Source organism: Arachis hypogaea, chromosome 17 (assembly GCF_003086295.3).
Source record: "Arachis hypogaea cultivar Tifrunner chromosome 17, arahy.Tifrunner.gnm2.J5K5, whole genome shotgun sequence".
In the NCBI taxonomy this organism is placed as follows: domain Eukaryota; kingdom Viridiplantae; phylum Streptophyta; class Magnoliopsida; order Fabales; family Fabaceae; genus Arachis; species Arachis hypogaea.
In genome coordinates, this window is record NC_092052.1 from 104,127,517 (window position 1) to 104,199,605 (window position 72,089).

Below are 72,089 nucleotides of genomic sequence, written 5' to 3' on the forward strand. Positions count from 1 at the left end.
TAACAGTCTTAAACAACAAATTCAAAAGACATATGCACTGTTCAAGCATTCATTTAGAAGACATAAAGCATTGCCACCACATGTTACTAATTAGAATTTTTCTTATTAAAAACTCGAAATTTTATTGCCTCTTATTCAAAAGATCTACTATTTTATTCATGTTTGCTGATGATGAGAAAAATAGACTATAACTTAATTGGGGATAAAATCAAAATAGACACTAATTACTACTAATGATCATGTAATGAAGACACAAACATAGATAAGCACTTAACATAGAGAAAACGAAAAACAGAGAAAGTAAGAACAAGGAACGAGTCAACCTTAGTGATGATGGCATTTCCTTCTTGAGGAACCAATGATGTTCTTGAGCTCTTTTATGTCTCTTCCTTGCCTTTGTGGCTTGATTCCTAGTGATTTTTGGTATTTCTATCCTCAGTTGCTTCCAATAATTATGTGGAGGGAAGTGCATCCCCTGAGGTATCTCAGGGATCTCTTAATTTGCAGCCACATGTTCTACCACTGAGCTATAGATCCTTCACATAATTGTTTTACCACACCAAACTTAGAATGTTGCTCGCCCTCGAGCAAAAGAAGAAGGAATAGATGAAGAAGAAGATGTGGAAAAAAAAACTAGGATTATGAGGAGGGAAGGTGAGGATCCTGTGGGGTCCACAGATCTTGAAATGATCCTGTGAGGTCCACAGATCTTGAGGTGTCAAGGCATTTATATTCCTGCACCAATTTAGGCATGCAAAATGTCCTTGCACACAACTCTGGGCGTTCAGCGCCAGGTTGGTGCCCATTTTGGGCGTTCAACGCCCATTTACTAGCCATTTCTGGCGTTGAACGCCAGAACCATGCTTGTTCTGGGCGTTCAGCGCCAGGATGTTGCCCATTTTGGGCGTTCAGCGCCAGAACCATGCTCTGTTCTGGCGTTGAACGCCAGACAGGTGCTTCCTCCAGGGTGTGATTTTTCTTCTGCTGTTTTTGATTCCGTTTTCAATTTTTAATATTTATTTTGTGACTCCACATGATCATGAACCTAATAAAACATGAAAAACCATGAAAGTAAATAAAAGTTAGGTTGCCTCCCAACAAGCGCTTCTTTAATGTCCTTACCTGGACCTTGCTGAGCTTTTAATCTAGCTTCAACCTTGAGCACTCTTGCTCAATATTGCCTTCAAGATAGTGCTTGATTCTCTGTCCATTAACAATGAACTTCTTGTCAGAGTCAATATCTTGAAGCTCTACATAACCATATGGTGATACGCTTGTAATCACGTATGGTCCCCTCCACCGGGATTTCAATTTCCCGGGGAATAGCCTGAGTCTAGAGTTGAACAGCAGAACCTTCTGTCATGGTTCAAAGATTCTAGATGACAGCTTTCTGTCATGCCACTTTTTTTATTTCTCTTTATAAAGCTTGGCATTTTCGAAAGCTGTGAATCTGAACTCCTCTAGCTCATTTAGTTGGAGCAATCTTTTTTCTCCTGCTAATTTGGCATCAAAGTTTAGGAATCTGGTTGCCCAGTAGGCCTTATGTTCCAGTTCCACGGGCAGGTGACATGCCTTACCATACACGAGTTGGTACGGAGAGGTCCCTATAGGGGTCTTGAATGTTGTTCTGTAAGCCCACAGAGCATCATCCAAGCTCCGTGCCCAATCCTTTCTACGGGTATTTACTGTCCGTTCCAGGATTCTCTTTAATTCTCTGTTAGAGACTTCAGCTTGCCTATTAGTTTGTGGATGATATGGAGTAGCCACCTTGTGGCGAATCCCATACCGAACCATGGCAGAGTAAAGCTGTTTATTGCAGAAGTGAGTGCCCCCATCACTGATTAGTATTCTAGGGACACCGAACCTGCTGAAGATATGTTTCTGGAGGAACTTCAGCACCGTTTTAGTATCATTGGTGGGTGTGGCAATGGCCTCAACCCATTTTGATACATAATCAACTGCCACCAGAATATAAGTGTTTGAGTATGATGGTGGGAAAGGTCCCATGAAGTCAATTCCCCATACGTCAAACAACTCAATCTCCAAGATTCCTTGTTGAGGCATGGCGTAACCATGAGGTAGATTTCCAGCTCTTTGGCAACTGTCACAGTTACGTACAAACTCTCGGGAATCTTTATAGAGTGTGGGCCAATAGAAGCCACATTGGAGGACCTTGGTGGCTGTTCGCTCACCTCCGAAATGGCCTCCGTATTGTGATCCATGGCAATGCCATAGGATCCTCTGTGCTTCTTCTCTAGGCACACACCTACGGATTATTCCGTCTGCACATCTCTTAAAAAGATAGGGTTCATCCCACAAGTAGTACTTTGCATCAGTAATTAATTTCTTCTTTTGTATATTGTTGTACTCCTTGGGTATGAACCTTGCAGCTTTATAGTTTGCAATATCGGCAAACCATGGTGCTTCCTGGATGGCAAATAAATGCTCATCAGGAAACGTCTCAGAGATCTCAAGAAAGGGGAGGGACGTCCCTTCCACTAGCTCTATCCGGGACAGATGATCAGCCACTTGGTTCTCTGTCCCTTTTCTGTCTCTTATTTCTATATCAAACTCTTGCAGAAGCAATACCCATCTGATGAGCCTGGGTTTTGAATCCTGCTTTGTGAGTAGATATTTAAGAGCAGCATGGTCAGTATACACAATCACTTTTGATCCTACTAAGTATGATCTGAACTTGTCAATGGCGTAAACCACTGCAAGTAATTCTTTTTCTGTGGTTGTGTAATTTTTCTGGGCATCATTTAGAACGCGACTGGCATAATAAATGACATGCAGAAGCTTGTCATGCCTCTGTCCCAATACTGCACCAATGGCATGATCACTGGCATCACACATTAGCTCAAATGGTAACGTCCAGTTTGGTGCAAAAATGACTGGTGCTGTGACCAGCTTAGCTTTCAGCGTTTCAAACGCCTGCAGGCACTCTGTGTCAAACACAAATGGCGTGTCAGTAGCTAGCAGATTGCTTAGAGGTTTTGCGATTTTTGAAAAATCCTTTATAAACCTCCTATAGAATCCTGCATGCCCCAGAAAGCTTCTGATTGCTTTAACATTGGCAGGTGGTGGTAATTTTTCAATTACCTCTATTTTTGCTTAATCCACCTCTATTCCCTTGTTTGAGATTTTATGCCCAAGAACAATTCCTTCAGTCACCATGAAGTGACACTTTTCCCAGTTTAAAACTAGGTTGGTCTCTTGGCATCTTTTCAGAACAAGTTTCAGGTGATCAAGACAGGAGCTGAATGAGTCTCCATATACTGAGAAGTCATCCATGAAGACTTCCAGAAATTTTTCCACCATATCAGAGAAAATAGAGAGCATGCATCTCTGGAAGGTTGCAGGCGCATTACATAGCCCAAATGGCATCCTTCTATAAGCAAACACTCCAGATGGACATGTGAATGCTGTTTTCTCTTGATCCTGGGGATCTACTGCAATCTAGTTATAGCCTGAGTAGCCATCCAAAAAGCAGTAATAATCATGACCTGCTAGTCTTTCTAGCATCTGGTCTATGAATGGTAAAGGAAAATGATCCTTTCTAGTAGCTGTATTGAGCCTTCTATAGTCAATACACATGCGCCACCCTGTAACTGTTCTTGTAGGAACCAGTTCATTTTTTTCATTATGAATCACTGTCATGCCTCCCTTTTTTGGGACGACTTGGACAGGGCTCACCCAGGGGCTATCAGAAATAGGATAAATAATCCCAACCTCTAGTAGTTTGGTGACCTCTTTCTGCACTACTTCTTTCATGGCTGGATTTAGCCGCCTCTGTGGTTGAACCACTGGTTTGGCATTATCCTCCAATAAGATTTTGTGCATACATCTAGCTGGGCTTATGCCCTTAAGGTCACCTATGGACCACCCAAGAGCTGTCTTGTGTGTCCTTAGCACTTGAATAAGTGCCTCCTCTTCCTGTGAATTTAAAGCAGAGCTTATGATCACTGGAAAAGTGTCACCTTCTCCCAGAAACGCATATTTCAAGGATGGTGGTAATGGCTTGAGCTCGGGTTTAGGAGGTTTTTCCTCTTTCAGAAGAAATTTTAGAGGCTCTTTCATGTCCTCTGAATCCTCTAAATCAGGCTGAACATCTTTAAAGATGTTCTCCAACTCTGATTCAAGACTTTCAGCCATGTTGATCTCTTCTACCAAAGAGTCAATAAGATCAACTTTCATGCAGTCTTTTGATGTGTCTGGATGCTGCATGGCTTTGACAGCGTTCAACTTGAATTCATCATCATTGACTCTCAGGGTTATTTCCCCCTGTTGGACGTCAATGAGGGATCTTCCAGTTGCTAGGAAGGGTCTTCCTAGAATGAGAGTAGCACTCTTGTGCTCCTCCATTTCCAGCACAACAAAGTCAGTGGGAAAGGCGAATGGCCCAACTCTGACAATCATGTCTTCAATCACGCCTGATGGGTATTTAGTGGAACCATCAGCAAGTTGGAGACATATCCGGGTTGGTTTAACTTCTTCAGTTAAGCCAAGCTTTCTGATAGTGGATGCAGGTATTAGGTTGATGCTTGCCCCAAGATCGCATAAAGCTATCTTGGTGCAATTACCTTCTAATATGCATGGTATCAGAAAACTCCCAGGGTCTTTAAGCTTTTCAGGAAAGCTCTTCAGAATGACTGCACTGCATTCTTCAGTGAGGAGAACTCTTTCTGTTTCTCTCCAATCCTTTTTATGACTCAAGATCTCTTTCATGAACTTGGCATAAGAAGGTATTTGCTCAAGTGCTTCTGCAAATGGAATCCTTATTTCAAGAGTCCTGAGATAATCTGCAAAGCGAGCAAATTGCTTATCCTGCTCCTCTTTCTGGAGTTTTTTAGGATAAGGTATCTTGGCTTTATATTCTTCAACCTTAGTTGCTGCAGGTTTATTGCCTACAGAAGTGGTTGAAGAAGCCTTTTTACAGGGGTTGTTATCAGCATTTGTGTGTGTCTGATCCCTCACTGGCAATTGAGTGCCAGAGTTAGAAGCTGGAGTGAAACTGGACGCCAGCTCCTTGTCTGCTCCTGGCGTCTGAATGCCAGAACTGTGCCCATTTTGGGCGTTCAGCGCCAGATCTTGCCCATTTTGGGCGTTCAACGCCAGATCCTTGCCCATTTCTGGCGTTGAACGCCAGTCCTGAGCATGGTCTGGGCGTTCAGCGCTAGCCTTCCACCAATTTTCTGGCGTTTTAGTTCCAGAATTACTTTTCCCTGGGCTCTTACTGTCCTCAGGTGAATTTTGGGTGGTTTGCTCATTTCTTAGCTTTTTGCTGCCTTGAGGTGGAGTATTTAATGTTTTCCCACTTCTTAGTTGAACTGCTTGGCATTCTTCTGCTATTTGCCTTGACAACTGCTGCTTTGTTTGCTTAAACTGTTCGTCCATATGTATATTAGCCATCCTTGTCTCTTGTAACCTGTCTTTAAATTCGGCTAGCTGCTTTGTTAGAAAGTTCAATTGCTGATTGAATTCAGCAGCTTGTTTTACAGGACTGAGTTCAGCAGTTACTGTTTTAACCTCTTCATTCATGGAAGGGTTGCTGCTTAGGTACAGATGCTGATTCCTGGCAACTGTATCAATGAGCTCTTGAGCCTCTTCAATTGTCTTTCTCATGTGGATAGATCCACCAGCTGAGTAATCTAGAGACATCTGAGCTCCTTCTGCAAGCCCATAGTAGAAGATGTCTAACTGAACCCACTCTGAAAACATTTCAGAGGGGCATTTTCGTAGCATCTCTCTGTATCTCTCCCAGGAATCATAAAGAGATTCATTATCTCCTTGTTTAAAGCCTTGGATGTCCAGCCTTAGCTGTGTCATCCTTTTTGGAGGGAAATATTGATTCAGGAATTTTTCTGTCAGCTATTTCCATGTCCTTATGCTGGCCTTAGGTTGGTTATTCAACCACCTCTTAGCTTGATCTTTTACAGCAAATGGAAACAGTAATAGTCTGTAGACATCCTGATCTATTTCTTTATCATGTACTGTGTCAGCAATTTGTAAAAACTGTGCCAGAAACTCTGTAGGTTCTTCCTGTGGAAGACCGGAATACTGGCAACTTTGCTGCACCATGATAATGAGCTGAGGATTCAACTCAAAGCTACTGACTCCAATGGAGGGTATGCAGATACTACTCCCATATGAAGCAGTAGAGGGGTTAGAATATGACCCCAGAGTCCTCTTGGACTGTTCATTTCCGCTTAGGTCCATGATGGAGAAAGGGAGATGATGTAAAATAGGAAAATTATTTTTATTTATTTATTTATTTATTTATTTCGAAAACAAAATAAATCAAAACAAAATAAATAAAAATGAGTGAAAGATTTTCGAAAAAATTTGAGGAGAGAGAAAGTGGTTAGAAGATTTTGAAAAGGATATGATGATTTTTGAAAAAGGTTTTAAATTTTGAAATAAAAATCTGAATTTTAGAAATAGATTTCGAAAATTTGCTTTTAAAATAGAGAGAAAATATATTTTTGATTTTTAAGAGGAAAGAGAAAAACAATAAGATAGCACAAGATTTAAAATTTTTAGATCTAATGCTCCTTATTTTCGAAAATTTTGGAGGGAAAACACCAAGGAACACCAAACTAAAAAATTTTAAGATCAAGACACAAGGAAAACTTAAGAACACTTTGAAGACTCACAAGAACACAAGAACATGAAGGAAGAACACCAAACTTAAAATTTTTAGAAAACCAAAATAAATTTTCGAAAATTTTAAGAAAAATCAACAAGAAAACACCAAACTTAAAGTTTGGCACATGATTTAATAGAAAAATTATTTTTGAAAAAGTTTTAATAAGAAAATAAGGATTCTAAAATTTTAACACGACAATAATACGAGACTCTAAGCAAAAAGAGAAATTTTTCCTAATCTAAGCAACAAAATAAACCGTTAGTTGTCCAAACACGAACAATCCCCGGCAACGGCGCCAAAAACTTGGTGCACGAATTGTGAATCACACTTTTCACAACTCGTACCACTGACCAGCAAGTGCACTGGGTCGTCCAAGAAATACCTCACGTGAGTAAGGGTCGAATCCCACGGAGATTGTTGATTTGAAGCAATCTATGGTTATCTTGTAAATCTTAGTCAGGAAGTCAATTATGCTTATCAGTTGAATTGCAAATAAACAAGAGAGCATAAATTAAAGGTTACTTGTTATGCATTAATGGAGAATGTGTTGGAGTTTTGGAGATGCTTTGTCTTCTGAATCTCTGCTTTCCTCTGTCTTCTGATTCACGCACGCACGTCCCCCTATGGCAAGCTGTGTGTAGGTGGATCACCGTTGTCAATGGCTACCATCCATCCTTCCAGTGAAAAGATTCCCAATGCGCTGTCACCGCACGACTAATCATTTGCAGGTTCTCAATCATGCCGGAATAGGATCTGCTATCCTTTTGCGTCTGTCACTACGCCCAGCACTCATGAGTTTGAGGTTCGTCACAGTCACTCAATCATTGAATCCTACTCGGAATACCACAGACAAGGTTTAGACTTTCCGGATTCTCATGAATGCCGCCATCAGTTCTAGCTTATACCACGAAGATTCTGATTAAGAGATCTAAGAGATACTCATTCAATCGGATATAGAACGGAGGTGGTTATCAGGCACACGTTCATGGTTTGAGGAAGGTGATGAGTGTCACAGATCATCACCTTCATCACAATTAAGCGCGAATGAACATCTTAGATAGGAACAAGCGTGTTTGAATAGAAAACAGAAATACTTGCATTAATTCATCGAGACATAGCAGAGCTCCTTACCCCCAACAATGGAGTTTAGAGACTCATGCCGTCAAAGAGTACAAAGTTTAGATCTAAAATTTCATGAGATACAAAATAAGTCTCTAAAAGTTGTTTAAATACTAAACTAGTAGCCTAGGTTTACAGAAAATGAGTAAACTATAGCAGATGGTATAGAGATCCACTTCTGGGGCCCACTTGGTGTGTGCTGGGGCTGAGATTTAAGCAATTCACGTGCATAAGGCCATTTTGGGCGTTCAACGCCAGGTTTGGATCCATTTCTGGCGTTGAACTCCAACTTTTAATCCTTTTCTGGCGCTGGACGCCAGAATTGGGCAGAGAACTGGCGTTGAACGCCAGTTTACGTCATCTATCCTTGAGCAAAGTATGGACTATTATATATTGCTGGAAAGCCCTGGATGTCTACTTTCCAACGCAATTGGAAGCACACCATTTCGAGTTCTGTAGCTCCAGAAAATCCACTTTGAGTGCAGGGAGGTCAGAATCCAACAACATCAGCAGTCCTTTTTCAGCCTGAATCAGATTTTTGCTCAGCTCCCTTAATTTCAGCCAGAAAAATACCTGAAATTACAGAAAAACACACAACTCATAGTAAAGTCTAGAAATATGAATTTTTCCTAAAAACTAATGAAAATAAACTAAAAACTAACTAAAACATACTAAAAGCTATATGAAATTAACCCCAAAAAGCGTATAAAATATCCGCTCATCAGTTACTCTCTGGAAGGATGTTTGTTGTTTAACTTTTCTTTTAGACTGCAAAGTGATTTTTCGCAAATTTTTTATTCTTTAATGAACAGAGTATTCGGAAGTATTTTTAATCATACTCTTGAGTTCTGTGAGCTTTGCCTTGGGTTTGAGGTATTCTCTTCTGTAAACCTCATACTTCTTCGACTCAGTTTGAATTCGTTTCAAACTAATGCGCTGATTTTCTGCTTATTGGTCCTATTGAATTTCTATGATCCAAGGGTTATCTTTGGAGTTGTCAATCGATTTATTTCTAGCAAACTTCTTTGCTTGAGCATCCTTGTTTATCTGGAATTTGGGTCAACGTTTAAATTGTTTGTCACAAGTACAAATCCCAATAAAAATAAATCGAAGTATTCAAATCTCGGGTCGTCTCTCAAGGAATTGCAGGGAAGTGTGTTTATTATTGGTTATGATGTACTTCTTTTTGGGGTTTTGAAATAAGGAACAAGAAAATATAAATTGCAAGAAAAATAAACTAACAACTAAGAAAGGTCCTAGCAAGGATTGAGCATTGGAATTCCTATCCTCATTATCATCATCAATTGTGATGGTAAATGCAAATTGCTTTCACTTAGTTACCCTCTAACAAATGAAGGAAAGTCAAGCGAGCAAAATCGACTTAAGTTCACAAGTCCTAATCAAAGACTAGATTTAGTGAAGCTCAAGCCAACTAGCAGCTTTCAATCACCAATCAACAAAAGAATTTTGATAACTCAAGAGTCTCTAATTAATCAATCCAAGTCAAGAACATAACAATCTATTTTAAAATCCAATCAACCATTTTATCAAACACTTGGAAGGTACAAAATAAGAGCATAGAAAAGTAACGAGAAATAGTAAAATCTAAGATTAACAAATGCAAGGAATCAATAACCAACAATTAAAGAAAGAAGTAATAAACATGAAATACCTCAAATTGCATTAAAAAGAAAATTGAATCTAACAAGAAGAGTTCATAAACTGAATTGGGAAAATAAAGAAATCAACAAGAGAAGATAAACTAAGATACTAGAACAATAAAAGGTAGAAGAAAACTAAATTAAAACATGATAAAATTCTGAAGCTAAGAAAAAATAAGACTAAAAACCCTAAAACCTAGAGAGGGGAGAGAGCCTCTCTCTCTAGAATTCTACATCTAAACCTAAAGTGTGAATGAATGAAAAGTAAATTGAATGATTCTTCCAACTTCACTCTGCAGCCTCTTGTCCTCATTTTCGCACCTGAAATTTGGTCAAAAGCAGCCCAGAAATCACCCCCAACGTTTTCTCGTAACTGAGGCACGTGATGCTTGTCACGCGTACGCGTCAGCAACGCGTATGCGTCGCTGGATATTGAACTGGCCATGCGTAGGCGTCAGCCACGCATGCACATCGTTTATCTGCTGCACCAGTCATGCGTACGCGTCGTCCATGCGTGCGCGTCGGCTCCAGCTTCTCAAATCCCCAATTTCTTGTGTTCCTTCCACTTTGGCATGCTTCCTTTCCATCCTCTAAGCCATTCCTGCCCTATAAAACCTGAAAACACTTAACACACATATCACGGCATCAAATGGAAATAAGAGAAGATTACAAATTAGCAATTTTAAGGAATTGGGTTGGGCCTTGGGTCCAATATGGGCCCGGTTCACCCGGTTCGGCCTGTTCAGCCCAATCTTGGGCCAAATTCTTTAAAATTTGTGTCAAATTCATATTTTAATTAATTCTACCACATTAAACTATAAAATTTTATTTTCTAATTTTCCTTATTAATAACTAATTTATTCGCTAATTTTTTACTCATCTCTCAGGTTTTACAGCAACAATAATCTCAAGATATTCTTAATACAATGCATATTATTTTTACATCGAAATTACTTCTTCAACAATTAAGAGATGGTGGATGGTGCAATTTTTTTTTTTTTGCAAATTAAATGTTAAAGATTTTTGTGAAAAGCATGAAAGTGAAGTCTCTGATATGAGTGCACAATATGTTTTTGGAAGAGGTCGATCTCGTCAACCAAGTGTGATAGTTGAGCATCATTACCAAATAGATGTATTCTTGACAACAATTGACTCTCAAATACAAGAATTTAATAATAGATTTAATAAGCAAACAATAGAGCTTTTAGCTTTGAGTTGTGCTTTAGATCCTAAGGACAATTTCAAATAATTTAATATTAAAAAAAATTAGTAAGTTAACAGAGAAATTTTATTCCCTTGATTTTTCTTCTAATAAGCTAAATATTTTAAAATCTAAATTGCGACATTATCAACATGATATACTAAATCATTTGAAAGGCGTTGGTACACTTTTTGAATTGTGCAACAAGTTACAAGAAACGAAAAAATCAAGAACTTATCACATAATTAATAGATTAATACGTCTTATTTTGACTCTATCAGTGTTTACAGCAATAACAGAAAGAACTTTTTCAACAACAAAAATTATTAAGATAAGACTTCAAAATAAAATGGCTGATGAATTTCTTCCAGACAATTTGATCATTTACATAGAAAAAGAATTAACAACTATTTTTTATACAAATTAAATAATAAATGATTTTAAAAATAAAAAAATGTCAAAAAATCTTTTCATGATACAAAATTGTAAGTAGTAATTTTTATATATTATTATCTTACTTTATTTATGATATGTATTTTTATTTATTTATAAAATTATTTTATTATTTTACAGAAAAAATTGTGTAATAAATAAATATTATATATACATATAAACAAAAATAAAGTTAGTAGTATATTTTTTATTTAATTGAATATTATATATATTGTATGAATATTTGATTGAGATTATATATTTATTTTTTTTTTAAATTTTATCATTAAAAATATAATAATATAAAATATTTTTAATAAATTATTAAACACGATCCTCCCTGAATAATTAGTCTAGGTCCGCCGTGGCTTCAAACACATTACCCAAAATTATATCAAATGGCAAATACTACCAAACGAGAAATGACCAGCCACTATGCGTGAACTTCAAACATGGTTGGTAGCTGGTTGTTGTTTGATAAGAATGTTTGGTTGGAAAAGTACAATCTTACCTGTTACATGCTTATTTTATCTTTTAGTCCACGCTTTTAAGTTTTAACCAGCAACTCCTTTTCTTTTTTCTTTTTTGGTGAGGAGCAACTTCTTTGATTCAAAGTTACTATCTAATTACTGTTAAATAGCAAATATTCCAACCTATAATTTATATTTTCACGGTATTATTCGTGAAAAACAAAATTTATATGTAATTCTCTAAATTATAACAATATTTTTTTATTTTTTATACCAAACAATATCTAAAATACATTTACATTATTCATGTTATTGTAGTCTTCATTTATTTTATCCGTGAAGCACAAATATCTTATTAATTTAATTTTAAATTTAAAAACTATGTAGAATAACGTTTAGTAGTGTATATATGTTAACCTATTTAAATACTAATTTTGACAACAAATAGTTTCGCACTTAACAGCAGCACTTCTCTTATACAATGATATAATGTAATTTATAAATAATAATTATGTCTAAGTTAACACCTATTTGAAATTTTGGATATAAGAATAATGTTCACAAATCATAATGAAAGGTTTAATTTCTTAACCACCAACTTATAAAATTAAAGTCAATTAATTTGGTGTGAACTAAGATAATAGATATTATTATAAAAAGATATTAAAGAGGACTATCAAAATTTACTTTTTTAGTCATTATTTTTAGTTGTTAACTTAATTTTTATAATTTAATAATTTAATAATATATTTTAATTTATATTTTTAAATATTAATAACTAACTACTAATAAAACATAATAAATTCTGATAACTTCTAATTTTTTTTATTATTATAATGTATCTAAATCGGATAATATAATGCATGGTCTATTTCTTTTCCTCCACTATTTGTCGTGACTATACGTGTAGATTGACAATGATACTTTTAAATTGATCAAGTAGGAACAGATAGTAGAGAACTATAATTGTCATTATTTTTAAATATTTTTGTATGTCTAAAATAGTGTTACCTCAAAAAACAAATCCAGACTCCACGTCTCCAAGAATGACAAAAGCAATCAACAGTTAATCGACGTGCTAAAGAAATCCGTGGATGGTTTCAACTTTCATGTTTCAACAAAACTAATCTATTATTAATAGGTTACAAAAAACTGAAATATAATTGAGGTAACCGCGTTGTCAAAAGGGTATTTCTTTTTTTAGATCAAATTCATTTCAATCAAGGGAATTGGTAAAATAAAAAGGTAAAAGTCTAATTATCTTTGACTCAAAATAATCAAACATAAATGAGATAAAAAATAAATTTAATAATAATTCAGCTCCTATATATTTTATTACCTTACCAATTTACTCAAAAAAAAATTTACCGTTTGTCTTAACCTCAGAGTTTCACACATTACCATGTTAGAATATAACAGGCAAAATAACACATTATCATGAAGCATATCATTTAAGTAAAGTTCTACTAGCATCTTCCGGTGGGAAAAGCTGTCCAAATTAGGAGAGAAAAGGGGGGAAAAGAAAAAGAAAAAATAGAAATTAAGGAAGTATAGTCCTTTTCATTTACAATTTTTTTGCATCTATTTACCTCTTCCCTCTTAGTACACTAAGGTTACCTTTAAAATAGAGATAGAAATTGGGAAAAAAAATAAATTATGTCTTAATATTATATTTTATTTAAGATAAATATAAAAATTATAAAATAAATTTAAAATTTAAAAATTAAATGATAATAATTTTAAAAAAATATTAATTTTTTAAAAATATTTAAAAAATTAAAATTTTATAATTAAATTTTACTTTTAATCTTTAATTACTAACTTCAATATTAATATTCAGTTCCAATCCTCGGGTTTTTCCCCAATCTCAAAAAACAAACGCAGCCAAATATTCTACCCCACAATCAAGAGAGCATTGATTCTGTTTAAATGATCAAGTAGTTCTTCATAATCTGACTTTGATCATTATTGCACGTGGTTTTCTACCAACCGCTCCACATTTATAGATCCGATTGAAAAAATAAAATAAAATAAAAATAATGCTACATATAGCTGAACCAATGCTACATATAGTTATTTTAGATCAGTATTTAGGTATAATTTAGATAAATAATTTAATTAAATTCTTTTAAAAAATTAGTTTAAACAATAAATTGTTATATTAAAAATAATTTATAAATAAATTATTTTGTGTTTGAATTTTTAATTTTAAAAATGTTTATTTTAAAAAAAATATCATAAAAATTTTTTTATTATAATTTTTTTTAATTTTTCTATAAATTTTTAAATAATCTCTTAAAAAATCATAATTTAATTTTAAATTATACTAAATATTAATATTACTACTCTTTATAAGTAAAAAACTAAAAAATTACTTTTAAAACTTTTTAAACGAATTCTTAATCTATAACAATTTACATTTATAATTAAAAATTTATATATAAAAAATATATAATTTATATTTATTAAAATTTACACGTATAAATTAATAAAATTTATTTATTAAAGATAATTTGATATTTATATTCATTAATATTAATTAAAATTATTAAAAATGACTGATCTTCAAGATTTTTTAATAGTTGTAATTATAAATGAACATCAATTCAATCGTAACGGGTTGAGATTTATGCCGAATCAGATGTTAAAATAGAGCATGCAAAATTTATATAGTTTTTTTTTTTTTTTTAGTGATTGCTTGATTAACAAAATTCTAAAAATTGAATCAATTATTGAATCATTTTAGTTATTAATTTATTAATTTATTAATCTAATTGATTCAAGGGTGACTCAATGAGAATAACTGTTTTATAATAAAATAATAAATAAAATATAAATAAACATACTATTTGATTAAAGTGTTGATTATTGAATAGTTCATTGATGTGTTATTGTTGAGATGGATACATCTAAGTGGTGCCCACATACACCTCATTGCAGTTTATGTGTGGCATAATAACAAAAGCTTATCTCTCTTTTCCATTTCGAAAATCTATTAGGTGTTAAACTCATGCCTAATCTGATAACTCCACTTTTGCTTTGATTTCTAAATTCTAATTACTATTTGGGAGGGGAGACGACCTTAGCTTATAGGAGGCCAGAAAGTCTTAAACTATTCCCCAATGAAGAGGGTATGATGATCTCAGTTATTATTTGTTATTATTACTTCAAGAAAATTATTGAAATAATTCCGTAAACAAAAAGAAATTATCAAACAAAATCAATCATTAAGCATTTAATTGGATACGACTATAATAATTGGCACAATTTGAGAATAGACAATTTTTACAAATAACATTTTAGACTAATTTAATTTTTACGCGTTATTTGTGTATTATTATATTAATAAAAATAATAAATTTTTAATTTATTATGTAATAATAATTTAAACACATAGATATGATAGAATAACGGTATAATATAAAGCTCTTTACACACATTAAAATTGAACCCTATTTATAATATAGCTAATAATCTTTGTTAATATTGGGGTTTAATATAGAGATTTTTTCCCATCTAAAAATTTTGAAGGTCAACACTTTTAATAATTTTTATTAATATTTAGTCAATATAATATTAATAAATATAAATATAAATTATATATTTTATTTGTATAAATTATAAAATACAAATTTTTATAAATATAAATATAAATTATTACGGGTTGAATATTAATTTAAAATAATAATATTATTGCTATTTCTACAAAAACAATAAAAATGTCTGCGCAACTGGGAACAAGCTGCTGAACGACGATGACTAAATCAAAATTGAAAATTCAATTCCATTTTTCTTTCATTCTTCCTTTCTGATTCTAAGTCTGAGATGGTAGGTCATCAAAGCCAGCCAGCCAAATATGCGTGTGGTAACAGCCATGTTGATAAGTGTAAACATGCTCCTTCCATTTTCTCTCTAGCTTCCTTCTTTTCATTTCATCGCATCCATTGCACACCACGTGATGAACCGAGCAATTAACAGGGGAAGAAGAAGGAGAAGCGCATCATCATCACCAAAAAACCAAACTACCAGTAGTAGTAACCGTGATAACCGTACCTAAAACCAAATCAGTTAGTTAGAGAGAACCCATAACCGAAAAAGAAAGAGAAAAAGATGCTGCGGAGCCCGAGGAAAATTTCCATGCCCTTTACGAAACTGGGTTGGAATCTTGATTGGCGTTTCCTTGTGTTAATAATGGCACTACCCCTTTCTTTATTTTTCATGTTCGTTTCTTTTCCCAACCCAACCACTTTAACAAACTTTTCCGCCTTTTACCCGGTCCGCCACTTTATGAGTATCAGGTTCCCTTTGGGAACCACCACCACCGCCATAATGGACGACGATTCTCCTCCTTCGCCTTCGAAGGAGGAGTTGTTGCGATCAAGAATGGCGGTGTGTTTGGTTGGAGGTGCTAGAAGGTTCGAACTCACAGGACCGTCCATAATAGAGATGATTCTGAAGGAGTACCCGAATTCCGATCTGTTCTTGCATAGTCCGTTGGATTCAGACACGTACAAGTTCTCGCTGTTGAATTCCGCGCCTAAAATCGCCGCCGTTAGAATCTTCCAGCCTCGGCCATTGCCCGAGAACGATTCCTACGTCCGAGTCCTCTCCTCCATGAACTCGCCTAACGGTGTCCAGGTTTCATGCCTATTCTTTTTCTCTCATTTTTTCTTTTCAATAATAATAATAATAATAATAATGATAATAATAATAATAATTCAGCAGCTTCGTAATTTTGGAGTATTAGTATTATATTTCTGAATTAATATACTACAATAATACGTACACTTCTTCCATGTATGCGTTTGATTATCCTTTCTTTTGATTTAGCACTTTTCTTTAGGGAGAGTTTTTTTTGGTTTTCCACCTCAGTGGATTTTCTTTTTTGCAGTGTCGATTGAATTCTTTTCTTTCCAGATACCCTTTCTCATCATCACCTAACCAAATAGAAAAATGCAAATTTCTTATTTTTATTATTAAAATTTGTTTTGTTTGAAAAATTAATTCATTCTTTTCTTCTTCCTATCATCTTCCAAAGTCTATTACTACGGATGCTAAAAAGCAGCTTTCGACTTCAATCGTCATTCTTGAGGGGGACAGAATATTTTTCAATAATAGAGAGAAGAGAAAAATATTACGGAAAGTGGTGGTAGGAAAGTTTGGAATCACTATTATTATTTTGATAAACCACTTTTAATAGGAATTTAATTTCTATCCATTGTTAGCCAATAATAGTCAATGCAAATCTCTTCTAAAGCTAATATCTAATTAAGTACATGAAAATTAAACTTTTTATTAGACCATCTCGAGTAGAGAACTCATCCCAATTTCTGTTTATGACCCACCTGTCATAAAAAGTAACTCCACATCAGCTTTTACGTCATAAACAATAAATATGAACTCAAAGCATCTTTCTCTTCTCCATTAGGAAGAACTAACTTTAGTCTTTATTGTGGTCCTACTTAATTAATTAATTAAAATACTTAAAATTAATATAATTAATTTTTTCAATAATATTATTTAAATTTATAAATTTAAAAATAATTCATTATTAAAAGATATTAATATTAAATAAATTCATATATAATAATAATAATACACAATATATAATTCGAGATTATACTAATTTATAGTTTTGTGTTTACAACTGCTAATTTTAATAATATCATTAGCATTTTAAATTTTAAAAATAAAAATAACCAACTCAACTAAACATTATTTTATAAGGTATAAAAATTAAATTTATTTTTTAATGTAAGTAAATTTAATTAATTATAATTTAATATAATAATATAAATAATATTCAATATTAATTATAATATAAATAATTAATATAAATTATTAATTAAATAAAAACTTAATTATTTAATCTAATTAATTATTTAATATAATTTTTATTATAATTATTACTAATTTAATTATTATTTAATTATTTAATTATTTTAGATTTTATATTATTATTTTTTTATAATAACTTGCCATTTAGCAAGTTATTATTGGTTAATTTGAGTCCCCGCTTAGAGGGACTCCTTTACCTTGATCCTTGTACGGGAATTCACTCCTTCTCTCCTCCAATGGTTAGAGTTCCTATATGTCAGAAAAAAATCAAAAGAAGAACTCATCATTGGAGGTGCTCTTAAACTCTCTATTTATCCAATTAAGTACGTGAAAGGCGGCTAACAATATTTTATAAATGGAATGGTATTTTTTTTTTTTTTTGTCTAAATTGGATGGCATATGGCAAACCGTCCCGGGTGTTAACAAATTTCTTTTTAGTTAGGAAAAAAATGCACTCCTTATTTAACATTACTTCACTTTTATTTTAATTTTGTTTTCCTTAATCGCTGTAGTCAATATTTGTATTAATATGACCATGATATAAAATTGGTAATATATCTATATATATAAACCTTTTCCCTTTGACTAATAAATACAAATTAATTCTTTCAAATGATCTCTTACCTAAATAATATACTATTTAAGTATTCATTTTTCTCTCTCATATTGGTTACAACTTTTTTAGATAGATATTTTCTTTAATTTCTCTTCCATTTTTGTTTTCTAATTCTGTCTAGATTAGATTATTCTTCACATTTTCTGTTGAATAATTTGTTCCAGCATTATTTTGTTGAGTTTGCCCGGCAGTGAAATTTGCCTCTCATTTAATTTACTTGGTCTCTTGAAGTTACAATAAGCCATAAAATGAACGTTCATCTATTCCAAAAAAAAAAAAGGGAAAAAAAATAAAAAGAACGTTCCTTGTAGTGCTTATTAGGTCATCACCAAACAACCATAGCTTGTTTCCACTTGCAATTCAACAATTCTACGTCTAAAGTCCCAACGAATTAAAAGATTTTTATTTCATAACGTCATCAATAATGGCTCCTAGTGTCTTAGCCTGCGTTAACCTCCTCCGTGATCGAATAGCAGATATTCTTTTTATTCTTTCTTATTTTGTGGGAAGCGGTCCATTTCAAACGTTGCAGTACTATTTTATTTTATTCGTTACACAAACATAACTCTAGCTGTTAGAAAAGCTTCATATTGCTTATTTTATTTTAAGTTATAACTATTAAAACATTCATCTTTTTTTATTATTTCAAACTGTCCAATAAGGCAATAAGAGCCTTCTATTTATTTCTAATGACCTGTATACCTGGACTTATTATTTAGGAGTTGAAACAAGCTATGAGCCTACGAGAGAGTGTGTGTGTGTAGGGACAGCAAGCTGAATTATTGGCAAGTGTACCATAGCTTTCTTATGCCGGAGTTGTATTATTATCTCGTCCTATGATGTTGATATAATTTTGAGAAAAATTATCTACATCTCATTCAGCAGCTTGGGGTTCCATATTGAGCTTCCCCTATATTTTCCTTCTCTTCCGAATATCACCGGTTCCTACTCTAATTTTATATAATATAATATCATAAGTTTAAAATAAATATCTAATCAGGAATATATTTTCTTTAATCATTATTAGGTGAATTTCTTAATGCTGGATCAGTAAATAAAGTTAGAATGCTAAACCATACTTCGCTTACTAAGAACAGAAACAGATCATGGCTTAAAATATGTTCTCTTGGGCTTTAATCTAGTATAGATGTTAGGATTAATCATATGACATGATTAAATTACTTTTGAAAAGGCCGTTTGTGGATCTAATGGTACTGGCATCTTTTCTTAGTTAATTAGTCGACACAAAAAATAAAATAATGTGAATTTTTGTTCCACTACTTGTCAATACTTTAGGGCTAACGTGCAAATAATTGGTGTTTTCAATATGTTTCGGCAGGGGCTTCTTCAATATTTCAACTTGGTGGAAGGATGCTTAAAGATGATAAAATCATATCAAGAGAAGAACAATTTCACCTACGATTGGGTAGTTCGAACAAGAGTTGATGGGTACTGGAACAAACCCCTTGGCCCTGAAAACTTTGTAAGAGGCAAGTACCTCGTTCCAGTTGGATCCTCGTACGGCGGCCTCAACGACCGTTTCGGCGCCGGCGATATTAAAACCTCAACCGTCGCATTGTCTAGGCTTTCCCTCATTCCAAAACTCGACTCTGCCGGATTCAACAACCTCAACTCAGAGTCGGCCTTCAAAGCCCAACTAACTACCCAAAAGGTGGCCCATCTCACCAAGCTTCTCCCCTTTTGCATTGTTTCGGACCGTAGGTACGATTTTCCTCCGGCCCGATACGGCGTGCCAGTGGCTGCGCTTTTCAGCCCAGGCCCGTTGAGTGGGGCAAAATGCAGGCCGTGTAGTCCCGTGTGCCAGGGGAAGTGCGTGGAGAGTGTGATGGAGTCACTGGACAAGCAGTGGAGTTGGACCCATTGGGCCCATGGGGCCCTTGAGCTGTGCGATGCCCATGATAGATGGGAGGCTGGTTGGGAAAAGATATTTGATCGTGTTGTTGGAAAGAAACTTGCTGGTGAACGAAAGAGAGTTCGATCTATGGATTTGGAAGAGTGCGTCGAAAGTTTCTTAAAATTTAAAAAACGAACTGCCATTTGGGATGCCCCTTCGGTTATACAGATTTGTAAATTGGGTTTGGATTAGAACTTAAAACAGCTATTTTTCCTTTTTTTTTTTCTACTTTCATAGTTATAGCTCCATTCACAATTTAGTAGAATTATTACTTTTATCAATTTTTTAGAATCGGATACACTATCAAGGAATAGACAATGTGGTATATAGTCACCAAAAAAAAGACAATGTGGTATATACAGTGAATTTCTATACTGTTATTGTAGATGCATGTTTTAATGATCCATTGTAAATAGATAAGCGGTCGTATGTTTTTTATTTGAATTTCGCAAGGGTATTTATACAATGTATATAATAAACTGTTTATTTAGTCCAATTGAAGTTAAAATAAAAAATAAATTCACTTTTTTATTCTACTATAGTAAAATTTTTCGGTTTCACTTTAATTTTAACCATCTAATCCTTGTATTAAATTTTATCTAATTCCTTCTTTGTGAACCACGGCACACCTCTCATCCTCTTCCTCGCGAGCTCCGATAATCATCCCACCACAGTGTTGCCAACTGACATTGCATCTCCCTCATCACCTTTCAGCTCCCGATCCATCCATTCTCAACCGAACATCCAGTCCCCATTGGAGTGTAGATTTTGCCGCAGTCAACCGGCTTCTCTTACATGCGCGTTTCAGCTTGTGGAACACGCCTCTCCTCCCTCACGCCGGCCTTTTCCCATCGCGGATCTCCATCTCATCCGTTGGTGTCGCAGTTCAAGCCCTGCCGTTGTCGTTTTGGTTACGTGTTCTGGTGAGTGGCTCGACCTTCTCTCTCGCGGCAGCAACCATCCTTGTGGTCCAGTTCTGCCTCCACCTCATTTTTGAGGTTAATGGCAAACTGCTCGACCCTGTTTACTACAATGGCACTATCTTCCACTGCGGATAAAATTGGATAATAAATATGCTTACATGATGAATTTTATTTTGCTTGTAAAAAAATTCTGCTTGTAACTCGATGTTTGTGTGTAGAATTTGTAGTTAGGTTTGATTAGGTTATTTTTCTAAATTACAACATTATGGTAAGGATTTGAATTTTTCGGGAACGTATTGTTCAAGTTAATGCTCTTAATGACTGCGTTGGTGTTTTCTTTAGCGCACAAAATTTTGTTCATGCCCGAATTAGTAAAGATAGTGATCCTGATTTTCAAATAATTGATTTGTGTTTATTTTGATTTTTCTTGGCTTGTTTGAATCATAATAACGGTAAGCATTCTATTACTTCTTCTTCCATTTTATTTTGTCAAGTATTAAGTACGATTGTACAAAGGTGCGTACTCATATTAGTATCATCGGATAAAAGGAAAAATAGGATAAAAAGAAGAGATAATTTATATCATACATGAAACTTCTTATAATTATCTATATGTACATGACTACATGTGTTACGCTGATATTGTTGGCTATTGCACTAGGCAGAAAAGGGAAATAAGGGAGGGAGATGTATTAATTGTAATACTGGTACTAGTATGATAATTATGATTTTACATGAGTAAGTTATTGGATATAAGATTGGCCAGTAATGTCTATATCTCGATCTCCAGTAGAAGGAGGATGGTGCTTGAATTTTATGACATTTTTATCAACGGGACCATCAGCACTTTGGCTCTCGCTTGCCGGTGCCTTTGTTTGTTGCTGATTATCTTTTTCTTCTTCTTCTTGTTGGTCCTTTTCTGTTCCGTACATTCCACCACCATAGGCACCATGTGTAACCGGCTCCATCCTTGAAATTTGGGGTCCATCTGCGAGTTTTTTCTTTGACTCCTGTTTTTCCATATTAATATTCAACGTTGCTATTCACCTGCCTTCTTCTTCTTCTTCTTGTATTCCGGCTCTTTTATGTTGTATTTGTATATTTATACGTCTTTGTCTCACCTTGTGAATCAAACGAGTGTCTCTTCTTGTTTCCGTGGCAAAATAGGTTCATGCCACGCAAAACGTTATGTTAATTATATTAGTTCTTCCATTATTGTATATATCCATTTCTATAGATATATTATGAGACTTCTAAATTTTATATGTGAATTAATATTTAACGCTGTTATATATTGACTTGTCTCTTTCTTTGAAATTTGGGTTCTTGTCACGATTTTTTTCTGACTCCTCTTTTTCTATTAAGATTCAATGCTGTTATTGAATTATCTCCTTATGCTGCTGCTTTATTTCACACAATCAGTTTTGCTATTGTTTCTTTTATGTTGTACACATATGCATTCATCTCACCTTGTGATTTAGACAGGTATCTCTTCTTATTTAGGTGGCAAAATATATTCATACCACGCAGCAACTCGTTTCTTTCCAATACTGTTATCCATATTCATTTCTATAATATTTAAATTGTACTACTAAATTTTATAGGTGAATTAAATTATTTTAAAATTTTAAAAAATAATTAAGTTAATTATCAACTTTTTTTTTTACATGTAACTGTATATCATGTTTAATTTATTTTTGGTAATGTTCACCGTAAACTTCAATAATTAAACAAGATAGGAGATTCGAAGAAAAATCAGTTCGGTCAAATTAAAATTTGAGAGATCTATATGATGGATTTGTATATATACTTTAATTTCATTATATTCTAAAGTATTTATACATTAAATTTCTTTCAACTTGTGTTATATATATAATAGATAATAAATTTTATTTTTATTTAAAAAAAATATTTTATTTTATGTTATTTTTTGAATAATTTTTTTAATAAATAAATTAAATATTTTATTTAATAATATATATAAGGCACGATTTTTAGGTTATATATATATGCAGTTTAGAAATCAAAACATATTAAGTTTATATGAAAAATATATGCATTATTATCTCATTTACATTCACAACGAAGTAAATATATATTTTTTAGATCAAATTAAAATTAGTATAATTTTTTATTATTTTTAAATCATATCAATTTAATTTTTAATTTAATATAATTTTATTTAAAAAAATTAATTTAAAATTATTTTTTAATTCAGTTCAATTTCAATTACTATGATTAGATTCATTCTAAATTTAAAATTAAAAGGAATTGCAGTTATTTTTTTAAACACTAAGTCTCGTGAATTGTAACCAAAGTTGCGATAATTGGACCGGTTATCGAACCGGTTGAGTAACTGATTCAATAGTTTAATGGTTCAATTGGGGTTGAATTGGTTTAATTAAATATAGAAAAATTATAAAAAATTCAATACATAATTTTAAAAATTTAAATTCAATAATTTCTAAACTAGCCAACGAGTAATAGCTCAAATGGCATAGTCTTTCCATACTCAATTAAGAGGTTGCGGGTTCGAGTCTCCTATCTTTGGTAAAAAAAATAATAATTCTAAACTAATAAAATTTAAAATTTAACAATTTTACAAAATAAATTATCTATAATTTATCATTAAAAGGTCATAAACAACTTCAAATATCAAATTTTATAACTAAAGAAGATCAAAACACACATAAATGACAAACACAATATATTTTGCAACCAAAAGAAACATTGAACAAACATTATGCTGTGATTGTTGATTATTTTGTGGCTGTTCCATCTAAATTCAAAATGACAGAAATCCAAAATCTAAAATCCAGACAAATATATCAATTCATACGACATTCAACATAATTAAATTCAGCAATTCATCCAGTTAATTCACCAAAACTCAATATAGCCGAATTCAACAGAGCAGAATTAAATTTATATAGCAAAATTCAAAATACCAAAATTCAAATAAAAATTCAACAGAGTAGAATTTTAATTTATATAGCAAAATTCTAAAATTGAACTTAGAAGAACTCAGAAGAACTCAATAGAATAAGAATTCAGAAGAACTCTGCATCTGAATTTGTGAACTCGAATCTGGCCTATATTCTTCATTGAATAAAGACTTAATTGAAAAAATAAAAACCCATGAACTCAAATCTGTCCAATTTATACAGTTTTGTCACCAACACCAAATACACAAAATTAATTGAAAAAAAAAAAAACAGTGAAGCACTCACCGCGAGAGAGGCGGAGAACACAAAAGGTCTGAGCCAGACGATGACCAACGCTTCAGTGACGACGACAAGCAGACAATGACCACGACGACGCTAAGCTGACGACCAGACGACGCCAACGCTTCGGTGATGGTGCCACTTCGACCCTCGAGAGCTGCCTCGATCCGCGACGGTGAGCTTCACTCTGGCGTTTGGTGGAGGTGATGGTGGCATTTGTGTGGAAGAAGGTTGAAGAGAAATTTAGGGTTGGGGTGAATACTCCTCTTCGAAGAGGAAACCCAAGAAAGTGGCTCCAGCAACGTTCTTTTTACCTCAGCCCATTTTTTCCCTTCTTTTTTTTTACCCAGCGCCAAAACGACGCCGTTTTGTGGCTTGGGGGAAAACCGGGACTCGCTGAAACCCTGCCGGTTCAGTCGATTCACCGATTAACTGTCGGTTTGATCGGTTTTTTTCCGATTTTTTGTAGGGTGGTTTTATAGGTGAACCGGATTGGCTATCTGACCGGTTTCCAGTTAACCCAGTTGAACCAGCCGGTCCGGTCTAATTTTCAGAACCTTGATTGTAACCGTTACGAGGGTTATCCGAAACGTTGATTTGGGCTTGAACGTGAGGTCCAGATCCCTTTGTGTGGCTGTGTCTGAGTTGATATGCCGAGGTGCCACCTATTCAAGTTTCTCTTGAGGAGCACTACAAGAAATTACTGGAATAGCGAACGATTTGGCGACCAATTTGGCGACCGATTTAGCGACTAATTCTGGTGGTCGCTAAAACCTTGGTCGCTAATCAGAAAATAGCGACTAACTTCGGTCTCTAACCATTAGCGACCGATTTTAGCGACCGATTTTTGAGCAAGGCCACCAAGCCCTCACCAAAGAGTATCGGTCGCTAAATGGTGACCAAATTTTCCGTCGCTAAATCGGTCGCCAATAGCTGATTTGAAAATCTAAAATAGGTCACTAAATTGGTCGCTAACTCTTGAACTAAAAATCTAAATCGGTCACTAAATCGGTCGTTGTTCTTGATTTTAATTATAATTTTTTACTAATTTCACATTTACCACCATTAAAACTTAATTTTCAGATTTGTTTATGTGCATAATAACATAATAAAGTAAGTTTCTAATTAGGAGTAGGACCATCTTGAAATGCAGGGGTAACTCAATCTGTCACTCCAATAAAAATAATATATCAACAAAAAATTGAAAATACAAAAATTAATTTATCCAAACAAAATAGTACTAAATTGGTATCCCCATCAAGTTCGAAGCTTAAAACTCATGTTTGTGAAATGTACGATTAGAATACAAGTATAATACTATAATGTAACTTTGTTCATAATGCCGATGTCTTTGATTCGCTTAGGATGTAGGTATGATGTCCTTGTGAGCATGGCAATCTACTTGATCAAATTCATACTGAAATCCCAGAGTTTCTTAGCCAAATTAGCATCAGTTCCGTGGGAGATGATTTTGGACATATTGCTATCAGAGAAGTATTTGCCACTAACTCCCTACATAGCAGGCGAAATCTCATATTCAACATGATGAATGTTTCAACTATCTTGTATGCTAAATAACCATATATATGATGTCATGTGTCATACCTGCTGGACAATTTTAAGCACAAGTCTCCCAATTGCATTAACTATACCTGCATGAACCAAAAAATTGGATGGAAAATGAACCAACAACATACTTTATGAGTTTATGAAATAGTAGAATGTGGTAGTAGTTACCATTGGCCACACCCATATGACGAAAAAGGTTGGTGGCAATGGTTCCCGAATGAAGAGAATTCGCAGTAATATCAGCCCTATCTTCCTAATCATGATTCAGGAAGCAAGAATTAACATTATAGAGTGATAGCATAAGAGAGTAAAAAAGTAACTAACTTTCCATTCATTTAAGTTTTAATGGTGGTAAATGAATCCACTATGATAAAATATTCAGAATCACTTTTCTAATAAATAGCCAAAATTATATGTGGATAGAAGAAACATGGAAATCCTGAAATTACTACTTGATACTTTTTCAATTGGTTATCTAGTGAATCCTTATGTCCAATATCAATCGTTATACTAAATCCACTCACTACACTAACCAAGTAAACTCACATAACCACATAAGAGGGAAATCTGATTTGCAATGTAATCTCATCAAATCAAGATCTACTGGTTGGTGTTTGTAACATCATCGAATCCATCTTTGGATGGAAGAGCTTATAATCCTTTATGACTTGGAATAAGGGATGAAAAATTAGAAACTTAATTAAAAAAAAAGCAGCACTGATGTATAATTAAATTATTTTTTTAACTTTGACAAACCAAAATAACAAACTTTTTTTTGAAAGATCAATACTACTACTCTGTTCTATTATTGAAAGGTGAATTATACAATTCAGATCCAATTTTATAGATATTTCCAAACAATCACAAGTTGAGCAACAGAATTTGAAAAGCTAAGTACTATATTAAAATAAACAGAATTTGAAAACAATGTTCTATAGCACACAAACTTAAGCCTGAAAACAGTAAGAGCATACCCCATATACAGATTGTTCGACATAACCAGCTGCAATGAGATTCCAGGCAAACCAAATCGTCCTGCAAAATGAATGCAACAGCAAAATAACTTCATAGAGTTAAAAAATTTAAAATAAATAAATCGGATGCAGGCTATGTATAGCCCTTGTATGAAAACTAGAAGCAAGCTCTCGTTCCCAACAGATTAGGTTCTTCAAGAAGTTATAATTTTCTATCATAAAATAGGTATTTTAGAAACATGAACAAACTAAAGCTACTAACAAACAAACAAGGGAGAAAGCTGAGTCATCTTAAGCTTTAATGCAAATCTAATTTTGCCATTACTCTTCCAACAAACACTTTGACAAGTAATTTGATGGCAAAGAACAGCCCTTGTAGCAATAACATGTTATCAATTATATGCATGTAACTGTAGTGGTAAAAACAAGAACTTGTGCAAAAAAGTCTAAGAATTTCCAGTGTTCTCGATAAATCTTCCTTGGACTAAAGCTCTCACCGATTCACCTAAAGCTTTTCAGTGGAAGAAATATAGCTAGTGTTGTAAATAGGACAATAAATGTCCTCCCAGTTCACCAGTGTGCACTAAACCATCCTTCTAGGATACCAGAATGATGTTCTCCACTTGCAGATGTTCCAGAAAGCACATCACCTGCAATATCACCAATTCAAAATTGAATTAGTTAGAAAGCCTTATATCTGTTGCCTCCAAAAACTCATACGTGAAACCTAAGCCTATAACAGAAACTAACATCAAAACAACAATGACAGAAAAATAATTAACCATAGCCAGTTCCACTAGGTGCAATCAACTATATACATCTGAAAACATCATACCATCCTATGTATCAACAACAAAAAAGCCTTATCTCACTAACCACTAGGTGAGGTCAGCTAAATAGATCAAACGACACCATAATTCTTGGTCATAGAACACATACGTATTTAGCTCCTTTATACTTGAATCCTTTTAGTAACACAATCATATATTTTAATGAACCCAAATAACAAAATCAATTAAGGAAAGGGCATAGCATACCAATTATGATCATGTAAACAATGAGCACACCAATGTTATTGATTATGACACATAGCTGCACAAGTGCTTTCCCATATTTCCCAAATGAATCCCCCATGAGGCCACCATAGGAAACAACTTTTCCTGCCCTGGTGAACCTGATCAAGAACTCAATTGACTTCTCAATCAACAAAGCCATGAAGACTATGAAGGCGAGGCCAGGCAACATCCCCAACTCCCTTAAGGTTGCAAGCAAGGCCATGATCCCAGCACCAATGATTGTTGTTGACAAGTTGAAAAACTGCTCCCGAGAATGAAGCTCCATTGAAATCATCAAACCAGCATCACTCTCTTGAGTCTTAGGCAATAAGGGAGCATTCTCACTAACTGTTGCCTTGTTCTTCCTTAACTTCTTTCTCTCAGTCTTAGGTGTGGTGCTCACAATCATCATTTTCAGGTTCAAATTATTAAAGGTTTTGGAAAGTTTAAATCCAAAGAAGCTTCAGCTTTGTAACTCTGTAAAGAATAAAAAAAGGTTAAACAAATAAGAGTTTTACAACTTGATCTGTTAGGAACGAGAGCGAGGTAGGTAAGAGAAGAAGGGAAGAGGTAAACGAGAATGTGAGGGCGCGGTAGTATTAGCATCACTTAATTAACTCTACTGTTAGTGTGTATGAATGAGTCAGCAGTTATTTCAGCAACCCTTTAATCCCTTCTCCATGAGTGGACTGAAAGAAGCTCCTTCACTCTCTTTCCCTCCGTTTCATCATCTGCTCATAGCTTCCAAGTGATATATTCTCCATGAGTGCAAACAGATTTTGAGATGAATTAAATTAAAACTTTGAAAAAAGTTTTGCAATTTTTTTGAAAAGAAAACAAAAGACTTAAAGAAAATTAAAAAGTATCTAATCTAAGCAACAAGATAATCCGGTAGTTTGTCAAATCTGAACAATTCCCGGCAACGGCGCCAAAAACTTGGTGCACGAAATTAGCTCCGTAGAATTTGCACAGATAGACTGGCAAGTATACCGGATCGTCCAAGTAATACATCAGGTGAGTGAGGATCGATCCCACGGAGATTGTTGGTTTGAGCAAGCAATGGTTACCTTGCAGATCTTAGTCAGGCGGATAGAAATTATAGTTGTCACAGAAAATGCATAAAACATAATAAATAAATAAAAAGTTACTAGATAGACGAGAAACCAATGGTATGAGAATGGTTGAGGCTTCGGAGATGCTTTGTCTTTCTGGATTAACTTTTCTTGCTGTTTACTTCAATAACTTTCTAATTCCTTCAATGGCAGCCGTAAGTGATTAACTCATGTCCTCTCATCAAATTAATCTCCTCCACTACAGCAATCCACCACATTGAGATGACTCATGTCCTCTCATCAAGCCACCTCTAGGTTTCTCACTGTAGCAAAAATGAAGCTCTAAGCAATCCACTCCTCTTCACAGTCCTACTCAAGGTGCCACAGATAAGGCAGATCTTCCGGATCAGAAAGTGTTGCTTCTTTGACTCTAGTCTTACGCCACAGAGACTTCACTTACCCACGGTCAACGGGATTTCATGTCACGTATCCAAAGTTGCCCAGGTACTCTATTGGAATCCGCAATACAATCTCTAGCTTTGGTTCAACGCTATCCGGGTCAGGACTCACACGGAACCTATGTAGAACAAGGGTGATTGTCATGGGTCACCCTTAATTCATGAGATGAAGAACGAGAATGCATAAGAGAATAAAATTAGACATATCAAACTAGAACAGTAATATTATTAATCCATAAAACTCAGCAGAGCTCCTAACCTTAACCTTAGGAGGTTAGTGACTCATAATATTTGAAAATACAAAATGGGGGAGGAAGAAGATTGGTGGAACCCCTAAACAAGGGTGATCTTCTCCTATATATACTAATCTGCTAACTAAGAATTACAAAATTAAGATAAACTAGTCTTGTAGTGCGAAATCTACTTCTGGGGCCCACTTGGTGAGTATTTGGGCTGAGCTTTAAGTGTCTCTACGAGCTAGTACCCCTTAGGGGCGTTGAACGCTGGCTAGGGACTCCCTTTTGGGCGTTGGACGCCGGCTGCTCCCCTGTGGGCACTGGACGCCAGGAATGAGACTGGTGGTTGGCGTTGAACGCCAGTTTTGGGCCTTCATTTCCAAAGCAAAGTATGAACTATTATATAATTTTGGAAAGCTCTGAATATTAGCTTTCCATAGCTATTGAGAGCACGCCATTTGGACTTCTGCAGCTCCAGAAAAGCTCCTTTGAGTGCACGGAGGTCAGATCCTGATAGCATCTGCAATCCTTTCTTTTTCTCTGAATCAGACTTTTGCTCAAGCTTCTCAATTTCAGCCAAAAAATACCTGAAATCAACATAAAATACGCAAACTCAAAGTAGAATCCAAAAATGTGAATTTTGCACTAAAACCTATGAAAACTTAATAAAACTTAAACAAAACATAACGAAAACTATATGAAAATGATGCCAAAAAGCGTATAAAATATCCGCTCATCACTGTTTCTTTAAGCTTTCCTCCATGTTTGCCCCTATACTCATTGTTTTGTTGGGGGTGGTCTTCGATTTGTATCTCCTCCGTTTTGCCTTCTGGTTGGGGTCGTAGTTCTTCTTGAGTTCGAACTCCTCCTAACTCGATTGTGTTAACTTCTTTGCCTTCCGAGTTGCCTTTCAAACTAAGGCTCTCGTTATAGCATTTTCTTGCTAGCCTTTGATCTCTTTTAATGGTGGCAATTCCTTAAGCTGTGAGAAATTTCATGCAAAGATGTGGAGTGAAAACGACAACTGCAAGTCGATTCAAGGTTGTCCGACTGATGCCTAGGCATCTTAGGCTAGTTTCACAAGCCTTTTTCATTAGTTTTCATTTGGTTTCATGCACTTTCTTAGGCAATAAGTAAGCTTTGGATGAGAATTGTATGCATATCTTGATTCAATCAAACATGGTTAATTATGTGAATTTTCATGAGATTTATGCAAGATTTACTTGAATGCTATGAATGATGCAAAATCTTGTGATTATGGCAAGGCTTTAATGCATTTGTTTGGTTGATGAAAGGTAAAGAGAAGTAGAGGAAGAACAAGGAAGAAGTAGAGAAAACAACATTGGTGGCAAAGTTGGTGGCACCAATGTTACTTCAAACGTTGCCTGTAGGAAAAAGGAAGCAACATTGGTGGGAAAGTTGGTGCTACTAACGTTGCCTCAAACATTGCTTGTAGGAGAAAGAACCAACGTTGGTGGAAAAGTTGGTGCCACCAACGTTGCCTCAAACGTTGCTTAAGGAGGAGGTTGAGCAACGTTGGTGGCCTAGTTTGGCTCACCAATGTTGCCACAAATGTTCTAAGCATGAGAAGCAACGTTGGTGGCCCAAAATGGCTCACCAACGTTGCTAGCAATGTTGCCACAAGAAGAGGTGCAACATTGGTGGCCTAGTTTGGCTCACCAATGTTGTCACCAACACTCCAAAGCCTAGCATGCAACGTTGGTGGCCCAGGGGTGGCTCACCAACGTTGCTAGCAATGTTGCAACAAAAAATGGTGCCCAACATTGGTAGGAACATTGGCAAAACAACATTACCACCAATATGTTCGACAAAATTTTAAATTGAGGTTGGAAAATTTTGATGCGACGTGTACGCGTGAAAGTGGAAAAATGGCAAGTCTCACGCACGCGTGGGCGACGCACACGCGCAAAATGGCAAAAAACCAGCTTTGACGCGTATGTGTGGGTGATGCGCACGCGTGACCAAGCGAACGTTGGTGCCATCAACGTTGAGCCCAACGTTAGTGGCAATGTTCAAAAGGGCTTTTCATGCAACGTTTATGGTACCGTTTGTATAACAAACGTTGCCCACCAACGCTAGTACCAACTTCAATTCAATGGCACCCATGCAAGCTTGTGAACGTTAGTTAACTAACGCCCATGCCAACGTCACTAAAAGCCACTCCTAACTAGCTTCAACAAAGGCAAAAGCCCACATCCAAAGACTGAAGATTGATTGGAAAAGTGTATCTATCCAATCTAGATCAGAAGGTATTTTAGATGACATGTTGAGTATTACTGAACAAGACATAAAGCTATCCCTATAATACAACAAAAGGAAATTTTCAACAAGTCAAAAATACGGACACAACAACACAAACATTCAAACAAGTCCGCAAGAGGTTGGATTATCCCCAACAAGGTAAAAGAACTTCATGATTTTTAAGCCCTCTTGTAAACTAAGTAGGCAAACCACGTTGCAAAAGATGAAAATGGTACTATTTTCGTAGAGCAAAACGATATTATTTGGGGACAACATAGAACAAAACCCCACATTTAAACACACAAATTTACAGCAAGAAGGAACAAATTTTCAAAACATAAGAGAAAGAATGCAGAATCACCAAACAACTATGAAGGAATATCAACAAAAAATCATTGCCATTTTTTCACACAACCATCGACACAGATGGTGCCAGAAACACATTATCCAATAAACATACAAGGATGCAGAAAATAGAGTAAAGTACCATTTCTACCCATGGAAGTTGAAAACGCTGACAAATCTACCCACTAAAGAAATAAACTACCAAATGTAACCATCAATCTTGACATCCGTGGGACAAAACTAACCAAACCTTATTCCGGCGTTGACTCCGTTAGTAACGCTACGTACGTGGCATTTCACGGCGTGACATAGCTTGGGAGGCTTCACATGTGGAAATTATAATTACAATTATCTAAAAATATAATTGGATTTCAAAATTTTAATTTTTTTTAAAAAAGGGAAATTAGAATTGAACAGTTATCAAAGGTACACCTCTTCGCGCGTTTCACAGAACAGAGAGTAGAGCCCTAAGAATAAACTGTTCATCTTCTCCACTCACAGAAAATCTTCGTTGCTGACGATAATCTCCGTGTTGAAGAGAGGGTGCTTGTTTGTGTGGATCGTGTCAGCTGTTGGAGTTGCATGGTGTCATCCATAGATAAGTACTAACCTTTGATCTCTCTGTCATGTTTTTCTGGATTTTCGGTTCATGGTTGTGGATTTAAGTTTTTTATTAGGGTGTCTTTGTAGTGGCTATGATGTGGTTGTGAATTGGTTTTGTTTTCTATATATGTGTGTTTGCAGATGGTAACTATCCACATTACGTTAGTCATTAGTCACAGAGGAAAATTTGAAAAGGGTGATGATGGGAAACTGGCATATGTTGGGGTGAGAAAATAGAGATTGAACGAGTGAATGTAGATACACCTTAACAGATTCTTCATGAATGACTTAGTAAAGGACATAGGGTACACCGATGTGAGCGAGCTTTATTGGCTTGAATCTGGGAAGGAGTTGGATGGTGGGTTGAGGTTGCTTAGACTAGACATGGATGTGGTGACTATGTACGAAGCAGCCATTGCTAATGGGAGGAGAGTTGAGGTGTTCAATGAGCATCCAGTTAACCTTCCTGAGTTCGTAGAAGAAAATAATGAACCTGTTCACACCCTGGGTCGAGATGTCCAACCCGGGATGATTAACGACAAAGCGACCGACCTGTCCAAGTCCGGAATCCCTGATCTCTTCTTAAAGAGGTCGGCCAAATCGACAATAGAGGCCCAAAGAAGGCCCAAATAAAGGAACTCGACCCAAATCCAAAGGCTACCCAGGCCTAGAAGGATAAGGGCGGTTCCCTTAAAGATAAAGATGACTTCACTCAAAGATAAGATAAGATAACTATCTTATCTCCAGAAAGGTCATTCCACACTATTATAAATATACTGGAGCACCCAGGTATAACTCATACTCTGATTCTACTAAAAACCTGCTCAATACCCTTGCTAACTTAAGCATCAGAGTCCCTTGCAGGTACCACCACCCTCCGGTGACGAAGGATCAGCACCACCCACAAGTCGGACACATCAGCGCCGACCAGCACAAAAGATCTCGTCCGAGATCGATCTACAATTTCAGGTAACCCTCGGAATATTGGCGCCGTTGCTGGGGAACCTGGAAGTCATTCCATCATCATGGCGGACAACCTTGATAACGATCACAACTCTTATTTGGAAAACAGAACGCCACATAAAAATGCGGAGGTTACATTAGATGATACGTCTCAACCAAACAAAGAAAAAAGCTCCCCAAACACGGGAGCTATGGAGGCACTTCAGGACCGCCTGAAACAACTTGAAAAAGAGGTCGAATATCAGCGAGAAGCCGAGAGAGACCTACGAAAGGAAGCTAGGTGACGCCGCGAATTAGAGGACAAGCTCCTAAAGCTTGAAGCCAATCTCAAAGCTAAAACTACTCGATCCAGCCACGAAGATAGCTCTCACAAAGACCAAGACCCATTCACTAAAGAGATCATGAAGGCTAAAATTCCAAAAGACTTCAAACCACCCGACATGACTTTATACGATGGCATATCAGATCCCAGCCATCATCTCAGCAACTTCAGAAATAGAATGTATCTCACCGATGCCTCAGATGCAACTCGGTGTAAAGCCTTCCCGACTACCTTGACGAAAATAGCAATTAAATGGTTCGACAATCTACCTCCCAGGTCCATCTCAAGCTTTGACGACCTAGCCAAAAAGTTTCTAGCCAGATTCTCCATCCAGAAGGATAAAGCTAAACACGCCCCAAGTCTACTAGGGATCAAACAAGGAGATCGGGAAAAGTCTTCGTAGCTACATGGAAAGATTCAACAAGGCATGTTTGGACATACAAAATCTTCCAACAGAAGCAGCTATTATGGGTCTCATCAATGGCCTATAAGAGGGACCTTTTAGTCACTCCATATCGAAAAAATATCCCACATCTCTAAATGAAGTGCAAGAACGAGCAGAGAAATACATCAACATGGAGAAAAACTCTCGAATAGGAGAGACCTCAAAACCCGAATTTTCTTACTCCTCCCGAGATAAGGATAAAGAATCCAAGAAAAAAGAAGATCAACATGGATAAAAGATCAAGAAGTATCACAATTACACCCCTCTTCGGGTATCTCTTGTAGACATTTATCGAGAAGTATGTCACACTGAAAAAATACCTCCACATCGCCCACTCAAAAGCAAGAAAGGAGGAGGAAATCAGACAGAGTACTGCGAATACCATAGAATCTACGGACATCCCACCAACGAGTGCTTTGATTTAAAGAATATCATAGAAAAATTGGTAAGAGAGGGAAGACTAGATCGGTATTTAGCCAACAAATCAGATGAGCCAAGAAAAAGAAGAAGGGACGAAGAGGTCGGACGAACTGAACGACCACCTCGAACCCCGGAGAGACATGTCCAAATGATACATGGAGGATTTGCAGGAGGAGGAATCTCCAAATCATCTCGCAAAAGACATCTGAAGAAAGTATATCATGTCGAAGGAGGAGAAGGAGCACCCGAACTCCCCACTATCACCTTCACCAAAGAGGACGCAGCTGGCGTCATCTCAGGACATGACGATCCCATGGTCATCACTATCATACTAGCCAACGCCAATCTCTATCGCACGTTGGTGGACCAGGGAAGCTCGGCTGACATACTGTTTAAAACCGCCTTCGACAAACTCGGCCTAGAGGAAAAAGAGTTCAGAGCATATCCAAACAGCCTATTCGGGCTGGGAGACACTCCGATCCAACCACTTGAATACATCTCCTTGCACACCACCTTTGGAAAAGGAAATCGGTTAAGAACACTCAACATAGACTACATCGTGGTCGACGTGACTACAGCCTACAATGCCCTGATAGGTCGGACAACGCTGAATCAACTCGGTGCAGTAGTCTCGACTCCACATCTATGCATGAAGTTCCCAACCACAGAAGGGATCGCTACAATAAGAGCAGACCAGAAGACAACGCGCCGCTGTTATAACGAAAGTCTGAACCTAAGGGGCAAAGGAGAAGAAATCCACACCATTGAACTCGGGAGAGTTCGAGGATAGGAAGAACTTCGTCCACAACCTGAAGGCGAAACAGAAAAAATTCAAATCGGAGATACTCCAGATAAAACAACCAATATTGGCACAATCCTAAAAAGAGACGAAAAGGAATCCCTCATACAGTTCTTACAAGACAATGTCGACCTCTTTGCGTGCAAGGCCGCAGATATGCCGGGCATAGACCCTAAGCTAATGTGCCACAAGTTAGCATTTTACCCAGGGTCTCGGCCAGTACAGCAGAGACATCAAAAGCTCAGACCAGAATGATCCCAAGCTGTGGAAGAGCAGGTACAAGCCTTACTGGAGGCAGAATTCATAAGAGAAGTCAAGTATCCACTTTGGCTAGCTAACGTCATCTTGGTGAAAAAATTAAATGGGAAGTGGCGAATGTGCACTGACTACACTGATCTCAACAAAGCCTGCCCAAAAGACCCTTATCCTCTCCCAAGTATCGACGCTCTGGTGGATGCCTCCTTCGGATACAAATACCTCTCATTTATGAACGCCTATTCAGGATACAATCAAATCCCAATGTACCCACCTGATCAAGAAAAAACCTCATTCTTAATCCCAAAGGCAAACTACTGCTACATCATCATGCCATTCGGACTCAAAAATACGGGAGCTACTTATCAAAGATTAATGAATAAAGTCTTCGCAGACCACATCGGGAAAGTTATGGAAGTCTATGTGGACGACATGTTAATAAAGACACAAAACGAAGAGTCGTTACTGTCCGACCTCACCCAAGTATTCGACACTATAAGAAGGCATGGCATGCGACTTAACCCTGCAAAATGCACCTTCGCAGTAGAAGCCGGCAAATTCTTAGGATTTATGCTCACACAAAGAGGAATCGAGGAAAATCCAGATAAATGTCAGGCTATACTCGACATGAAGAGTCCGACCTGTGTCAAAGAGGTACAACAGCTCAATGGAAAATTGACAGCCTTGTCCAGATTTCTAGCCAGGTCGGCAATAAGATCCCTACCCTTCTATGCCACTCTAAGGAAGGGAAAGAGATTTGAATGGACAATAGAGTGCGAGCAGGCCTTCCAAGATTTCAAAAGGTTCCTGGGACAACCACCTATTCTAACTCGACCACGGGAAGGGGAACCACTCGTATTATACCTTGCAGTAGGAAGTCGGGCAGTAGCCTCAGCACTGGTCCGAGAAGACAATAGTGGACAACAACCTATATACTTCATCAGCAAAGCACTACAAGGGTCTGAACTGAACTACCAAAAAATAGAAAAATTCGCCTATGCTCTCATACTAACATCTCGACGACTTCGCTCATATTTCCAAGCCCACATCATCAGGGTTCGGACCAACCAGCCCATAAAAGGCATTCTACAGAAAACAGATTTAGCAGGAAGAATCTTGCAATGGACAGTCGAGTTATCCGAATTCGACCTTCAATATGAAGCTCGGACAGCCATTAAATCACAGTATCTGGCTGACTTCGTTGCAGAGTTTACTGACACTCTGGAAATCCCCACAGAATGGAATCTCTACGTAGACGGCTCCTCAAACAAAACCAGAAGTGGCGCAGGTGTAATAATAGAAAGCAACCAGGGAACCCAAATCGAACTTTCCCTCAAATTCGGGTTCCCTGCATCAAACAACCAGGCCAAATATGAGGCACTACTAGCTGGATTGAAGCTGGCTAAGGAGGTTGGATCCCAAAAGCTTATTATCTTCAGCGACTCACAGGTAGTCACCTCACAAATAGCAGGGAGCTACCAAGCCAAAGATCCCATAATGAAAAAATACTTGGACAAAATCAAGGAACAGCTCGGACAACTCGGGGAATATGAGGTCAGCCATATACCTCGGAAACAGAATGCTCGAGCTGATGCACTCTCAAAACTAGCCAGCACCAAATAAGGGGCAACAATAGAAGCCTCATCCAGGAAATGCTACAGAACCTGTCAATCTCGGAAGAAGAAAAAGTCCTAGCCATAACAGGTCTGGATCAAGGATGGATGACTCCCATAATTAACTACCTCAAAACAGAAACACTCGCTACAAATAAGAAGGAGGCAAAGAGGTTAAAACGGGAGGCACAATACTACACCATCATAAACAATACTCTATACAAGAGAGGGATTTTAACACCATTATTAAAATGTGTGCCGACTTCCAACACAAAGGAAGTTTTAGAAGAAGTACACAGTGGAATTTGCGGCAATCATCTCGGAGCACAGACTCTTACCAAAAAAGTACTCCGGGCCGGATTCTATTGGATGACTCTACAAAAAGAAGCAACAGAATTCGTAAAGACATTTCCACCATGTCAAAAACACGCCAACTTTCACATCGCCCCACCAGAGGAGCTCATCAGCATAAACTCACCCTGGCCATTCGCAAAATGGGGACTTGATCTTCTCGGTCTCTTCCCTCAAGGATCGGGACAAGTCAAATTCCTCATCGTGGGGGTAGACTATTTCACAAAATGGATTGAGGCGGAACCCCTAGCTAACGCCACTGCTCAAAGAAGTCGAAAATCCCTATATAGAAACATTGTCACAAGGTTTGGGGTTCTATACTCCATCACCACAGACAATGGCACTCAATTTACAGATGCAGGCTTCAGAAAATTGGTGGCCGATCTGAACATAAAACACCAATTCACATCCGTAGAACACCCCCAGGCCAACGGACAAGCAGAAGCTGCTAACAAAGTCATATTAGCCAGGTTAAAACGGAGATTACAGGATGTAAAGGGAGCCTGGGCTGAAGAGCTCCCACAAGTCCTATGGTCATATCAGACAACTCCACACTCCACCACAAGGGAATCACCTTTCCGATTAGCTTACGGAATGGAGGCAATGATCCCAGTGGAGGTCGAAGAAGGATCGCCCAGAGTGATCCACTACAGTGAAGAAGTGATGAGCGGATATTTTATACGCTTTTTGGGGATAATTTCATATAGTTTAGAGTATGTTTTAGTTAGTTTTTAGTCTATTTTTTATTAGTTTTTAGGAAAAATTCATATTTCTGGACTTTACTATGAGTTGTGTGTTTTTCTGTAATTTCAGGTATTTTTCTGGCTGAAATTGAAGGAGCTGAGCAAAAATCTGATTCAGGCTGAAAAAGGACTGCTGATGCTGTTGGATTCTGACCTCCCTGCACTCAAAGTGGATTTTTTGGAGCTACATAACTCAAAATGGCGTAATTCCAATTGCGTTGGAAAGTAGACATCCAGGGCTTTCCAGAAATATATAATAGTTCATACCTTGCACAAGGATAGATGATGTAAACTGGCGTTCAACGCCAGTCCTCTGCCCAATTCTGGCGTCCAGCGCCAGAAAAGGATCAAAAGCTGGAGTTGAACGCCCAAACTGGCATAAAAACTGGCGTTCAACTCCACAAATGGCCTCTGCACGTGAATTGCTTAAGTCTCAGCCCCAGCACACACCAAGTGGGCCCCAGAAGTGGATATCTGCATCATCCATCATAATTTATCCAATTTTTGTAAACCTAGGCTACTAGTTTAGTATTTAAACAACTTTTAGAGATTTATTCTGGATCTCAGGACATTTCAGATAAAAACTTTGTATTCTCTGACGGCATGAGTCTCTAAACCCCATTGTTGGGGGTGAGGAGCTCTGCTGTGTCTCGATGAATTAATGCAAGTATTTCTGTTTTCCATTCAAACACGCTTGTTCCTATCTAAGATGTTTATTCGCGCTTAACTGTGATGAAGGTGATGATCTGTGACATTCATTACCTTCCTCAAACCACGAACGTGTGATTGACAACCACCTCCGTTCTATATCCGATTGAATGAGCATCTCTTAGATTCTTAAATCAGAATCTCCGTGGTATAAGCTAGAACTGATGGCGGCATTGATGAGAATCCGGAAGGTCTAAACCTTGTCTGTGGTATTCCGAGTAGGATTCTAGGATTGAATGACTGTGACGAGCTTCAAACTCCTGAAGGCTGGGCGTTAGTGACAGACGCAAAAGGATAGTAAATCCTATTCCAACCGGATCGAGAACCAACCGGTGATTAGCCGTGCTGTGACAGAGCGCGTGAGCATAGTTTTCACTGGAAGGATGGAAGGTAGCCATTGACAACGGTGATCCACCAACACACAGCTTGCCATAGGAGGACGTGCGTGCGTGAATCAGAAGACAGAGGAAAGCAGAGATTCAGAAGACAAAGCATCTCCAAAACTCCAACATATTCTCCATTACTGCACAACAAGTAACCTTTAATTTATGATCTCTTGGTTATTCGCAATTCAACTGATAAACATAATTGACTTCCTGACTAAGATTTACAAGATAACCATAGATTGCTTCAAACCAACAATCTCCGTGGGATTCGACCCTTACTCACGTGAGGTATTACTTGGACGACCCAGTGCACTTGCTGGTCAGTGGTACGCGTTGTGAAAAGTGTGACTCACAATTCATGCACCAAGTTTTTGGCGCCGTTGCCGGGGATTGTTCGTGTTTGAACAACTGACGAATTATTTTGTTGCTTAGATTAGGAAAAATCTTTCTTTTTTGGTTTAGAGTCTTTTATTACTTTAAATTTATAACTCAGTTAGTTAGAACGTGGTGTTTATGTTCATGGTAATTGGCTATCACATTTTTTTTTAAAAAACCTTTTTTAAAAATAATTTTTCTATTAGATCCTGTGCCAAACTTTAAGTTTGGTGTTTTCTTGATTGATTTTCCTTAAAATTTTCGAAAATTTTGGTTTGGTTTTCTAAAAATTTTAAGTTTGGTGTTCTTTCTTCGTGTTCTTGAGTTTTCCTTGTGACTTGATCTTAAAATTTTTAAGTTTGGTGTTCCTTGGTGTTTTCCTTCCAAATTTTTCGAAAACAAGGAGCACTAGATCTAAAAATTTTAAATCTTGTGCTATCTTATTGTTTTTCTCTCTCCTCTTTAAATTCAAAAATATCTTTTCTCTCTATTTTAAACAAATTTTCGAAAATTATATAAAAAAAAATAATTTTTTTTAAAAATCTTTTCCAAATCATATCTTTTTCAAAACCTTCTAACCACTTTTTCTCTCCTCAATTTTTTTCGAAAATCATAATTTTTGTTATTTTTATTTTTGGTTAAGTTGTCCTCTTTCCATAAAATAAAACAATTAAAAAGGTAAATCAATCCAAGTTATATCCCTTTGTCCATCATGGACATAAGTGGAAATGAACAGTCCAGGAGGACTCTGGGGTCATATTCTAACACTTCTACTGCTTCATATGGGAGTAGTATCTGCATACCCTCCATTGGATTCAGTAGCTTTGAGTTGAATCCTCAGCTCATTATCATGGTGCAGCAAAGTTGCCAGTATTCCGGTCTTCCACAGGAAGAACCTACAGAGTTTCTGGCACAGTTTTTACAAATTGCTGACACAGTACATGATAAAAAAATAGATCAGGATGTCTACAGAATATTACTGTTTCCATTTGCTGTAAAAGATCAAGCTAAGAGGTGGTTGAATAACCAACCTAAGGCCAGCATAAGGACGTGGAAACAGCTGACAGAAAAATTCCTGAATCAATATTTCCCTCCAAAAAGGATGACACAACTAAGACTGGACATCCAAGGCTTTAAGCAAGGAGATAATGAATCTCTTTATGATGCCTGGGAGAGATACAGAGAGATGCTACGAAAATGCCCCTCTGAAATGTTTTCAGAGTGGGTTCAGTTAGACATCTTCTACTATGGGCTTGCAGAAGGAGCTCAGATGTCTCTAGATTACTCAGCTGGTGGATCTATCCATATGAGAAAGACAATTGAAGAGGCTCAAGAGCTCATTGATACAGTTGCCAGGAATCAGCATCTGTATCTAAGCAGCAACCCTTCCATGAATGAAGAGGTTAAAACAGTAACTGCTGAATTCAGTACTGTAAAACAAGCTGCTGAATTCAATCAGCAATTGGATTTTCTAACAAAGCAGCTAGCTGAATTCAAAGACAGGCTACAGGAGACAAGGATAGCTAATATACATATGGACGAACAGTTTAAGCAAACAAAGCAGCAGCTATCAAGGCAAATAGCAGAAGAATGCCAAGCAGTTCAATTAAGAAGTGGGAAAACATTAAATACCCCACCTCAAGGCATAAAAAATTCAAGAAATGAGCAACCCACCAAAGATTCACCTGAGGACAGTAAGAGCCCAGGGAAAAATAATTCTGGCACTAAAATGCCAGAAAATGGGTGGAAAGCTGGCGCTGAACGCCCAGACCATGCCCAAAACTGGCGTTCAGCGCCAGAAACAAGGCAGGATTGGCGTTCAACGCCAGAAATGGGCAAGAATCTGGCGTTAAATGCCCAAATGGGGCAGAATCCAGCGTTGAACGCCCAAAATGGGCACATTTCTGGCGTTCAGGCGCCAGGAACAGACAGTGAGCTGGCGTCTAACGTCACTCCAGCCTCTGACTCTGGCACTCAATTGCCAGTGAGGAATCAGACACACACAAGTGCTGATAACAACCCCTCTAAAAAGGCTTCTTTAACCACTAAGGTTGAGGAATATAAAGCCAAGATACCTTATCCTCAAAAACTCCGGAAAGAGGAGCAGGATAAGCAATTTGCTCGCTTTGCAGATTATCTAAGGACTCTTGAAATAAAGATTCCATTTGCAAAGGCACTTGAGCAAATACCTTCTTATGCCAAGTTCATGAAAGAGATCTTGAGTCATAAAAAGGAGTGGAGAGAAACAGAAAGAGTTCTCCTCACTGAAGAATGCAGTGCAGTCATTCTAAAAAGCTTTCCTGAAAAGCTTAAAGACCCTGGGAGTTTTCTGATACCATGCATATTAGAAGGTGATTGCACCAAGACAGCTTTATTCGATCTTGGGGCAAGCATCAACCTGATACCTGCATCCACTATCAGGAAGCTTGGCTTAACTGAAGAAGTTAAACCAACCCGGATATGTCTCCAACTTGCTGATGGTTCCACTAAATACCCATCAGGCGTGATTGAGGACATGATTGTCAGAGTTGGGCCATTCGCCTTTCTCACTGACTTTGTTGTGCTGGAAATGGAGGAGCACAAGAGTGCTACTCTCATTCTAGGAAGACCCTTCCTAGCAACTGGACGATCCCTCATTGACGTCCAACAGGGGGAAATAACCCTGAGAGTCAATGATGATGAGTTTAAGTTGAACGCTGTCAAAGCCATGCAGCATCCAGACACATCAACAGACTGCATGAAAGTTGATCTCATTGACTCTTTGGTAGAAGAGATCAACATGGCTAAGAGTCTCGAATCAGAGTTGGAAGACATCTTTAAAGATGTTCAGCCTGATTTGGAGGATTCAGAGGACATGAAAGAGCCTCTGAACTTTCTTCTGAAAGAGGAAAAACCTCCTAAACCCGAGCTCAAGCCACTTCCACCATCCTTGAAATATGCATTTCTGGGAGAAGGTGACACTTTTCCAGTGATCATAAGCTCTGCTTTAAATTCACAGGAAGAGGAAGCACTTATTCAAGTGCTAAGGACACACAAGACAGCTCTTGGGTGGTCCATAGGTGACCTTAAGGGCATAAGCCCAGCTAGATGCATGCACAAAATCCTATTAGAGGACAATGCCAAACCAGTGGTTCAACCACAGAGGCGGCTAAATCCAGCCATGAAGGAAGTGGTGCAGAAAGAGGTCACCAAATTACTAGAGGCTGGGATTATTTATCCTATTTCTGATAGCCCCTGGGTGAGCCCTGTTCAAGTCGTCCCAAAAAAGGGAGGCATGACAGTGATTCATAATGAAAAAAATGAACTGGTCCCTACAAGAACAGTTACAGGGTGGCGCATGTGTATTGACTACAGAAGGCTCAATACAGCCACCAGAAAGGATCATTTTCCTTTACCATTCATAGACCAGATGCTAGAGAGACTAGCAGGTCATGATTATTACTGCTTTTTGGATGGCTATTCAGGCTACAACTAGATTGCAGTGGATCCCCAGGATCAAGAGAAAACAGCATTCACATGTCCATCTGGAGTGTTTGCTTATAGAAGGATGCCATTTGGGCTATGTAATGCGCCTGCAACCTTCCAGAGATGCATGCTCTCTATTTTCTCTGACATGGTGGAAAAATTTCTGGAAGTCTTCATGGATGACTTCTCAGTATATGGAGACTCATTCAGCTCCTGTCTTGATCACCTGAAACTTGTTCTGAAAAGATGCCAAGAAACTAACCTAGTTTTAAACTGGGAAAAGTGTCACTTCATGGTGACTGAAGGAATTGTTCTTGGGCATAAAATCTCAAACAAGGGAATAGAGGTGGATCAAGCAAAAATAGAGGTAATTGAGAAATTACCACCACCTGCCAATGTTAAGGCAATCAGAAGCTTTCTGGGGCATGCAGGATTCTATAGGAGGTTTATAAAGGATTTTTCAAAAATCGCAAAACCTCTAAGCAATCTGCTAGCTGCTGACACGCCATTTGTGTTTGACACAGCATGCCTGCAGGCGTTTGAAACACTGAAAGCTAAGCTGGTCACAGCACCAGTTATTTCTGCACCAGACTGGACATTACCATTCGAGCTAATGTGTGATGCCAGTGATCATGCCATTGGTGCAGTATTGGGACAGAGGCATGACAAGCTTCTGCATGTCATTTATTATGCTAGTCGCGTTTTAAATGATGCCCAGAAAAATTACACAACCACAGAAAAGGAATTACTTGCAGTGGTTTACGCCATTGACAAGTTCAGATCCTACTTAGTAGGATCAAAGGTGATTGTGTACACTGACCATGCTGCTCTTAAGTATCTACTCACAAAGCAGGATTCAAAACCCAGGCTCATCAGATGGGTATTGCTTCTGCAAGAGTTTGATATAGAAATAAGAGATAGAAAAGGGACAGAAAACCAAGTAGCTGATCATCTGTCCCGGATAGAGCCAGTGGAAGGGACGTCCCTCCCCTTTCTTGAGATCTCTGAGACGTTCCCTGATGAGCATCTATTTGCCATTCAGGAAGCACCATGGTTTGCCGATATTGCAAACTATAAAGCTGCAAGGTTCATACCCAAGGAGTACAATAGAATACAAAAGAAGAAATTAGTTACTGATGCAAAGTACTACTTGTGGGATGAACCCTATCTCTTTAAGAGATGTGCAGACGGAATTATCCGTAGGTGTGTCCCCAGAGAGGAAGCACAGAGAATCCTATGGCATTGCCACGGATCTCAATATGGAGGCCATTTCGGAGGTGAGCGAACAGCCACCAAGGTCTTCCAATGTGGCTTCTATTGGCCCACACTCTATAAAGATTCCCGAGAGTTTGTACGTAATTGTGACAGTTGCCAAAGAGCTGGCAATCTGCCTCATGGTTACGCCATGCCTCAATAAGGAATCTTGGAAATTGAGTTGTTTGACGTATGGGGAATTGACTTCATGGGACCTTTTCCACCATCATATTCAAACACTTATATTCTGGTGGCAGTTGACTATGTATCAAAATGGGTTGAGGCTATTGCCACACCCACTAATGATACTAAAACAGTGCTGAAGTTCCTCCAGAAACATATCTTTAGCAGATTTGGTGTCCCTAGAGTGTTAATCAGTGATGGGGGGCACTCACTTCTGCAATAAACAGCTTTACTCTGCCATGGTTCGGTATGGAATTCGCCATAAAGTGGCCACTCCATATCATCCACAAACCAATGGGCAAGCTGAAGTCTCTAATAGAGAATTAAAGAGAATCCTGGAACGGACAGTAAATACCCGTAGAAAGGATTGGGCAAGGAGCTTGGATGATGCTCTGTGGGCTTACAGAACAGCATTCAAGACCCCCATAGGGACCTCTCCATACCAACTCGTGTATGGTAAGGCATGCCACTTGCCCGTGGAACTGGAACATAAGGCCTACTGGGCAACCAGATTCCTAAACTTAGATGCCAAATTAGCAGGAGAAAAACGATTGCTCCAGCTAAATGAGCTAGAGGAATTCAGATTCACAGCTTTCGAAAATGCCAAGCTTTATAAAGAAAAATAAAAAAAATGGCATGACAGAAAGCTGTCATCTAGAATCTTTGAACCAGGACAGAAGGTCCTGTTGTTTAACTCTAGACTCAGGCTATTCCCCGGGAAACTGAAATCCCGGTGGAGGGGACCATACGTGATTACAAGTGTGTCACCATATGGTTACGTGGAGCTTCAAGATATTGATTCTGATAAGAAGTTCATTGTCAATGGATAAAGAATCAAGCATTATCTTGAAGGCAACATTGAGCAAGAATGCTCAAGGCTGAAGCTAGATTAAAAGCTCAGCAAGGTCCAGCTAAAGACAATAAAGAAGCGCTTTCTGGGAGGCAACCCAGCCATGGGGCATTAATCCTCTAAGCATTTTGCCCTATTTTTCTTTTTTATTTGTTTATATAAAGTTTACTGACACTAAGGTAAAGGATCAATTGCATAAGTTTACAGGGTTACAGAAGGAATTTGCACACAAAACAGAGATAGGGAGCTCAATGGCAAGAAAACGCCAGTAAAGGGGCATTTTGGGCGTTCAGCGCCCAAAATGGGCATCCACTGGGCGCTGAACGCCAGTAATGGCAGCAATTTGGGCGTTCAACGCCAGAAATGGCCACCCACTGGGCGTTGAATGCCAGGAATGGCAGCAAATGGGCGCTGAACGCCCAGGAGATCAGCATTTGGGCGCTGAACGCCCAAAACAAGCAGTGTTTGGGCGTTCAAACGCCAGGAAGACAGGGAGGAGCCAAATCCATTTATCCCACACGTATTTCCATTTTAATTTCAAATTTATGCTTCAAGGCATGATTTTTACATGAACATGTCAAGAACCCTGATTTCTAAAAACCTTAATTTCTAAAAATCCATCTTTCCAAATTCAATCCAACTCTTTTCAAAATCTTTTCTGAAAACAAATCTATCTTTTTCATTCAAAAATCTTTTCAACTAATCCATATCTTTTTTTTTAATCTTCATATTATCTTTTTCAAAATCCAAATTTATCTTTTTCAAAAATCTATCCTATCTTTTCAAAATTACACTATATCTTCTATCTTATCTTTTTCAACTCAATCTTTTTATCTTATCTTTTCCAATCTTTCGAAAAACCACCCCCACCCCTTTAAAATTGGGTTCGGCCTCCCCCCTCCTCCATCACCAAGTGCACCTCGATCTCCTTCTATCCCTCTCCTTTCTTTTCTTTTGCTTGAGGACAAGCAAACCTCTAAGTTTGGTGTGTTTATCCGGTATCACTAAGATCATGGCTCCCAAAGGAAAACAATCCACTCCAAGAGGCAAGAAAGAGAGCATTCCAAAACCACTTTAGAATCAAGGGAAGTTCTTATCTAAAGAACATTCAGACCATTATCTTAAAGTAATGGGTCTGAGATCAGTGATCCCGAAAGTTAGATTCGATCTAAAAGAAGATGAATATCCGGAGATCCAGGAGCAAATTCGAATCAGGAACTGGAAAGTCCTAGCTAATCCTGAAACGAAAGTAGGAAGGAACATGGTCCAGGAGTTCTATGCTAATATGTGGCAGACTGACAAGCAAAGACTATCTGGAACTGCCTGCTACGAATTTCGGACCATGGTCAGGGGAAAGATTGTTCATACCACCCCTGACAAGATCAGAGAGATATTAAAGCTACCTCAGCTAAAGGATGATCCAGACTCCTTCAACAGGAGGATGATGAGAGCAGACATTGACCTGGATAAGATTCTAGAGGACATATGTATCCCTGGAGCCAGGTGGACCACCAACACAAAGGGCGTCCCAAATCAACTCAAGAGAGAGGATCTCAAACCAGTTGCCAGAGGATGGCTGGACTTCATTGGACGTTCTTTGTTGCCCACTAGCAACCGTTCTGAAGTCACAGTTAAAAGAGCAGTGATGATTCATTGCATCATGACGGGGAAGGAAGTGGAGGTTCATCAGCTAATTTCCACTGAACTCTATAAGATTGCTAACAAAAATTCAAAAGAGGCCAGGTTGGCTTATCCAAGCGTGATTTCTCTGCTCTGCAAGGACGCTGGAGTCAAGATGGGAATAACTGAATATATCCTAATTGAAAAGTCAATCACCAAAGCATCAATGGAGAGACAACAAGCACAGGAGGATCTTATCAAGAAGAGAGCACAGGAATTCCTCCCAGAGATTCCTCAAGCGGAATATTGGGAATATCTTGAGACGTCTGTCACCAAGATACAGGAAGCTATGGAGCAGATAATAAAACAATGTTGGAACACAGTCAAATGCTGACCCATATGTTTAAAGAACAAGAGGAGCAGGGACGTGACTTAAGGGAACTGAAGCGCCAAAAGTCTTCTGTAATACCAAGCCTCCCAAGGATCAGAGGAACCCCCATACCCCTAGAATAAAGGTTGTTAATTTCCAATTTCTGCCTTAACTCTGTGACAGTGTCCTTATAAAAAGTTTGCCTTAGAAGTCATATAATAGTAATTAGTATCTATTTGATTTTATCTCCAATTAAGCTATAGTTTATTTTTCTCATCATCATTAAACATGAATAAAATAGTAGATCTTTTGAATAAGAGGCAATAAAATTTCGAGTTTAATAAAAGAAATTCTAATTGGTTAAATGTGGTGGCAATGCTTTCTGTCTTCTGAATGAATGCTTAAACAGTGCATATGTCTTTTGAATTTGTTGTTTAAGACTGTTAAATATGTTGGCTCTTGAAAGAATGACGAACATGAGACATGTTATTGATAATCTGAAAATCATAAAAATGATTCTTGAAGCAAGAAAAAGCAGCAAAGAACAAAGCTTGCAGAAAAAAAAAAAGCAAGCAGAAAAAGCCAAAAGCTCTTAAAACCAAAAGGCAAGGGCAAATAAAAAGGATCCCAAGGCTTTGAGAATCAGTGGATAGGAGGGCCTAAAGGACTAAAATCCTGGTCTAAGCGGCTAAACCAAGCTGTCCCTAACCATGTGCTTGTGGCGTGCAGGTGTCAAGTGAAAACTTGAGACTGAGCGGTTAAAGTCAAGGTCCAAAGCAAAAAGAAGAGTGTACTTAAGAACTCTGGACACCTCTAATTGGGGACTTTAGCAAAGCTGAGTCACAATCTGAAAAGGTTCACCCAGTTATGTGTCTGTGGCATTTATGTATCCGGTAGTAATACTGGAAAACAAAGTGCTTAGGGCCACGGCCAAGACTCATAAAGAAGCTGTGTTCAAGAATCATCACACTGAACTAAGAGAATCAATAACACTATCTGAATTCTGAGTTCCTATAGATGCCAATCACTCTGAGCTTCAATGGATAAAGTGAGATGCCAAAACTGTTCAGAAGCAAAAAGCTACTAGTCCCGCTCATCTAATTAGGATCTGAGCTTCAATCAAAAACTCTGAGATATTATCGCTTCTCAACCTATTAGTCTTCTATTTTATTTGTCTAGTTGCTTGAGGACAAGCAACAGTTTAAGTTTGGTGTTGTGATGAGCGGATATTTTATACGCTTTTTGGGGATAATTTCATATAGTTTAGAGTATGTTTTAGTTAGTTTTTAGTCTATTTTTTATTAGTTTTTAGGAAAAATTCATATTTCTGGACTTTACTATGAGTTGTGTATTTTTCTGTAATTTCAGGTATTTTTCTGGCTGAAATTGAAGGAGCTTAGCAAAAATCTGATTCAGGCTGAAAAAGGACTGCTGATGCTGTTGGATTCTGACCTCCCTGCACTCAAAGTGGATTTTCTAGAGCTACAGAACTCGAAATGGCGTGCTTTCAATTGCGTTGGAAAGTAGACTTCCAGGGCTTTCCAGCAATATATAATAGTCCATACTTTGCACAAGGATAGACGACGTAAACTGGCGTTCAACGCCAGTCCTCTGCCCAATTCTGGCGTCCAGCGCCAGAAAAGGATCAAAAGCTGGAGTTGAACGCTCAAACTGGCATAAAAACTGGCGTTCAACTCCACAAATGGCCTCTGCACGTGAATTGCTTAAGTCTCAGCCCTAGCACACACCAAGTGGGCCCCAGCACACACCAAGTGGGCCCCAGAAGTGGATCTCTGCATCATCCATCATAGTTTATCCAATTTTTGTAAACCTAGGCTACTAGTTTAGTATTTAAACAACTTTTAGAGATTTATTCTGGATCTCAGGACATTTCAAATAAAAACTTTGTATTCTCTGACGGCATGAGTCTCTAAACCCCATTGTTGGGGGTGAGGAGCTCTGCTGTGTCTCGATGAATTAATGCAAGTATTTCTGTTTTCCATTCAAACATGCTTGTTCCTATCTAAGATGTTTATTCGCGCTTAACTGTGATGAAGGTGATGATCTGTGACATTCATCACCTTCCTCAAACCACGAACGTGTGATTGACAACCACCTCCGTTCTATATCCGATTGAATGAGCATCTCTTAGATTCTTAAATCAGAATCTCCGTGGTATAAGCTAGAACTGATGGCGGCATTCATGAGAATCCGGAAGGTCTAAACCTTGTCTGTGGTATTCCGAGTAGGATTCTAAGATTGAATGACTGTGACGAGCTTCAAACTCCTGAAGGCTGGGCGTTAGTGACAGACGCAAAAGGATAGTAAATCCTATTCCAACCGGATCGAGAACCAACCGGTGATTAGCCGTGCTGTGACAGAGCGCGTGAGCGTAGTTTTCACTGGAAGGATGGAAGGTAGCCATTGACAACGGTGATCCACCAACACACAGCTTGGCATAGGAGGACGTGCGTGCGTGAATCAGAAGACAGAGGAAAGCAGAGATTCAGAAGACAAAGCATCTCCAAAACTCCAACATATTCTCCATTACTGCACAACAAGTAACCTTTAATTTATGATCTCTTGGTTATTCGCAATTCAACTGATAAACATAATTGACTTCCTAACTAAGATTTACAAGATAACCATAGATTGCTTCAAACCAACAATCTCCGTGGGATTCGACCCTTACTCACGTGAGGTATTACTTGGACGACCCAGTGCACTTGCTGGTCAGTGGTACGCGTTGTGAAAAGTGTGACTCACAATTCGTGCACCAAGAAGCCAACTCCCAACTTCAAAGGAAAGAACTCAACCTACTTCCAGAAATTCGAGAAAGAGCTCGGATTAGGGAAGAGGCATTAAAACACTGAATGGCTTCAAGATACAATCAAAAGGTAGTGCCATGAGGTTTTGCCGAGAACGACCTCGTCCTAATCCGAAATGACATCGGAACAACTCGACCTGGAGAAGGAAAGCTGGCAGCAAACTGGAAAGGACCCTACCGAGTCATAGAAGTACTTGGAAAGGGCTACTACAGGCTGTCCGAACTCGAAGGGCGAGAGCTGCCAAGGTCATGGCACGCCTGCAACCTAAGAAGGTATTATAGTTAAAGGTAATAAAGATCTTAGGACAAGGTGCACTCTTTTTCCTGAAAAGGTTTTTTAATGAGGCACCAAGCCAAGATCTACAAATTGCCCGACTTAGAAGGAAAAACACCCACATGTACATATTTTCACATTTTCTATCTTGAATAAAGTTTTTTCAGATTTCCACAATTCCTTTTTAGCAAGGCGCATTAATCTAAAACGCAAAATTTCATCGCCCGATTATAAAGCTACAGATCGGCAAAAGTGAAAATCAAATTCACTGCCCGATCACGACAAAGACCAATAAAAGATGAAAACCGAATTTATCAAAGGTCGACCAAGCGAGGACCAAACTCAATTTCTACAAAATCGACAAAGATGAAAAGTGACAAAATAGATTAAATGCAAGAAGTTATCAAAAGTGATCCATAAGAAAGGACCTGACGAGGTCTTAATAAAAATGAATTGCTAGAAATAACTTAAAGACGGACCGACATAAAGAAGTCGGACCAGTCGACTATGACAAAAGTTATAAAAAGTAAATCCCTAAGAAAGAGGCCTGGCCAGCCCTAAAAAAGAGAATTACTAAAAATAACTTAAAGAAGGGACCGACATGATAAAGTCGGCCCAAAAAAACTTACAAAAGTTATAAAAGGTAATCCATAAGAGAGATCCGACAAAGATCCAAGCAAAGTGGATTACTAAAAATTACTTAAGATGGGATCGGCATGATGAAGTCGGCCCAATAAAGCTACAAAAAGTTATAAACAAAGTAATCCATATAGAGAGACCTGACAAGGCCCAAATGGATTACTAGAAATAACTTCGAGCAGACCGAGACGAAGAAGTCAGCCAACAGAAGGCATGCGCTATAAGGGACTTCAAGTCGGACCCAGAAAGCCATGACCTCAAAAGAATTAAGCTACAAGTATGAAAGTACCAAGGCAATCAAAAGAAGTCGGAAAACAAGATTCCAACATCCTGAAGATGCCTGAAAAATATTAAGCAAGCAATCAACAAGCAGGAACAAAGTTGCTACAATAAACAAAACCCAAGAGGCCACCTGAAGTCGACCTCAAGAGGCTTGTAAAACTACCTTTGATTTTTCAAAAAAAAAAAGTTGCTAAAAAAGCAACTAAAAGTATCCAGAAGTCAGAACCATAAACTACAAAATAAAAAGAGTTCAAAGCCCACAAGCCGGGCTATATACAAAACATCAGAAATAATTATAGAGGACCCAAAGACTTCCCAATAGCAGCATCCTGGGGTGAAGGAGGACGAGTCTGAAGGGGTACCGCATCTACCGTCCCATCATCCCAGTTTAGGATCTGGACGTCAGGATTAGACTCAGGTTGACCGGCTTCAGCTGCCGGAGTTGAGGAAGGCGAGGCAACAGAGACTTTGGCAGAAGCTGTAGGAGGAGGGTCGACATCATCATCATCATCATCAGGGTCATCAGGGACAATCTTACCATCTTTCACAATGTTGTCCAAGCTAAAAAGAGTAAGGTCAAGCTCGGGTGCAAGAACTCGAACTTGATCCTTCAAATTCTCATAAGCAGTATTTACACTGCCCACAAGATGACCTTGAAGCTCGGCATAGTCAGCTCGGACAGCCTCCAAACTCTCCCTGAGACCCATCATCTCCCTATAAGTTGTGACATAGCTTTCCTTATGCTTCAATGCCATATCCTCAGACAACATAGCAGAAGCCGCCAAGGCAATAGCCCGAGTCTTCTCACCCTCCAACTCTTTTTCCAACTTGGCCACTTTCACCTCGAGCTCCTCCTTCAAACCCTTGATCCGGTCGAACTCCAACTTGGCCTCCTCCATAAAGGCCTTTGTTGCATGGATAGAAAGATCTTGGGCAGTCCGATATAAAGCTGCTCCCACATGCGCCATCTTAATACTACTCCGAGTAATAAAATCCAAATGATGAAGAAGAGAAACATCGTCAGTAGGAATGATACCATAGGGACCAATTTGTTGATCAACAAACCCGACAGCATCGAAGTAAGGGGCATCCAGGTTGAAGGGCTCAACTGTCCTCTGTCTTTTTGGAGGAGGAGCGGCAGTAGGAGAAGAGGTAGCAGCAGAAGTCTGGGGAGGATCGATCACATGAACCCGTGGGGTAGGAATCATTCTCCTCGGTCTAGGAGAGCTCCGTATTGGCTGCTTTGGCAGAGCATGAGAGGATCCTTCCCCAGCCGCCTTGGCCGAGATATTCTGGGCAGCTGTAGCCTTCTTCGCCTTTTTAAAGGCTTTCATCGAATCATTATTCTTAGTCATCTCTGAAAAAAAAAAAATCAGCCAAAGAAGCAAGTTACAAACTGGAAAGAAAGGAAGCAAAGTAAAACAAAGCAAAATAAGTTGATCTATACCCAACACAGTTTGGATAAGGGAGGGGTCCCCCAAAAATCTCTTGGTATCGAGATGGGGAGGTTCCCCAAATATCTTCCAAAACAGTCACAAAAGCCTGCTCAACCTCATCAAGCATCTTCCACGAGTATCGAGACACCACAACATTCTTTTGCCAACACAAGGGGAAGGCAGGTTCATTATTCGATTCCAAGAAAAATGGTCGAGCTCCCTCAACAGCTCGGACCTTAAAAAAGTAATTCTTAAAGTCCCTAAAGGACTCATCATACATAGCAAACACTTTATGTCCTTGGGCAGATCGAAAAGAAATCCAAGAAGCTTTCTTTTTTGAAGAAACCCCGGGCTTAGTCAAAACAAAAAAGATAAAGAAAGAGAGTTTGAGAAGGGATGACGTCTAACTCTTGGCAAAGCAACTGAAAAATCTTGATAAAACCCCAAGAGTTCGGATGAAGCTGGGATGGAGCTACGTTGCAAGACCACAACAAATCAGTTTCAAAGCAAGTAAAAGGCAAAGTAATGTTCAGCTGGCTGAAAAAATAGTCATAAGCATAAAAGAAGGGAAGTTCCCCTTGGGTCAAAGCAGGAAAGCAAACCCTTTCATCGGAATCAGGCACTACCAATTCATAGTTCTTTTCCTGATCTCTATTTCTACAGATTCGGTGATGTTTTCTAAGCTCCGCACAGAACACAGCATTAACCACAGAGACACACATCAATACAAGGGAGTCCAGCCAGTCGGACATACCCTCAGGAACCTTAGAAGACGTCTCAACAATATTTTTGCGAGAAGACATGGCCAACTAGTCCTACAGCAAGAAAAAGAAAATGAATTACTAACGAAAGCAGCTCGGGCAAAATAAAAACAGCTCGGACAAACATGACTCAGAGCAATACAAACAGTAAAAGGAAAACCCCAAGACATATACCGAGGTCCAGGGGCATCCTTTGGAGGTAGGGATAGAGTAAGGACTCAGGAAAGAGTCTACAAGGCTACACCCCAACAAAACTCTCAGCAAAGAAAAATAATCCCCCTCCAAATAAGCGACGACACGAGAAGGAAATCAAAACAAGCCACCAGAAAATCGTTATCTTCTACAAAGTTTATCAGCAAAGAAAACTACCAACATGGCAAAAATCATCAAAGGAGTAATCTTTTTGAGGAAGCAAACAGATTTGTAAGCCTCAGTAACAACATGCAGTTCATATCAAAGAACACAAACTAGAAAGCAATAAACGGCACGCAGAAACCGTAAATGCAGAAGGACCATTTCAAAATAAAAAAGATACTCCCAGAGCAGTAACAAGCAGATGCACGACGATACAAAAGGTTCAAAATTTCCAACACAAATTCAAGCAAGATCAAAACTTTACCAAGAATATAACAATGCAAGCACAAAAGAAGAACGACAAAAGAAGTAAAAGAAAGAAGAACCAACCTGAAAGAGGAGGAAGCGCCGAAAAAGTTGAAGGCGAAGAGGCCGAAATCCAGAAAATGCCTTTCGAGCAAAGGAAGCTCCAGTAACCACCAATGATGCCACGAAAAGAAGCGTGAAAAATGGCTTAGGCAAAGAAAAATAAAGAAGGATGGAGTTACAGTGAGCAAAAGAGAAGAAGAAACGGAAGCCAAATCTTTAAGAAAAACTAAATTCAAAATGGAGAAAGGGGGAAAAACAGCAAAGAGAAGAATTAATGGGTTATTAAACCCTCGTACGTTCCCAAGGCAAAGAGACTCGCGTTTCAAAAGAATAAAGGAACGCTTGTTTCAAAAAAAAATTAAAAGAAAGAAAAAACGCTCCATATTCAAAGGGAAACTTTACAAAGAAGAAAGTCGACAAGTGCTCGAGCTCGGCTTCACCAGAGAAGGATTGAAGTCCTAAAACTAAGGACTCAACCTCAAAAGGAAGACCGTACTCGAGTAGGGGCACTGTTCACACCCTAGGTCGAGATGTCCGACCCAGGATGATCAACAACAAAGCGACCGACCTGTCCAAGTCCGGAATCCCCGATCTCTTCTTAAAGAGGTCAGCCAAATCGACAATAGAGGCCCAAAGAAGGCCCAAATAAAGGAACTCGACCCAAATCCAAAGGCTACCCAGGCCTAGAAGGATAAGGGCGGTTCCCTTAAAGATAAAGATGACTTCACTCAAAGATAAGATAAGATAACTATCTTATCTCCAGAAAGGTCATTCCACACTATTATAAATACACTGGAGCACCCAGGTATAACTCATACTCTGATTCTACTAAAAATCTGCTCAATATCCTTGCTAACTTAAGCATCGGAGTTCATTGCAGGTACCACCACCCTCCGGTGACGAAGGATCAGCACCACCCACAAGTCGGACACATTAGCGCCAACCATCACAGAAGATCTTGTCCGAGATCGACCTACAGTTTCAGGTAACCCTCGGAATAGAACCTAAAGCAGAGGTTGAGATATTAACTGTTAATAGGACCCCAGTCAAGCATAGAACCAAATAGTGTGTTAGGAGAACCCCAATACTAAAGAAGAAGAGAAAGAGACCAGTGAAATTGAGTGAGACTGTAGGAGGTGTGCCTGGACCAGATGCTCAAACAGAGGATGATGTGGTAGACAAAGATTTCCATCCTACGACAAGAAACACACAACAACCAGATTTACCCACCCATTCACCAAAGGTAACCTTCGATGAGGCACCAAGGATCATTCAGCTCCCAAAAGCACCCACTGAACCCAACTTACCGCCGTATCAACAGCTGGAGAAGTCTCCTCCATACCCTGAACCACCAAATCTGTCAGCTGCAAGTGAAGAAATTGGACAACAAATTCCAGTTTCTGCGGAGTCAGTGGCTCCCATTATTGATAAAGGGCCTACAGAATCTATTGAGGTTTTCACACAGTACATCCCACAGCCTTTCCAAGAACCAGAGTCTCAGGAACAGTCCATTCAAAATGAAAAGGAAGCACCCGGTAGTGGTAGTCAACCCAGCAGTTCACAGCCTGAAACAGATAGAAATCCAGATGTGGGTGGTGGTAGTCAAAAGAAGAGGAAGAGACGATCAACAGTCAGGCCTCCACCGTCAAGGGAAACATTCATACCTAACCCGGATCCAAACAAGCATCTTTCATTTTTTATACCTGTCGAGGGTGAAGATATGTCGGAGGCAAGTGCAGGGATGCATTGTTACGAGTCGGAGGAGCTGGATTCTGTTGCAAGTGAGGATGAGGATAGTCAGCAGGCAGCATTTTCTCAAGCGAATCCAGATGCTCCAGTAAAGGAAGTAAGGTTGGAGCTTGGCATGGAGTTTGAAAATTTGGACCATTTCAAGAAGGTAGTTAGGAAGTTCAACATCAACATAGGGCGAAGCATATTCTTTCCAAGAGTGGATTCAACTAGGTGCAAGGCCATATGTTATGAGGAGAGTTGTCCGTGGCAGATATACTGTGCAAAACGGTCGTTTCGATTAAGCTTTCAGGTGAAGACGTTTGTGAATGAACACAAGTTCTGATTATTTTACAACTGCATTTTACAAGTTCTGTTTAATCAAATCACTCATTTATGTCTACTATTGTAGGAGACCACCCCAGTTTCTCAATCCGTTCCTAATCCAGTGAGGTCTCCTTCAACTAGGCCACCAACTGCAAAAAAGCCACCAAGGAAGAAGAAGAATCTGTGAAGAACACCATCAACTACTCAGCAACCACAATCTGTTCCAGCAACACCAAGTACTACTAGTCCATCAACCCCGGCCTCTGATGTACCACCCACTGTGACACCTCAAATCATGCAAGCTGCCTCCCAGGGCACTACTTCCAGGTTATAGAGTTCATGCCAACTCCCACAGTGAGAAGATCAAGCTCAAGTAGGTGGTCGCAGCCTACCTTCCGTCCACCACGAAAAAAGGGGTCAACAACTGCACATTTGAAGGAAGGGTCAAGCGGAAGCAGCAACTCCACTCCAATTCCATGAATCAAGAGTCTTTATGTTATGTTTTTTTTTGTACTTTTCATGCCAGTTTATCTTACAATTGTTGGATATGTCACATAATATACCTTGAATTGCTTATGTTTTGATTTTCGGTATGGGTGCATACTCGTAGTTGATAACTCATACCGATAACTTGAACAATTTAGTAACTCAATTTCTACGTACTTATGACGTTATTTTGCCTGTATTTCATGTTATTTTGGAGCAGAAAGTAAACAAGACTTGCAACTAGTAATACATAACTTCAGCAAGTTATATATCTTATAAGACTTTATTTGACATTTTTTGGACTCCAGATGTCTACAAATGATAGATTCAGAATTGATCATGGGTATTTTTGTCAATAACTAACACTAACAACTACTAAGGCTCAAAACCTCATGCGAATCAGATACAAAGTGCAGACAACATTACATACCACCACCATTGACATAATCACAAGCCAAAACCTAAGTTTACTAACTTCAACTTCAAACCTCCCTAACATCATGAGCATCTTCACTTCAGCCTCAGCCTCATTAATGTTTTCCTGCATCTTTCTTTCTGACATTGCTCTCCTCAAACCCTCCCACTACCCTTCGATTTCGTCTACCCATGCAAAGAAGTTGCAGTCCGAGTTCTATCCATGGCAGAAAAACTAAAATTAGATACACATTCAACTCACACAGAACAGGGTGTACAACGGGTTACCTTCCAATTGGGACAACGGACGAACCACCTCCCAGGATTCATCGCCGTCCCTGACTGTAACAGCGTCACCCCCAACCCACAGAAACATCTGCCATTGAACTTCCTATCATGCACCCGCTTTGATATTGAGCTTCTAGAAACACTACCAGTGCCATTCGAAGGTGGAGTAAAGAGTCTTCGCCTCGACATTGGTATAATTTCGAAGATTTTTGTGAATCTAGGGTTAGGGTTCGTGTTTCGGATGGAACTAGGTTTGAATTTGGAAAATTTTGGGGTTGAGGATACATTATAACGATCACACAGCTCAGCAATCCACGTGTGAAGCCTCTCAAGCCATGTCACGCCGTGAAATGCCACGTACGTAGCGTTACTAACGGAGTCAATGCCGGAATAAGGCTTGGTTAGTTTCGTCCCACGGATGCCACGATTGATGGTTACATTTGGTAGTTTATTTCTTTAGTGGGTAGATTTGTCAGCGTTTTCAACTTCTATGGGTAGAAATGGTACTTTACTCCAGAAAATATAACGAAAGATGGAATACCAACCTTGACTAAACGAGAAAACAACAGCACACATGCACAACAAAACACACGAACGTTCCAAGAACCTTCAAAGCACGAACGAAAAATCCCAAGTAGAAATTTAGGATAGAAAAAATTTTAAAAGAAAATTTATGACATGCACGGTTATCAAAGTAACAGTAGAGAAACGTGCAAATGATTGTGAAAAGACGCAACACTTCAAGTTCATAAAAACACGTCGAGTATCCGACTTAACCCCTAGAAAGGTGGTATGCCCGACGTAATGAACCCACACCGTGAAAGGTCATGTCTGACCTACAAATGCTTGAGTCTGACCTAATGAATGAAGCTCAGTCTCAAGTAGGAACAATGTTCATACCTTGACCCAAAAACACAGCCAGGCCTAAAATGAATAAAGCTCAATTAAGAGATACGTACTCGACTTCATAGATGTTGGACACGTCATCATGGGTCTAGCCTTACTTATCTAAATAAGTAACTGACTCCTAAGATATCTCCTAATAATCTAATCTAGAAGGGAGATTTCACTAACTTTCCTAACAAAAGGGAATGGATATCCCCCATCAAAAGGTGGAACTACTCTAAAAGGTAGTTATCAATTCTACTATAAATGTACTGACACTCTCAGGTATATTCAGGATCCAATCTGCTAAAAAATTGGTTAAAATTCTTGCTATCTTAAACATCGGAGTCCCTTACAGGTACCACTTCTATCTCCTCACGAGAAACTCGAATAGTGACATCTCGGACAATAAAAAAAAAAGTACAATTTTTTTTAATATATTAAAAATATAGTTAATTAAAAGCTTAACTTTAATTTTTTAACTAATCATATTATACAAATAATAATAAGACCAATTCATATTTAGTTAATATCCATTGAATTTGGTTCGATAAACTTCAAAATATTGAGAACTAATATTCGATTACAGTACTCAAAAATTAATGTTCGTTATTAAAATAATGTTCATTCCTAAAATATTTAGGCTAAAAATATCAAAATTATCCTATGAAATGATACTCCACTCCGTGGTTTCATAATAATAGAGATGGATCAAATAAATTTTTTTTCTCACGTGAAGTAGTTTGCCTATTATAAAAATATCAAAATAAGTACTGTTTTTGTGTTTAAAATTTAAAGTTAAAATTAAAATTGTCTCTAATTTTTTTTTATTTAAAATAGTTCTAACTTTAACACTATATTTTAAATTAAAATCATTTTTTTTATTTTTTGAACAAAAATACTTTTATATTTATATTTGATTTAATTTTAACTCCACTCTCACTGCTGCCATCTTTTCCTTCTTATTCCCATCAACTAGCAACTATTTTTTTTTATAATTATTTATTTTATTTATTATCAACAATAACACATTATTCAAATTCAAAAATTCATCATCAACAACAATACAATATTTAAATTTAAGAATAATATCACTAATAATATTATTCATTGCAATTCAATCATTAAACTCAATAACATCATAGTAATTTATATTGTTTTTTAAAATTAAGAGAAAAAGAAGAAAATAGGACAGAGAGAGATAAGAGAGATACAGTAAACTCAAAGGGAGAGAGAATAAGAAGAAAAAAGATGAAGAAAAAGAAGAAAGAGATTGAAAAGAGTTCGAGCTCGTCGGAAAGGAAAAGAAGAAGAGATCTAAGATTTATTTCTCCTCCACTTCTTTCGCTACTATCACCGTTGTTGCTGCTTTTTGAAACTGCCGCTGAGAAAGAAAATCTAAAACCGTCATTGTTATTGTTCCTACTTCTTCTCTCTGTTTCCTGCGTTGACGGTGACAATAGCACTTAATCCTGCTGGTGCCGTTTCTTCTTCTCCTCTTCTCTTATTCTCGACGATGGCAACGGTGGCACTCTTTGTGTTGATCCTACTCCCTTCTCTCTATTTACTTCTCCTTTTTTTTCATCTGAATATGTGTGTGAGAGTGAGAAGAAGAGTATAAAGATTAATTTGATTAGGTTGATAAAAATGAAGATAGGATTAGAGATAAAAAAATGAAAAAGATAGAATTAGTGAGATAAGGATAAAATAGTTAAAATGATGATTTTAAAAATAATTTTAATGTCAAAAAATATTTTAAATAAAAAAAACGTTAAAAATAATTTTAATTTTAACTCCAAATTTTAAAGAACAAAATAATACTTACCACTAAAAATATCAACAAAATAGCTTAATTTTAATTTAGCTTACTACTCAATCCACTCTAAAGAGCTACATTGTGTCAATTTTTACCTACAAGGCTACAACTTCTGAATGGTAAAAAAAAAAAAAAAAAGAGTAAACTACCATTTCTACCCACGAAAGTTGAAAACGCTGACACATCTACCCATAGAAGAAGAAAATTACCATTTGTACCCATAAAACATGAATTTCGCATAACAAAAATATTCAAACACTAAAAAATTATCTAAAAACCCCAAAATACCCTTATCATTACCACTGCTACCATCATCCCCCATCTCTCTCTTTGCATCACATGAACATTCTCCGATCTAACCTCCATTTTTCTGCCACAAACCACCTCTGCCACAAACCACCTCATTGCCACTCCTTCATCACCATAACCTTCACCTTTGGAGGAATCAAAATCAACCCAGAGAGAAATTTGAAATGGATGACGATGGGTGAGAGTCAAAATTGGATCTTGGTTTCAGCTGAATCTGAAGTTGTTTGAGGGAACAAAACATTGAAAAGGGTGTCATGGAGAAAGCTAATAAAAATAGGGCGAAAAAGAACACAGATCCAAGGTGAGAAGAGAGTGAGGAGAGATGATCAAATCTGAACAATCAAACACAGAAGCCTCATGTATTTGGATTCACTTTTTCTGGGAGAAAAGAAAAATGGTGAAAGAGATAGAAAGAGAGAGAGAGAGAGCTCACCGCGATTTTGGTTCGCAAAGGGGACCGCGGTGGTGGCAGCTGGCGCGGTGGCCCGTCAGGGGCACTAGTTCAGTGATGAGGAGAAGGTAGCCCTGGTAGGTGAGGGTGGTCGGCGGTGAAAAGAGGAGAAGGGGGCACTGCGGCTCTAGGGTTGCTAGCGGCGGCGAAGCAGGGGCGGGGTGGGTGCGAAGGTCCTCTGGTCGGCAAGAGCGAGACAGGGAAGGAGAGAAGGAGGGGTGGTCACTGACACTGACACGGAGGTCCTCGACGTTGCTAGCGGAGAAGGGTGAACAATGATGAGGAGGGTGAGACGGTGGTTTGTGGTTGATGTTGGGATTGGGTGGCTGAGAACATTGAGAGAGAGAGGAGGGAGGAAGGAGATGATAGTGTGGAGAGAAGAGTAATTTAGGGATTTTAGATAATTTTTTAGGATTTGGATAATTTTGCCTGTAAAAAACATTTTTTTATGGATACAAATGGTAATTTTTTTTTCTATAGGTAGATATGTTAGCGTTTTCAACTTTCGTGGGTACAAATGGTAGTTTACTCACAAAAAAAAAATACAAGAAGACATTTATTACTTATAAATTCAAACCATGTTAGATCCTCAACTATAGAAGCATTTTGACTTTCACATCCTAGCATTGGCCTGCCTTCTAATATTTCAATGAGATACCTAATTTAGTTTAATTTAATTCACTAATATATACAAGGTTAATGGGTGAATGCTAGCCTACTCCTGCCAAGTTGAGAACTAACAGTCCTTGTATTTGATGTTGATGGTTTGCTGTATCACCTAGCTCACTGACGCGTGGCTTGTCCGTGTCATATGTGGCATCTTCACATAATGATGGTACTGGCCACTTTTGAGGTAATTAATTTTGTGACACATGAGTAGGGGTGTAATCGGTTCGGTTTGGTTCGGTTTTGGACCGAAAACCAACCGAACCGACCTGATCGGTTGAACGTTAATATCAACCATTCGGTTGGCTGCTTTCTGGATAACCGAACCGAACCGAACCGAACCAACAGCGGTTTGGTTCGGTCGGTTTTTTCGGTTTTTTTATACCTAATAAACAGAATTTAAAATATCATAAAATAAAGTTTAAAACCTTCAATAAACCAGAATTACAAGAGTATATCACATTCAAATCCAATACAAATTCAACTTAATTAAATATAAAACAAAGGCAATTAAAAATGTCTAGCAAAACAACAAAAATAAACACACTTTAAACCACAACAGTCACTTTAAAACAAATAAAAACCAAACAGCCAATCAACCACCATGCTTAATTTGAATCCACACCAGACTCATCCTCATCTTCTCCGGTTGGTGCAATTTCTACAAAAATAAAACAAGAAAATCAATATAGATTATAAATATAATATAGATTATAGATTATAAACATAAACCATGAAAGGAATTACAAATTTCTTTTTTGCATACCTAATTCAAGTTTCTCAAACTCTTCAATAAGCTCCTCAAAATCAGTTGTCATTGGAGAAGCACGAAGCCAATTTTGTGTGCATATCAATGCCTCAACTGTCTTTGGAGTTAAAGAACTCCTATAGTTGTTAAGCACTCTTCCACCAGTGCTAAAAGCTGATTCTGAAGCAACAGTTGAGACCGGCATTGCTAGGACATCTCTAGCTATTTGGGATAAGATAGGATACTTGCTAGAATTTACCTTCCACCAATTCAATATGTCAAAAGTATTTTGATCACCAGGCTTCTCTAAACCATCCATCAAATACAAATCCACCTCATTCTTGTTGATGATCTCATGAAAATGCACCTCCTTAAAAAAATCACCAGCCATATCGCCATCAGGTACTCCCACATCTGATGCACCATCCATTGTTGTTGAAGTAAAAGATCTTCCCCCATTATTTGCATTCATATAGCATTCAAACATCTTGGAGAAGGTTTCTTTCACTTTTGCACCCAAAAAATCAGCATCATCCTTATCATATAGCTTTTCAAAGCTAAAGTTAACAAACTTCAACTTGTATCTAGGATCAAGAATCACAGCAACAAAAATCATCATGTTGATATTTTTAATGTTACCCCAGTACTTGTCATACTTAAGCTTCATCCTCTCAGCCATACTCCCAAGTAATGGATCTCGACTACCACAAGAAGCTTTGAACACACGCAAAATCTTACAAAACTCATGAAAATATTGAGAAGAAGTCACAAGCAAACTACCAGACACACTCTTTGTAACATCATGAAAAATTTTCAGGAATTCCATAAAGTGTTTTGCATTATCCCAATCAATATTCCTCGGAATACCACCTTGCATTAGAGCATATTCTGTATCTCTCTCCCCTAGCCTCTTGAACGCCTTTTGAAACTTCAAACCACTTTAAAGCATGGTGTATGTAGAGTTCCATCTAGTGGGAACATCGAGTTGGACAGTACACTTGTCTTGTATCCTAGCTTCCTTAATGAAATTTTTGAACCTATTCATACGACTAGGGGAAGCACGCACATATCTAATAGCATTTCTTATCTTGCTAATAGATTCATGCATCTCTTTCAATCCATCATTAACAACAAGATTAAGAATATGTGCACAACACCTAACATGCAAATGCTCTCCTTTCAAAGGATGTAAATTCCAATCCTCCATTCTAGTTCTTAGGTAAGATATTGCAGTGTCATTAGAACTAGCGTTATCAACAGTAATTGTGAACACTCTAGATATCCCCCACCCCAAAAGACATCTCTCAATCTTTCTACCAATTGTTTCTCCCTTGTGGTTTTTAATAAGACAAAAATTAATAATCCTCTTTTGCAATTTCCAATCATGATCAATGTAATGAGCAGTGAGACACATATAATTCAGATTTTGCACAGAAGTCCAACAATCAGTAGTTAAACAAACAGATTGATTCGGTTGCTTGAACACAGTTTTCAACCTATTCTTCTCACTAATATAGAGATTCCAACAGTCCTTAGCAACAGTAATCCTTCCCGGAAGTGAAAATCTAGGCTGCACAATACTCATATAGAATCTAAATCCCTCCCCCTCAACAAACTTGAATGGTAGCTCATCAACAATTATCATCCTAGCAAGGGCTTTTCTACACATTTCAGCATCAAAAGTAACTGCAGTAAATACCCCTTCACCCTCTTTTTTTTGTTGGAAGGTAAGGATTGTTTGACTAGGGTCACCCGACTCCCTAGGAAATTTTTTACATTGGTTCAACAAATGATAACGCATATTAGTTGTACCATTTCTATGAGAGTCACATGCATATGATGCACCACACCAATTACATTTAGCCCTAGGATGTGATGGCTTGGACTTAGGATCCCTTGTAAAGTGTTCCCAAGTCCAAGATCTAGGTCTAGAAGGTTTTCTGTTACCTTCATTAGTTTCATCCTTGCTATCCTCTTCATCAGTTTCCACAGTACTTGGAGATGGATTTGTTGGAGTTGCTCCCGGAGTTGCACCCACATTAGTTGAATGAACCTTCCTCTTCTTTGATCTAGGATGGGGCGGGGGTTCGGTAAGCACGCCGCTGTCCGTTGAAGAATGTACCGCGGACTCAACAATTTCACCCCCAACTTCAGGCGTCCGCTCACTGGGCACCTCATTGCTTGTTGACTGCATATATATATAAACAGAACAATGAAAAATTAAGGTTTTTAATTCATGAACAGCACCAAAAGTATTGTTTCCAGCAACAAAACAAGCATCATTAACAGCTCTAACAGTCCACCAAAATAAGCATAATTAACAGCTCAAACAGTCCACCAAACTACACATTCAAGATGCATTATACTCAACATAACAAAGGAAGAATTTCACATATAAGTATAACCATCATTTATTATTTATTTTTCTATTTATTTCATAAGAAATATAATGAATTAACAGTAGCTCTCCTAGTAGGCTGCATCAGCATCATCGTAATTATTATTCAAACGCGTCCTAAAAGAACCCAAATTTTTCTGACATGGATCATAGGTGGAAGCACATACATAAAGTAGTTTAGTTAGCTGTATGAGGAGGCAATTTGTCAAGCCATTATTTAATGTTACACTTACACTTAAACATAAGTGGGATGATGACAAAGCAAGGGGTTTATGTATGTCATGCCATTAATTTTAAGCAAATGGATCATTTTAATTTAGCTAAACTACAGCTTGTGGTCTCAAATGGAACATAATAATGGAAACGTTCAAAATTAATTGGGGCATGTGCTATGTAGACAAGCCAGGAAATTCTAGATTAGTACTGCTTCAGGACACTACTGCATTCCTCAGATACCAAAAGTCCAAGATTAAGGTTAATCATAACATGTACTAGATTCTCTTGATTAATTAATCATAAATTGTTACAAGTTACAATTTTTTTCTATCAATTGGAAGTGTAATAAATAAATCTTTTTTTTCCCTATAGTTTATGAAATATATATTTAGAATCAATTATAGGCTTCAATAATAAAATTAAAGAAACATGTACCTTGACATCAAATACATCATCACATTTGGAGTCAAACATGATCTTAGTTAACGGCATTGAATGGCACAGGGGAATTAAAGAATCAATTTCCTTTTTCTTGAAGTAACCTTGCTTCAGGTTATTATTGACACTAATTAGAATAAGGTCTCCTATGCACCCAAAAACCAAAAAGAAATACTATCATGTGCCAAAGAACATAAGATTCTATGCAGTTTGTCCCAAACAAGATATATAATAGACCTTCTATCAAAATTGGGAATGAGTGAAGCTAGTCTAATGCCTATTTCAATGATTTCATCCCTAAAATTACTATCAAGTATCAACTGCCACTTTTAGCCAGTTCATGCACTCACCACTAAAGCTGAATTCTAAAGCTTGACAGCTGGTGAAGCAGCGATCACATGGGTTTAGAATCTACTTCAAAAATTAAACATCAAACTTCATATTACCTCACAAGCAATGTATTCAATGAATGTCTCTATTTTTCATCCAGGAAAAAAATTAAAATAAAAAAATAAAGCGATGCATTATCCTGTGAGTTCTTGATGCAGCCAATACAAACAGAATTTCTAGCTACAGAATTTCTAAAAAACATAACCACAAAAGCACAAACAGAATTTCTAAAAAACATAACCACAAACAGAATTTGTAAAAACAATTGTTCAGGTTAAATCAAGCACAGTATCACTAAACAGAATCTCTAAAAATAATTGTTCAGAATTTCTAACCTCCGAAGAAGACATTGTGGAGTTGCTTTCTGCAGGAGATGGCTTGGTGATAGGAGTGCTGCTCGGCGGTCGAGTTGGACTGCGACGGCCACTGGAATCTTGCTTGGCGACTGGACTGCGACGGCCACTGGAGTCTTGCTTGGCGACTAGACTGCTGCTTGGCGCTCGAGTTGGACTGCGACGGCCACTGGAGTCTTGCTTGGCGACTGGACTGCTGCTCGGTGACAGGACTGCTTCTCGGTGAATGGATTGCTCCTCGGCGACGGTGACCCAGCGAGGCAGCGACGGCGACCCAGCGACGGCGATGACTGAAGAGAAGAAGAGAGGAAGAGAAGCTAGGGTTCTCCTTCAGGGTCTCCTTCTCTCGAGCATGGTGGAATCGAAGGTGGAAGTGTGGAACCGTGGTCGTGGAAGAGAAGAACAGAGGAAGAAAGCTAGGGCTCCGGATTCGCCGTTCGCGTAAAAGAGAGGAAGAAGGCTAGGGCTGTGTGTGAAGTTGCCCTTTTATACCTAGGTTAAAGGGCAACTTAGTAAAAACACACCATTGAACCCTCATTATTCGGTTCGGTCCGGTTCGGTTCGGTTTTTGCCGAGTCAACCGAAAACCGAACCGAACCGATCGGTTTATTTCGAAAAAACCAAAAAAAACCAATTTTTTCGGTTTTCTAATCGGTTGTTGTAAAATTCGGCTCGGTTCTGCGGTAATTTTCGGTCCGGTTCAGTAATTTACATCCCTACACATGAGATCCAAAGTATTTTTTTTAGTTCAAATAGATTGAATAATTTCCAATTTTAGGTACTATAATATATCTGCATATTCTCCACACATTTACTCACACGTTACACCAGCAGTTAGAAGTTTTTTTAATTGGTTATAATAGGTGAAACTCGAACCGAAACTTTAAAAAAAAAAATTATACTACCTGAATTATAGTTCGTTAACAGATTTCAAATATATACAATGGAGACTAGAGAATGGTATGGCATACGTGTCTTTTCTTTTTTTTTTTTTTTTCCGACGTGATGGTATGACATATGGAGGTTTTTAGTTTTCATTCCGCAAATTAGATGCGGGCCTTCTATTTTTTGGTTTTAAAAATGATTCCAGTACAAACGTTATCAGGCGCAGCCCATATGTGTTAAATAGTTTGTGTGAATATGTAATTTGTTTAAGGCAAAGTACAGCCCATTGAAAAAAAATATAGGTAAAATATAGCCAGTAAATCATCTTTTCTATTAACCAAGTTATCGGTTTAGTGATTAATTTACTAATTCAATTGAGTAAATGTTGAGGATTTGAATCTTACCTTAAATATGTAATAATTTATTAGACAAATGACAAACAGAATTTAAATATACAGAGAATTTATCCTTAACTTAACTTATATATTTAGTACTTTACATTAACATGCCTAAATTATTAAGTTGGACACTAATTAATCCTGACTTTTGTAAATTCGAAAAAAGTACAAGTAAAATTAGAGATATATTAGTTTAAGGTCTAATAATCGTAGGTTAGTTATATTTTAGACAAAAAGAATTAAATTAAGGAGATTACTTTAATAAAGACACTAAAAATGTTTCTTTTTAAAGACGTTCACATATGTCATGTTATTATTGGACATCTTTATTAAATTGGTTAATAATTTATTTTTTATTATAAACCAGAACAAAATCGGTTTATTATAACAACAATAATAAACCCAATTGTCTGCATTATAATTATTAAACCCGATTTGATCTGATTGAATTATACTATGTAAACTGAATATCTTTAAATTTTTTGATAAAAAGACAATTATATCCCAACTTTTTGTTTTTTGGACATTTAAATCCCTAAAATTTTTAAAATACAATTAAATCCCTACAAAAAATTGGATTTATTGTTATTATTATAAAAAAATTTGGTTTTATTCTAATTTGTTAATAAATTTAAAAATAATCGATTCATTAATACGTCGAATAATAATACGACACGTAAATGTCTTTACAAAAAGAACTTTTACGCATCTTTATGGAAGTATCCCTTAAATTAAAACAGATGTTTGTTTGTTTTGGGGAATAGGGGGAAAGAAATTAAATATAAAAAAGACACGATATGCATTTGTAAGAAGCATGCATAAATACTTCAAAAAAATATTTTACACGAAAATAAAATTATATTAAATGCAGAAGATATGTACCCTGTAACAAATAAACGTATAAAATGTTCATGCATCCGGCTACATATGCTATATGGGTAACATAGATTTAAAATTTTTGTTCGGGTTTACGGTTGTCTTCAAGAACTGAATAAAAATGATTATTGATTAATGTCATCCAATAAATTGTTGGAAATATCATAAAATCTCACTATAGAAGGTAACCTTGAAAAATATTTTGAAAATTCTTTTTAAATTAACCAAAGGATGAAATTATATATTCATTACATCATGATGCAAGGACAAATGTTGAAATGAGTTAAAGTTGAATCAAATTCGATCGAAAGAGAAATATTATTTCATAATGATGATAAAGCACAAGGAATTTAGGAAACTACTAAATTTTTGATGATGATGCACAGAGAAATATTGGATGATGATCGAAACAATACTAAAAAGAAATTTAGGTACTACATTCGTATCTTCAGATAAAACGGAAAATTAAATAGGATAGAAAGAAGAGATATTTTAGTTAGAAGATCTACAGTAGAATTTATTATTTTTAGTTATTATTTAATTATTAATGTTTAAAAATATAAACTAAAAATATATTAGTGAATTATTAGATAAAAGACATTAGACTGTAGTTAAAAATATTGATAAAAAATAATAAATTAAAAAAAAAAAAAACAAATAGGTCTCTGAACTTTTCATTCGAAGATATTTTAGTCTTTTAGGATTCGAAAATACAAAACTATTCTTGACCATTCAAAACACTTGACATATGGGTCCTTCCATTCAAATTAAGTGGCACTTATGTGACGTGGAGTGTGTGTACGTGTCGCTAAGGTGTTGTTAACGGGGCCGACATGGTCCGTTATAGAAAGTTATGGGACAGAAGGGTCCTTATGCTCTAAAATGACGACATTTCAAAAAATGTAGTTGTCGTCTTTGTACTTATATGTAATATCAAGGATGCCCATATCAAACTAATGAGCGAAAAGTGAGGCTCACGGATACCAGTAAGTGCACTGGATCGTTCAAGTATGGTGAGTGGATATCATTTCCATGAGGATTAAAGGGTTAAGAACACAAATATTGAATTAAACTACTAATGAGATCAATAGAACCTAGAATTGAGAATTGTTGTGACGTGCTGAAAACTTAAAAGACTTGAATTTAGGGTTGCTTGAGTGCTGAGTGCTTCGGGGCAGTGAAGTAAATTTTGAGAAATCAATGAGAGTGAATGTCTAGGGTTTTAGAGATATTCATGTTCTCAGGAGAATCAAACCTTGTTAACCTAATTCTAAAGTTTGCAAATCTCTGTTTACGACGAATCTAAAGTAACCGATTTCCGATGTCTTGGCTCTTCAGTTTCTTTTTAATTAACCAACCGCCAATGTCTTGGTCGATTGATTAATCAAAGAGGTTAAGTTCAAAAATCCAATTCAAATCCTTAATGAGAAACATAATTTTTGAGAATTTTCCTAATCCGAATTATATGTCATGTATTCAAAACTAGGATAATAAAAAATCATGTATTGCCGCACGCTTACAAAATCCCCTACGTCTAGTTGGTTTAAAAAGCTATGTGAAAGAGTTTTCAAGCATTATTTGAAAAACTATTCTGTCAAATCAGTTAACAAACCCAAAACGGGATTAGCACACCTGTCGATCACTACAAAAGAGGCAGAAGACAGCCGGCGGCAGTTAGCGAAACCGCGACTATCTATCGTTCTTGCGGCAGTTGTAGCGGCGAATTCTATGACTGTTGCTAATATGTTTTAACCCCCTCCCCCCTTCGCCCCTTTCTCTCCCTCGATCTCATTATCTTTTTGTTCTCGCGACAAACCAAACTTGAACCCTAGCCCTCAGTTGTTCTCTCATCCTCAAACCTTCAGAGCCTACTGATGCGAGGATTTATACCGGTTCGGAATTTCACAAAATAATTCCGTTGTTAGTATAGTCCAAACCAACAGTCAATCCTTGAATAAAATTAAATTTGGTTTTGTCACAAGTACAAACCCCAATGAAAATTAACTGAAGTATTTAAACTCCGGGTCATCTCACAAGGAATTGCAATGAAGTGCTCAATTATTGGCTATGAAAATGCAAGGGGGGGTTTGATTTTGATAAGAGGACAATAAAATAAATGTGCAAGAAAAGTAAAGAGAGCAATTAAAGAAAGCAATTAATAAAGAGAGACATTCATGACAAGAATTGAGATCATAGGCTTTCTATCCTAGTCATGCAATGATTAATTCATCTTATTTAGTTAACTCCAACAAATAGGGAGAAAGTCAAACAAGACTAGTTAATCATGTCACAATTATAAACAAGAATTTATCTCATTACATCATCTCCAACATTAGAAGAAGGTATCATATTATCTTCCATGAGAGAAAGTCTAATAAGACTAGATAATCTCAATCCAAAAGTCCTAATCAACTTACTAATTAAATTAGCAAAAGATTAGCGTCAATGGAAACAATATTAGCTAACAACTCTAGATTACCAACATGAGTTGGGTTTTCATGACTCAAGATTGCCTAATTATTCTTTCCAAGCCAAGAATACTCAAAATCTACTCTAACATCCAACCAAGCATTTTGTCAAACACTTGGAAGGCATAAAAAGAAAGCATAATAAATGAGCAAGAAATGGTAAAATCTACCAACTACCAATTGCAAGAAAAGTAAATTCACAACTCAATTCAACAATTAAAAGAACATCAAACATTAAATTTCATTAAAAGAGATCTAAATCCAACATAAGCATCCATGAACATAAAAGAGAGCAAAAAGGGAAATTAACATTACAAATCAAGAGAATGAAAGAGTAGAAGCAAGAATTCATAAAAGAAACAAGATGAAAACATGTAATTGAACCTAAATCTAAGAGAGATTAACCTAACCTAATTCTAGAGAGAAGAGGGAGCTTCTCTCTCTAGAAACTAACTTACATGATGCTATACTACCAAACAATTGCTCCCCCTTTGCCCAAGCTTGAATTCTGCATGAAATAGCATTAGAAATGAGTTGGGTTGGGCCCAAAGTGCTTCAGAAATCGCTGGGGGCGATTTCACATTAGTGGGCCACGTGCTCAATCGGCGCACACGTGTACATGGCACGTGTGCGCCCCTTAACACGAAGCAACATATGGCAAATTTTATATCATTTCGAAGTTCCGGATGTTAGCTTTCCAACGCAACTGAAACCGCCTCATTTGAACATCTGTAGCTCAAGTTATGGTCAATTGAGTGCGATGAGGTCGGACTTGACAGCTTTACGGCTCCTTCATTTCTTCATGAGTTCTCCCACTTTGCATGCTTTACTCCTCAATTCATCCATCCAATACTTGCCCTATGAACCTGAAATCACTCAACAAATATATCAAGGCATCGAATGAAATTAAAGTGAATTGAATTTAGCTATTTTAAGGCCTAAA

At 37.4% G+C, this 72,089-nt stretch overlaps 2 protein-coding genes across 2 annotated transcripts; one reads left to right on the forward strand and one right to left on the reverse strand.

The window, feature by feature from the left end:
* Positions 1 to 15,124: 15,124 nt before the first annotated feature.
* LOC112764483 (uncharacterized) lies at positions 15,125 to 20,345 on the forward strand. Its single transcript, XM_025810120.3, has 2 exons — positions 15,125 to 16,170; positions 19,326 to 20,345. Exons 1-2 carry the CDS (start codon positions 15,643 to 15,645, stop codon positions 20,091 to 20,093), a joined length of 1,296 nt encoding a protein of 431 aa, XP_025665905.1. The 5' UTR covers positions 15,125 to 15,642; the 3' UTR covers positions 20,094 to 20,345.
* A 4,857-nt stretch (positions 20,346 to 25,202) lies between these two features.
* LOC112765307 (amino acid transporter AVT6A-like) lies at positions 25,203 to 28,430 on the reverse strand. The gene is made up of 6 exons (XM_072223080.1): positions 27,629 to 28,430; positions 27,089 to 27,241; positions 26,592 to 26,652; positions 25,786 to 25,870; positions 25,654 to 25,700; positions 25,203 to 25,560 (listed from the first exon to the last, which is right to left on the reverse strand). Exons 1-2 carry the CDS (start codon positions 28,056 to 28,058, stop codon positions 27,162 to 27,164), a joined length of 510 nt encoding a protein of 169 aa, XP_072079181.1. The 5' UTR covers positions 28,059 to 28,430; the 3' UTR covers positions 25,203 to 25,560; positions 25,654 to 25,700; positions 25,786 to 25,870; positions 26,592 to 26,652; positions 27,089 to 27,161.
* Positions 28,431 to 72,089: the final 43,659 nt, after the last annotated feature.

Coding starts and splice junctions, on each gene's coding strand:
- LOC112765307 (XM_072223080.1), bottom strand. CDS start 28,058: ATGATGATTGTGAGCACCACACCTAAGACTGAGAGAAAGAAGTTAAGG. Junction 27,242..27,628: donor TGTTTACATGATCATAATTG/GTATGCTATGCC, acceptor GTGATATTGCAG/GTGATGTGCTTTCTGGAACA.
- LOC112764483 (XM_025810120.3), top strand. CDS start 15,643: ATGCTGCGGAGCCCGAGGAAAATTTCCATGCCCTTTACGAAACTGGGT. Junction 16,171..19,325: donor ACTCGCCTAACGGTGTCCAG/GTTTCATGCCTA, acceptor ATGTTTCGGCAG/GGGCTTCTTCAATATTTCAA.